Source organism: Phaseolus vulgaris, chromosome 9, assembly GCF_000499845.2.
Source record: "Phaseolus vulgaris cultivar G19833 chromosome 9, P. vulgaris v2.0, whole genome shotgun sequence".
Lineage (NCBI taxonomy): Eukaryota > Viridiplantae > Streptophyta > Magnoliopsida > Fabales > Fabaceae > Phaseolus > Phaseolus vulgaris.
The window spans coordinates 33764765-33836853 of NC_023751.2; the positions used below are offsets into that span (position 1 = coordinate 33764765).

Genomic DNA, 72089 nt, shown 5'->3' on the forward strand with positions numbered 1-72089 from the left:
TTCAGACGTGGGAGACACTAACAACACAACGAGATTGTTTTATTTTATTTTATTTAACTAATTAATTAAACATCAACTGTGATAATACTCTCTCCAGTTATCACTTGTTTCTTTTTACACAGATAATATTTTTAATTATTTTAATTATTAAAAAACTGACATGGTACGTATGTAATATAATATGGAGTGTATAATTATTTTTTATCTATCGCTTATACTTTCTGAATAAAAACACATTGAAAATATTGTCAAAAGTCTCAAATTTTTGTTTAAGAAAACATTATTAATATTATATCTTGAGGGTTCAATTATGTCACAGATAATATTTAATGTATATTAATATATGATTATTTTAAAATTAATTAGATACAATTAAAAATATACAGTAAGTATAATTTAATATATTTGAACTGATTTTAAGAAAATATATAGTGAACTATAAAAGAGAAAGTTTTCTGAAGTTATTTTGGTTATCATGGAATTATACTAACTATTAATTGGGGAAGCCGAAGGTTAAAATGTATAAAATATTTAATTTTCAAAAAGAATAAAATGAGAAATTAGCCAGCACTTAAAAATATTATAATTTAATGTATAGATATACAAGCATTCTAATTAATGAACATCTAATGGCAAAATAAATGTACACCCTATTGTATGGTTAATTTGACAATATAAGCATAAGGTAGCTTAGATATGCCAATGTCCAATTTAAGAGAAGAATTCACAAAGTTTCTTATATATATTGACCACAATTATATATTCTGCATGACATGTTTGCCCTAGTTTAAAAATTAATCTAATAATTATTTTAAGGGAAAAAAAAGTCAATTGAAGCATAATGAAATCACAGGGACCTATGTAAATTATTTAAAAACTTAATAGCCTCCAACAACTTGAAAGAATATAGTTCAACCTCTGTAACTGGAAAGTGTCATTAGTGTTAGCAAAAGGAGAATATTTTAATTCACATGACACAAGCATATCCCCTCTTAATGACCATTGCTTACGCTAATTTCACTTTGGTTAATCCAATTCTATGACCTCTTCCCTATCCATCTTTCATGAACCAGCCTTCATTGGCCACCAAAATTTAACAACTTCCTCGACTAAAAATAACAAAATTTCATAAGTACAAATTTTATTTTAGAATTATTCAGAATCTAGTCTATTATAACAAGAATTTGTTGAAGTGATTGATCAGATGATTCGCTATCGATGATGTTACACGACTAGAATAATAATATTTTATAATAATATACTTCTTATAGAATTGTGCATTATTGTATATTTGTGATTAAAAATATATATTGAGATTTAAGAATAAATGGAACAGAGATACGATTGTTATTATTGTTGGAAGTAGAAGTACAACTGGATGAAGCAATATATAAAGAAATGTGGGAGAGGTGTGAGGAATTGGTTGGTTTTATTTTAGAGTAAAAAAGAGTAGAGAAATTGAAGATCCCATTTCTCAACTACTCTCTTAGGTGCGGGAAGACCAGATTGGCGTTGAAATCGTGTGCGCAAATTCGTTGAGAGGTGTTTGTCTTGTTTTCCAACCATTTCCTTTCTTTTGTTTTAATACAAACTTCCACGCTCAAACGTGTAAACCAAAAACCATCTACTCAAACATTTTACTTTCTCTCTCTACACAGAGAGAGAGAAGTAACTCGCTTCAAGAATTAAACGAAGAAAACGTATTGCAACTACATTGTTTGATGAGGACGTCGTCGTTCGGGAGATGCAGCAGCAGCGAGTTCCAATTGCCGGAGAGCTTCGCCACCTCGTCGCCGGCAACCGGAGGACGCGCCTACGGCGCAATGATGCCGGTGTTCCTCAACGATCTCCGGAGCAACCACCACAAGGAGCTCGTGGAGATCACGCTGGAGCTCGAAAACGACGCCGTGGTGCTCTGCAACTTGACGCCGGCGGCCGCGTATTCCGCTCCCAATGCTTCTCCGTCGTCGAGCAGCGGAGGAGGTGACGGCGGCGGCGGCGTGGCGCGGAGCCTCTCTATCACGTCGAGGATTCGGAGGAAGTTCCCGTGGCTGCGGTCGTTGTCGTCGGCGTCGGTGGAGAGTGTGGTGGCCGCCGAAGATCCGGTGACGACGGCGCGAAACGCACGGAAGATGAGAGCGAAGCTTGAACGGACGCGGTCGAGCGCGCAGAGAGCTCTGAAAGGTCTGAGATTCATCAGCAAGTCCGGGGAAGCCAGCGAGGAGTTGTGGGGAAAGGTGCAAGAACGGTTCAGCGTGTTGGCCAAGGATGGCTTACTCGCTCGAGAAGATTTCGGTGAATGCATAGGTAATTAAGGATTTATAATTCAAGTTAAATTAACCTTAATTACATTTTTAGTTCGTGAAATAATAGGATGCATGATTGTATATAATTTAAATACTGAGGCCAAGGCATAGTTTAGATCTTGAAGGAAATGCATGAGCGTATTGAGAGATGCAGTTTTAGTAAAATAATTATAAATTTGTGGGAAATTGAATGATGAAAGGAATGGAAGATTCGAAGGAATTTGCAGTGTGTATATACGACGCATTGAGTCGCAGGAAGGAAAGGAGAGTTAGTAGCATAAACAGAGAAGAGTTGCACGACTTCTGGTTGCAAATTTCAGACCAGAGTTTTGATGCTCGCCTGCAGATTTTCTTTGACATGTAAGTTTTTCATCATCTTTTCTCTTTGGAATCATTAAGAAACATTGTTTTTCCCTTCACATGCCCAATATTTTCGTGGTTCTCGTCAGCAAAACTAGTTCATAAGATAAACTACCTTTTAATTCATAATTTAACTGTTAACTAGTACACAACTTCTTAACTTGTAAATGTTTGTTTACATAATATATTTTATATTCGATAGTTATTCAAATTATTTTTAAAAATATATGTTTTTTCTTTTAATTTGGTATCATGGACCTGTTAGTTACAGAATTTGATAGCTGGAATAGTAGAGTTAGGGGACAGAAGTTGAAAGAAAACAAGGGTTCTGTTCAACCCAAGACGTGCACCTCTTAAGCTTCTCTAGTTTAAACTGTAGAGACCCAGAGTCTATGCTTCTGTAGACGATACAAACAAAATAATGATATCTTATCTATATGTACTATCATTTTACACCAACTTATTACCTTTCATTTCACTCAATCTTCAAACATCTTGTAGGCAGATTTTTTTCTTTCTTATTTTATGACTTTTCTATAATTCTAACATAATGTTCATTTTTTTATTCATACTCACTAATCACTTTTTTTACTTCTGAATTTAATAGAAAATAGTAAATTATTTAGAGTGATTTTGGTATCGACTTGAAATTAAATTATGAGATATTAATCTTCATATAAAATATATATAGATAATTTCATTTAATAGAAAGTGGCAAGCAGAGCCTTCAATTCGAATAAATAATCATGTATTTAAATATGACAATTCATTATAATTGTTTTTAATCACCAGGTTTGGCACTGTTCTTTAAATGTTAAATTAAAAAGTTATTTATTTCAGGGCAGACATTAACGAGGACGGAAGAATTACCAGAGAGGAAGTACAAGAGGTAAGACTTAAGATGTTTAAGAAATACATTTATCCACTAAACTCTTATTATTTTATCAAGTTTCACCATCATTTGTAAAATTAATCTTTAATCAAGACTAATTTCTTAAATCACACCTAATGTTAGTTTAGCAACAACTTCTTAGAAAAATTGTTTCTCCTATAGAAAATTTATTATTTTATAAAAAAAATATGCTTACATGAGATATATTTAAAATGATATTGAAAAAATGAATGGGAGATAAAATAAAATAAAATTGGACATTAAAAATAAGGATTTTCCAAAATTCGCTTCAATTTTTTAATTAGGTTTGTGTTGCTTATTATCATTATTAGTTTATTCCTCGTTGAAACGAGAAACTCTATATATCTGTGACCTTAAGGTTAAGCATTATACGCTTTAAGCAATAGATTTAAGAGAAAAACTGTACGAAAAATGCTAATGATAATAAAGAACCATAGGTTAAACTTCAAGCTCATTTAAATACAGAGTTTGATCTGACATTTGTATGGCTAAATTTGACCCATATATAGAATTTTTATTCTATATGTAGCTTGAAAATTATATCTAGTCATCAGTATCTTTTTTACTAACTCTTAAATAAATAAATAAAAAAAAAAATATAGACAAAATAAAATGGATCCTCTAGAATTTTATTCCATATGTAATTTTGAAAATGACTTTAAATCATCTTTTTTATGTTTGGATTAAAAAATAAAATTGATTTTTTATAAATTAATCTTAATTTATGTATAAGTTAAAATTATTATTTTTTAAATTGTATAAAATATTTTTTATAAATTGATTTATATATAAAATGATTTCATTTTATGTATAAATTAGTTTTAATCAGTGAAAAGGTTAATTTTTAAAAAAAATATTTTATGTGGTTAAAAAAAACATGTCGTATAAATTAACAGAATTTATTATCCTATTAAAATAACTTCATGAATGTAGAAAGAGTAAACAAAAATATATTAATTTAATGCGGAGAAGCTTGCATTGAATCAAATTTTAAAATGCATTACGATATATTCATGAATCAAGAAAAAGAGAAAAATAGCGAAAGATATATATTAATTGGATTGTGAGATGGTGTGCGAATTTTTTAAATTACATTACTTATTGCTGACGTGAATATTTTGTCTTGTTCATACGCTTTGTTTATAATCTTCTTCAACAGCTCATAATGCTCAGTGCTTCCGCAAACAAGTTATCAAAGCTAAAGGAACAAGCTGAAGGATACGCCTCGTTAATAATGGAAGAATTAGATCCAGAAAACCTGGGTTATATCGAGGTAAGAGTGCGGAAAAAGACAAAACTATAGCATAAATACCCTCTGTCTTAGACCTGAAAAACTTATAATTGAAATTAAAAACATTTGTTAACATATTATTAAATTTAAATTTATATATTTTTTAAAATTATTTTTAGCATTAATAAGGAGTATTTTTTATGAATTTAATTAAGTTCTTTTAACCTCTTTTATTATTAATATATTCATTATTTTAATTTTAATTAATAGTCAGACTATGTTCTCAATATTTTTCATACAGCACAAAAATCAGCCGGTCAAATGATTTAAAATATTAATACATTCAACTAATTGTTTATTAATTCTAAAAATTCTTATAATTAAAGATATTTTGTAAAAAATAGTTAACGTAAGAGATATTTTAAATCGATTCTTTTACCTAAGTTAGTTCCTCGAATAAGATTGGAGGGAGTAATTTGAAACTTTAAAACAGTTAATTACATTTAAAAAAAAAGTTAAACAGAGCAATATACTGATTCCAGCCATCTAACTTGAGGAGATTATTGAAGTGTTGTGTTACAATTTTTGTTGATCACTAAAATTACTGTCCTTATTCAGCTGTGGCAGCTAGAAATGTTGTTACTAGAGAAAGATAGGTATATGAACTACAGCAGACAACTGAGCAGCGCAAGTGTAAACTGGAGTCAAAATATGACCGAGACAATGCCTAGAAATGATATACAAAGATTGCGCAGGACCCTCCAATGCCTTGCATTAGAGTATTGGAGAAGGGGTTGGATTTTGTTTTTGTGGTTAGTTATCAGTGCTAGCCTCTTTGGCTGGAAATTTTACCAGTATAGAAACAGATCAACTTTCCAAGTCATGAGCTACTGCATACCAATAGCCAAGGGTGCTGCGGAAACACTCAAGTTCAACATGGCTCTCATCCTCTTACCAGTTTGCCGAAACACTCTCACATGGCTTCGTTCCACCGGAGCCAGAAAGTTTGTGCCCTTCGATGACAACATTAATTTCCACAAGGTAAGACGGCTGTCAACTCGGGATATTTTTATAATTATAATGCTAGTCGTGTAGGCTGAACATTTAAATGAAGCTCATACAAATTGCTTGAGAATTTGATTTTGTCCCCGTCCTTTTCTACAGATGATTGCATTCGCCATAGCTGTTGCAGTCGCCATTCATGCCGGCAATCATCTGGCGTGTGATTTCCCCCTTCTCGTAAACTCATCTCCGGAAAAATTTTCACTTATATCTTCAGATTTCAATAACAAAAGACCCACTTATAAATCACTTCTGACCGGTGTAGAAGGCGTAACTGGAATCTCAATGGTTATTCTCATGGTCATCTCTTTCACTCTAGCAACTCACCACTTCCGGAGAAACGCACTGAGGCTTCCTTCACCCTTTAACAGATTGACAGGCTTCAACGCATTTTGGTACTCACACCACCTTTTTGCTCTGGTCTACGTTCTGCTACTCGTCCATGGACAATTCTTGTATTTGACCCATAGCTGGTACCAGAAAACGGTAAGAATTTCAAATGCTATAAACAATAACCATGGGGATAAGTTGAAAGTAATTTTGTTTCCTTTTTATTCCAGACATGGTTCTATATCTCTGTTCCTCTGTTGCTATACATAGCAGAGCGTACTCTACGCACTCGAAGATCAGCACATTATATGGTGAAAATTCTGAAGGTAATCATCCAAATAATTGAAACTCTATCTACTTTTCCATCTCCCACTAAGCTTAGCATAAGGATCTATACAGATATAACATGAGAAAAACTTGTTTTTTCCGGTACATATTTCTTAACATTGATCTGGCAGGTTTCGGGGCTACCAGGAAATGTCTTCAGCTTAATCATGTCTAAGCCTAATGGATTCAAGTACAAAAGCGGACAGTACATATTTTTACAATGTCCAAAAATCTCTCCCTTTGAGTGGTATTGTTCTAGTTCTCGGGTCTATTGTAAAAGTTATAGACATGAGTACATGTGCAAATTCAAATTAAATATCTCGTCTTGAAATACATTTTAGGCACCCGTTTTCCATCACCTCAGCTCCTGGAGATGAGTACCTAAGTGTTCACATCCGGACAGTGGGAGACTGGACCCAAGAACTTAAGCTTCTCCTAACAAAAGAAGATGACAATTTGCCTACGGTTAAACGTGGTGCGACGTTTGGTGAACTAATACAACTGGATCAAAGAGGGTAAGTAAAGGCCAGATTTTTTTTCATAAATAGAAGGATAAAATGTCTTTAAAGTTTTGATCAAAAGTTGTTTTGGTAACTATATTTTGAAACCAGCCATTTTGGTCCTCCTATTTTTTTGGAGCGTGGTGAATTTAGTTCCTGGTCAACTTATTCTATTCGAAATTTCAGTATCATAAATTGTTATATAAAGTAGAGATTTGTTTCACAGACAACCGAGGCTGCTTGTTGATGGCCCTTATGGAGCTCCAGCACAAGACTACCAGCGCTTTGATGTACTACTCCTCATAGGGTTAGGAATTGGAGCAACTCCTTTCATTAGCATTCTCAGAGATCTTCTCAATAACACCAAAACAATGGATGAAGCCGGGGTAAAGTGCAAAATCTGGCTCCCTTTTCAGAAAATATAATTATTCCACTTCCATCTTCAGTTATCAATTTTTATAAGGTGATGTGCAGGAGCCATCAAACACAGAAACAAGTCAAGCAACCAGATCAGATGAGAGCTCCAATAGTTTTACATCGTCAAACTTAACACCAGGAGGAAATAAGAGAGCACGAAGGACTACCAATGCTTATTTCTACTGGGTTACTAGGGAGCCTGGATCTTTTGAATGGTTTAAAGGAGTAATGGACGAAGTTGCAGAAATGGACCACAAAGTAAAACTAATAATATATATATGGTGTTCATAAATAACTCTCGACTCTACTTATAAATAGTTTTCTGATATACTAACTCTCCTTTGTTCTTTTGTTTCTTTTGTTTTTATTTTTTAATCTGATTCAGGGGCAAATTGAGCTCCACAACTATCTTACAAGTGTCTATGAAGAGGGGGATGCGAGATCAACCTTAATCACCATGATCCAAGCACTTAACCATGCCAAACATGGTGTTGACATCCTATCAGGCACTCGAGTAAGATCTTCAATACCTGGAGTTGTGAACACAAAATGAACAATGTTCATTGTTTGTGCTTATTGTGATGATTACACACCTAAACATTATAACGTGACCATTTTCCTTTTGTTGTTTTTCAATGGCAGGTAAGGACACACTTTGCTAGGCCCAATTGGAAAGAGGTTTTCAACAAGATTGCCTCTAAACATCCGTTTTCTACAGTAGGTAAATTGCTAGCTACAAAGTGCAGAACCGTTTTCTAAGAGAGGATATTGAATTTTCCTTCTTTTTTCCTGCAATATTGGGACACCAATTATAAATTGCCAATGCTATGCATCACATGAAGTCAGGCCCTAGGCCTTCTCCTACCATCCACAAAACACTACAAATATGCTTAGGAGTAAAGGACACAGATAAAAATTAAGATAAAGGGGCTGTAGTAACCGGTTGAAACTATGAATAATACTATAGTACTAAAGCATGTGCTCATCATTTACATGAAACTATAGATCCAGTTGTTCAATGCAACTATGAAGTAATTCTTCAATAATTTAAATTATTTACACTTATAAAATTATGACTTAGTTTAAAGTATCTTACTAATAATGCAAATCTTAACAATTTAATTTTGAGTGAGATAGAAGTTATACTGATAAAACTGATCCCTCTACATAAAAATGAAAACCAAAGTAGTGAAAATGTAAGGCAAATTAACCGTTCCCTCCTTAAAAAAACTGTTATTGGGAAAGTTAAAGAAGTATTCTAGTTAATTAAGTCAAAAAAAAATTTATCAACAATGATAAGAAGATTAAAACCTATGACCTGAGATAACAATTATTTAACAACTATAATATAATAATACAAATAAATGATTGATAAATTAAATAAAATTTTCATCTGGTTACCATTACTTTATTCACAAATTCTTTATTATTAGGTCTACTCATATGAGTTAATTAAGTCAACTAATAATAATATATTAATTAACCATTGTTCAATATGATTAAATAGTTAAGCAGGTAGATAATCCTAAAATAACATTAGTAGAAATTTAAAACAGAAACAGCTGAGTTGCAAACCATCCCTCTCTGCATACGGAGCACATGCATGCAGGCTAAGCAGTGAGGTTTTTGGAACACTTTTGTATTGATGTATTCAGTTATAAAGCTTGATCCATATTTGTTAGTTGCCAATATTAGAAAATTTTAACAAAGCAAATGTATAAACTTGCAGGGGTGTTCTATTGCGGGATGCCAGTATTGGCAAAGGAGCTAAAGAAGCTATCACTTGAACTGAGCCACAGAACAACTACACGCTTCGAGTTTCACAAGGAGTACTTCTGATATAGGAAATGAAAATCTAAACAACTTTTACTTATTCTTTTGTATTTACCAATTAGATTATTCAAAAGGGAAATTAAGAAATGTGTAGGCCGTAGTAGGAAGGAAGCAACATGTAATTATAGTATATTTGATACAAAAATACGGTACAGTAAAAAATCCAATAACAGAGGAAAGTATAGAAAGGCGAACACATGATCTGAAAACTGGTAACAGTGGAACTGTGGAATCATCCAGTAAACTCTATGAGCAACCTATAGCAAAAAAGTGCATACACGATACAAATCCTGCACATTTCCACTTCTTCACCTTAATCCTCTCACTAATTGCTTTTTCTTTTTGTAAATTCTAAAGACTAGTTAATATCTGTAAAGACTTTAAGTTTTACATTATGATCCAATCCTATAAAATTGTTCTAAGGAATAAATTCAAAGTGTCTAATGACAAACCAAGAACAATAATTATTAAATGAGTTTAAGTCTAATTTATTCTTGTAAAATCAACTTAGTAAGATGAGATTTGTCCTCCTCACTTATATACTATAAATTAGTTTTATCAGTCGATATGAAATCTCCAACACACCAATCACATTGACGATATTGAGTGTTGAAATCGAGAGGACTGATATGAATGAATTATTCTCATTACTAAGTTGAAAAGTCACTTAGACAGTTTCACCAAACGATTCATGTCTTAGTAGACATTAAGAGACTAGATAGTTTATTGAGACCATCTACCACATATGATAGAAATTGCATATCAAAGATCGAAGGGTCTAGCAAAATCAAGCAGACTAAGAATCTTTAAACAAAATTTCACTAAGTCAATCTTCACAAATTTACACATTGGTTCAACATAAATATTCTAAGTGATAGTTGCTTTTTGTCACTAAGCCCATTACAGGCTTAATCATCAATCATTTGGATCAAATCCAAGCACTGAAAGAACTTGTTGTTTGACAAAACTTTTGTAATCACATCGGAGGAATTATGATCTGTTGAGACCTTCATTACCTTCCCAAATCCTCATGCAATCTCCCCTCTTACAAAATGCAGTTCCACGACAATGTGTTTAATTCTTTCATGATAGACTTGGTTCTTGGACATGTGTATTGCATTATTATTCTCACATACTATAGTCACAAGTTGTACATAAAATAAAAGAATTTATTAAGTCTTCTTTGTGTCAACACAGGACCTGTAGTCGACATGCTAATCAATATCGTTTGACTTTAATGGTGTCGTACTTGTAAATACATTAGTCATTGCAATACACAACATTTCTTTTATATTTATATTTTGGCTTATCACAAGGTTGCACATTTATGTTAGTAATATTTGTGTTATTGTTATATGCTTAGTGTTTGGTAGATAAATTCTCTTTCAAAATTTATGCTTTTTAGTATAGTTTTAATGAAGGTATACACTACAAGAAAATCATTAAATAGAAACCAATTTTAAAGACAAAAAATAACTAGTTGTTATATTGACTAAATTAGATACTATTTTAGAGACTAAAAATATTATTATATCTAAATTAGTTTTTATAATTGATAAATATTTTAAATTAGTATTTACTTAGCTACCAAAGTACAATTAAGTACAATCATTGTCATCATCCATGTTCATCAAAAGGTGAGAATAAAGACTTTGGCCGCCAAATGTGGAATGTTGGTGAGAGGAGTCATCTGGGTCCAATTCGATGTGATTGGGTTTCGAAAGACTATAGTCAAAGTGCTTTCTTTTCAATGGTATTGTGACGGTCTGTTCTGAGTCAATAACAACAACACTAACAGTTTTCTCTTTGTTCAAGATGCCTTTCGTATGACGAGTCATCTTAGTTCCGCTCAGTGACATTGTGTTTTCTGAAATGGGATAAAACAATGAGTATCAATAAAAGAGTATAGTGTGAGAGTTATAAGTATGATGAGACCGTTGTAGACTTTAAGATTAGTGGGTCGGGATTCGAGTCTTAGAAGAATAGAGGTTTCAAACATAGTGTCCAAATCATCAAGTTAGTTTCAAGACCAATCTCTAGGATGTGCCTCAAAACCAATTATGTTTTAAGTTTATCAACCCCATTGGCTTATGTTTGAGGCTGGGGGTTGTGAGATCATAGTTCGAACACAATCATAGTATGAAAATGATCCTAACACCGATCTCTGAAAATAAAAATAAAAAATCCCCTTTACTTCTCTATTAGGGACAGTGATTGCGGAAATAGACTGGATATGCAGGATTGTGATCAATTTGGAAATATAACTAGAAACGATATCAGATACAAGGAGAAAGAATGAGAACATTACTCAATATAAGAAAAAGAAAGAGGTTTAATCAAGAGACAACAACAACTCGACTGGAAACCACTACTTCTAACTAAACTAAATGCTCTAATTGGACAATCTCTCTTTATTTACTTGAACATTTAACAACTTTGTCTTTATATAGATTTTCATAGAGATGATTATCATTGTGTAATCTATAGGTAAGTTTTCATATAGATAATTATCATGGGAAATAATCTTTATGCGTTTGATAATGTTATCCTTCAAAATTTTGCACAAATATATCTACGGCTTCGTGTTGTAAATAGAGATAATTCTTTGTAAATAAATATAATGCACGCATAGACACTCATATAACTTAGATTACATATTTATTACTGATAATTTAATTGAAAATAAAATTGTATAATAGGATAAAGATAACATTAAAAGGTTCTTATATATGTGACGTAGTCTATTAAACATAACAAGAGTTAGAGGACTCATAAATATATAAAAAAATATTAATTCAATTATTTAATTATATTTATAAGCATCAAAACTTTTTTACTTAAAAAGATATTTAGTACTAAGATAAATTAGGTCTTAACAACCAACACTCCTACCTTTCCAGGCACAACCACTATCATATGATATGCTCCACTCAACCCACATGGGCTATGATGCTCAAAACCTTCCTCTATTTTGTTTATGAAAAAGTATATATATATATATATATATGAGTTATTTTCTTTACTTCTCTAAGAACATGCTAATATATATTTGCTTTGAAAGCTCATACTTTATTAATATCTTACGTGTTTTGATTAATATATTATTTTTATAATGTTATATATCATACGTTCTAAGTGGGATGTTTTTATCTAATATATTTCAAAAAAATGTTTATTTTACATCTAACTACAATTCAATAAATATTAATACTTTAATTATTTATAAAAATTTATAAATTTTTTAGTTTAAAAAAAAATCTAACATTTTATATTTTCTTAATATTTTTATTAAAAAAATTAATTATTTTTATTACAAATATTAATATTTATTATATTATTGAGTGAAACAGTTAAAATATCATAACCCAACCCAATATAATTTTCAGAAAACTACGGTAGACAAACACAGTGTCAATAAAAATATGGATTTCGATGATGCTCTGAGCTACAAATAGTCTTAACCCTATAAAAGGTCTAAAATTCAGTTTCACTTTAATTTCTTTTCAAAAGGATCTTATACTTTTATATAGATTACTCACATGCATTTCTTTTTATATGCCTGCATGAAATGCACTTTGGCTTAATTAATTTTATTAACAAAATATTTTTTTATATTTGAAATATTAATCTTAATTAAATAAAAATTCAATATAATTTTAATCTCTACATTCTAATAAGAGAAATACCAAATCTAAATCCTTCACTATCCAAATAATGAGGAGGACTAAAGTTGCACATCACTTTAAATAAATGTTGAGATAAAAAAAGAAAACCTTTTGAACCTTTTTATAAAGACTATACACTCAAAGACATCACAGTTTCATGAACTACCACACCAAGTAGCTTCACCTCCAACTTTACACTCTCATCTCTCTTTTTTTTTAATTATTTTTATCTGATAAAAGAAAACATTTCTCCCAAAAGATACTACTTTTACATGTGAATTCACCATGGAAAGTGATAAAGATATAACATTATTTTTATTATTATTATTATTATATATAGTAATATACATAATTTTATTTGTAGGAAGAAACACAAAAAAAGAAAAAAGGAGTCACACGGTGCTTTACCTAATAAAATAACTAGACATTACAGTTTCAGGTACTTTACTTGACCTGCTACCTCCATTTCCCATACCTCTTTCTATCCATTCAATTCTTAGAGATGGTGAGGCCTGACCTGGGCCTGGGCCTGGGCCTGTGCATGGGCATGGACTTTCGAGTCCTACTTTGACCGAGCCGATTAATCATATACAGAGCATTGCTGGTGACCTTGGCAACGTCGGTGACCCTGCGTTTGACGTCGGGCCTGGCATTGCCCGAGAAACCGTCGAGGCAAGTGTCGCCATCAGTGAGGGCGGCGCTGACCCACGTCTGTGCGTTGCTCATTTGCCAGCGGAAGGTCTCGGAGCGTAGGTGCTGAAGCTCGTCGAGGCTCCGCCGGAGCTGCTCCACGGAGTCCGAGATCTGCTCGGTGCAGTCGTGCAGCGCGGAGCGCTGCCGCTTGCTCATGGCGGCGGCGCCGCCTTTGGAAAGCGCGTGCAGGAACTTGGAGGTCCGGCGGGTGTGGGCCAGGCTAACCCTGAGCGCGGCCCGGGCCAGGTCGAGGGGCGTATTGGCGGGCCCCGGGTAGTGGGAGAGGGTGCGGACGCAGAGACGCGCGTAGCGCGCGTGGACGCAGGATGATCGGAGTAGATCCTGCGGCTTGCTCTGTGCTGCGGTGGTGAAAAGCGTTGGAGATGTTAAGAAAAAGAAGAGTAGAAGCATTTGGAGTTGCATTGTAGCGAGATCTGGAAGAAGAGAGTGAGTGAAGAAGAGTGAGGTGTGGCAGTGCTGGTGGTTGGGAAATGGGAGAATGATTTTGATTTTGGGGAATTAATAGGGATTTTTGTGTTGTGGTGTTTGTAGCTGTATGGGCGGTGGAATTTGTTGGTATTTATAGCTGTGTTTGTGTTAGGGTGGTGAGAGTATTGCTTTTTAAAACTTGAAATTACAATGACCGTTTTATCATGTACGTGGGGTTCCATTTCTCACCAATTACTACATCCAAACGTTATATTTAAAGTTTGTTCGATTTATAATCTAGTATAAAATTTAAATTAATTTTAATACTTTGATTTTATTAATTTTTGTTATATATTGTTAAGTAGGCCTGTATAAAAAAAAATTACATTAAGAAATTATTAATAAAATGATACGCTTGTAAGAAGTTTTTATAATTACTACTGGAATACTAATGTCCATCATGTCGACATCATCTTTTTACCTCAGTAACTCGATATGTTTTATGAGAATCCATAAAAGATTTAAACACATTATTAGTTAGTAATACATTAAATTACATGAAAAACATGATGAAGATATAATTAGGTTCCTTTTAGGCTTAACATATCTATTTATATTAGCGAGGATCTAAGATAACTACATAAATAAGGAATTTCAAAAACATTTTAAGTATGTTTATTATTGGTTAATTAACTTTAAATATGTAGTATTATATTTATATAAATAAGCAGTTTTTTTAATTTAATTTTTGAACCATTATTCCTTTGATGAAAATATAGATTAAAAAAATCTAAACAATTAATTTTAATTGATTGTTATTGTTAAACTTTAAGTATTTTTTTTAATTGTATATTTGCAAAAGAATCGGAATTAATTGTTTAATATATATATATATATATATACTAAATTAGAAATAAAAATTACAAAAGATTTTGTTAATTTGTTTTTAGTTTTTAAAATTTATGTGATTCCGTTCACATGCTTGCAAGCTTAAATATTATGTAGCGATAAATCACAAGTTTTATATAGATCAATCTACTCCAATTTTCTTTTTTTTATGAACCAAATTAGGTTTGCGCAAACAATCTAAATACTCGAATTCAATTTGTAAGTATCTAAATCTATATTATTTTAAGCTTATTTTAATGTATTTATGTCAAATTCAAATTCATGTTTTTTTTTTTAATAGGATTTGGATCAAATATACAATGGATAAAATTTTGGATTTTAAAATTCTAAAATCATGATGAATTTAAGTTAATTCAACTTGTGAAATGTTAGGTTTAGTTAGACTTAGGTAAGGCTAGATCGCGTTCAGTTGGGTTTAACTCATGCAAGATCGAGCAAGCTTGAGTCCAAGTCGTGCAAGGTTGGCCAAACAAAGCCTATGAGAAATAGAATTGGGCCACACCAAATTCAAGCTACGTTAGTTCAAATCCAAGTCAGGTTGCGTTTAAATCAAATTGGACTAGGTTAAACCTAGGTTGGTCAAGGTCGGGTGGGACCAGTGTCAAGTTAGGTTGGGACAAAACAATGTTATGTTGAATGCATAGGTAATGTTTGGTTAGGTCGAATGCCGGTAAGGTTGAGTCTAAATGAGTTTAAATAAGATTGAGTTGGGTTGAGTCCAAGTATGAACAAATCGGGTTAGGCCGGCCTACTTCGTCCTAAATCAAGATAGGCCCATCTTAGGGCGAGGCAAAGTTGTACTAAGTTTGCAAAGGCCCAAATCGAGCTAGGTTAGCAGGGGCTTAGGTTGGGCCAACATGAATTAGGTTTAGACAAGGCTAAGAAAGCATGTTATCTTGGGTTAGCTTGAGTCCACTTCATGTCAAAACAACACGGGTTCATATCAGGCTTAGTCGACCTAAGTCTACATCTTACCGAGTTAACTAGGGTCCACATTAGGCCAAGTCAGGGACATGCCCACATCAAGTTGAATCGAGTTGATGCTAAGATGGGTCTGGGTCGAACCAAGATGAACCCAAGGTGGGTTAAGTTGAGGAAGACTTCAATTGAACCAAATTAACTTAGGTTTATGTTGGGTTGATTCATGTCAGTCTCAAGTAAAGACGAGTCAACCAGAAATGTCAGACCAAATTGACCCGAGCTCAAGTTAGGTTAAGTCAGCCTAGGTCAAGGTAGGGTCATGTCAACCATAGTCTACATGTGTCCCGTCAAGTTGAGTTAAAATAAGCTCATGTTAAGTTAAACCTTGGTTGGCTGAATCCAAGTGGTGTGAGACGGACCGAATCTTGTGTTAGTACATGTTCATGCGCTAGGTAGAACAAGTTGGTTTAGGTTTTGGTTCTAGTTGATTTATTTTATTTAACATAAAGCTTGATTTATTTGATTTAATCTTAATTGAATTTAGATATGAAATTTTGAAAAATAAAATCCAATTAATACCCTAATTGCAACTCTGAAGTCGGGGGTATAAGGAATCCGAAGAACTAGCCAAAGCGAAAGGGTTGAAAAATAATGAGTGAGTTACGCGTGTTGACAAAAGATGAATGAGGAGGAATTGTTGGTGCTGTACCCTTAAATGATACAGTTTGTTTTATCACAACACTTTCATCAAATTATTTAAAATTATTTGGGAACAGGACATGTGCAATCTCTGCATTCATTATTTCATCGCATTTCATGAATAGCAATTGCCCCACATTAGGTCAAATCGCCACTGCTACTACCTACATATGCACCAAATGTTTTATCAAAAAAAGTTATTTTTTATCCACTTATTCGTAAGTTTCTCATGTGCATTTTAAAGATATTTTTAAACTTCAAAAGTATTTAATTTTAAATACAATAATAATATATAGGTATATCATCTCTACACCAGTGTGTGTTTGTTAGGCTAGAAATAAAAGATAAAGAAAAAAAAATAAAAAAAGGAAATAGAAGAATATGAATAATTAGGTAAATAAAATTGGGTGAAAAAATCAAATAAAAAAAATTGCGAGACTGCATGAAAAAAAATGTCCACATGTTCAACCAAGACGTGCGTTGAAACAAGCTGAATGTAACTATGTTAAAAATACAACGCAGTCAATTATATCATAAAAATATATTTTGTTTAAAAAGTGAATTTCCATATAATTAATGGTGTATGACCATGAAATAACGTAATTTTTTTACATATTTATTTTTTATAATAATGAATAAATAATATTAATAATAAATATATTTTATTTTCATTTTATTTTTTTAATAAAATATCTATTTTCTGTTATTTATTTATTTTAACTAAGTAACCTCTATTTTTTTTTATCTTTTACCTTTTTTTTCTTCCATTCCCTATATTTTTATTTCTTTCTTCTTTACCAAAAAATGTATTGAGTATTTGTCTCTGCGCATCAGTGTTGCCTACTGTTCCCTCCAACCTATATTATATTATTATAATAACAAAAATAAATCATAACAATAATAGTAAAATATCGCTAATAAAAATAAATCTAAATAAATAACTTTTTAAAATTACATAATCTCCTAACATTATTACTTTATATTTCATTCTTATTCTACTTCTCTTTTATCAAAATAATATATATTTCTTATTGACCAAACCATGTTTTTTTAACTTTTTTTTCTCGGAAATGTATTTTCTTACTCGAAACAATCGACAACAGTAACTTTTTGATAACTTTTAGTTTGGATGAGAAAGCGGAGAGGTTGTGTGGACTAGTTCGTTAAAAAAAAGGTGGGAGGTTTTTTTTTTTTATGTCTCTTCTATATAATCTACAGTCCCACGTGGATCAAATGTAGGGTGAGATGAACTAGTTCCCATAATCCAAATAATTTAAAATTATATTTATATATATATATATATATTTTTTTTATTTTTTTTTCATATAATCTTATATTCTAAAATTATTCATTCTAAATTCTATAATATAGAATACAAATATCTATTTTGAAGAAATATGGTATAATCTAAAATACAAATTTTAACTTTTACATTCTATAGTCTCAAAAGTTTCTAAATTTCACATTTCAGAAATTTTACTCATATCTTATTATGCATGTGTTGTGAGAATAATATTGTGAGACCATTTACCTAATTCAACTAAATAAAAAGAAATTATTCAAAATTAATTTTTATTATTTTAAAAACAATATTTTTTATGTGGGTTGGCCTACAGACCCACCCTTATGTGGCGCAGACCAGTAAAATCAGTTCGCATATTCTATGCAGGGCGGGCCAAATGCGGGACGAGCGAGCTCGCATTGCCATCTCTACTTTTAGCGGCCATAGAAATAATAGCTAAAATGTATGTTAGTGCCTTTAACAATTGAATGTTCTCCCTCGGTCGTGCTTTCCTCTCTTACTTTTTTCGTGTTCGATATTCAGTTCTCAGTTAGGAGTGCACTTACAAAAGATGATTCAACGATGAAGTAAGTGTTCAATATTTGAGTGTAGCTAATGTTCTCGTATTACAAAATAGAATAGAGATGAACAAAAAAGAACAGAGATGAACAAAAGAGTAAACTGAAGACAAAGGATATGAAAATGAGTATCTCCTCTTTCTTGTTATTCAAATCAAAACAAATGGTCTGAATATATACAAGTAGTACACTCATTATAGGTTTAACTAAAGAGGAAAAGAATCAATAATTAAATAATAGAATCATAACACACAAGACAAAATAAAGGTTATTCACCTCTATAAAGAGAAACAACTGATAATTAGAAAAGACACCAAATTATTCTCCTCTATAAAGAGAAACAACTGATAATTAGAAAAGACACCCAATTAATATTAGGATCCTTATAACTCTGGTATTTGTATCCTTTAATATCTCGAACGGGTTTGGGGACCTAGAGAACGATTACTCATATTTTTGTACTCAGTTGGCCTGATACTCTCTAGACTCTTTAGTACGCTCACACTTCCTGATGTGCTTCGTTCGTCTCGACCGTCCTGCTTCACAGACGGGGATGGTACCTGCAGGAGGCACTCCAACGCTCAAGTCAGTTAGGATGTCAGTATTCGGGTGTCAGAGTACTATAGATAATGACATACATTTCTCTTGAAATGCGTGCTTTTTATATTACCTTAATTAGCCTTCACTGTTGGGTCAGGTTAAGGGAGTTGGTTTGTGTTTAGGGTTGTGTTAAGCCACCCTTAACCATGGATTAGCCTTGCTAATCTGGTCAACATTTGACTTGAACGTTATGGGTCGGTCGGCCACGTGTAACGATGCGACCGTCTCTTTATTACTTGGGTGACGGTATGGGCCAAGTACTGGCCGACTCACTGAGTCGTTCAGTCGGTCTAGTACAGTTAATATATTGATTAAAACGTGTCTTATTATTGTATAACATGCTTATTTTATAGAGTTTGTAATGAGCTCTATCATTGATGGGTTGTATTTAACGTGTATCATAACTTAAATGAAATTACATGATTTATCTCGTATTTTCTTACTTTACCTTGATGCATTAATTCTGGCCAGTCGAACGCCCCTGATTTAGGGTGATGTTGGTTCGTCCGACCTTGACTGATACAACTTTAAATACCAATAGTTTTTTAATTTATAAAATAATATTTAACTTAGTTAATATAATAACTAATTATATTTTTATCTAAAATTACATGTTATTTAATGATTTTTTTAATGCTATAAATATATATAATTATATTCAAAATTAAAATTAATTTTATTATTACAAGTTAAATTTTATTTTTTTATTTACATTTTTTTGTTAATGTTTTTACTTTTTTTTTTAAAAGATATCAAAATGGTTCGTTAACTCGACATAAGGTTAAACTGGGTTTTTTTTGTCAACAATAAAACTAGGCTTAAAAATCACAGTGTACTTGTAATAAAGTTAACACAAATTTATTAATCCATTTTGCCACATCTATATATGACTTTATTGACTGTTGAATCTAGAAAGAGAATTAAGATATGATTTATATTTTTTGTTACATAAATAGGAGTTTAAGTGGATACATATCTATCTTTCTTTAAGTTCTTGTAGAACATATTAATCTCATCCAAACTCTCAATATTTGTGCATAAAGAATCTTGATGAGTACACTTAGAAGGATTAAAAATAATTTGTTCCTAGATCGAGATGTCCTTTGTTCCTAGATTGATAAGTCTCATTCCTCTAATGGTCTCAATGTTCCCTTTCATAAATATTTGTACTACTCTCTCCATGTGTGTCATCTCATGCAAAACCAATCTCATGCAACTTATTAATAAAATAATAAATGCATAATATTAATAGTAGTCTTAATCTATTTATATTAATTATTTACTTTATCTTCATAAACCTGTTTACCTCCTCAATGCTTTAATCATATATTAAGCCTAGATTATATAATTATGTTATCTAATTATATTAACTTAAACTTTGATAAGAAATGGTAACTTTTGTAATACAGAGTCTAGGTCATCTTAACTATTTAGGGGTGGATTTTATAAAGGCTATCATTAAGGATGATTCAAATATATTTGAATGGTGAGAAAATTGAAAAAGAATAAATGATAGAAGAGAAAAATATTTAAATATGAAACATCGTATTTTAGAAATTTTGTTAAAAAATGGTATTATTTAGAGGTGACAAATCAAAAGAAGGACATAGACGTAGGGCATGAAAATGATGTTAAGAGTTGAAAGGCATATGAGCAAGTGGAAGACAACTTTATTGGAAAGAATGAATTAAATATTTGAAAAAGTTAAGAAATTATTTTGAATCAAAGGAATGAGAAGGAAGAAAAGTCATCTTGCATCACTCGAAAAAATACATAGGAACTAATCGAAGAAAATAAGAGAAGGTAAAAAGTTGTAGCAACTGATTGAACTTAATTGTACAAAATTGCAAAATTGATCTTATTTATTTTGATTTACTCAATCATATATATAATAAAATTACAATTACTGGAAGCTATAAGATAAGAATACTAATTGACCATTAATGCAATATAACGGTAAAATAATTTAAGGATAATAAAATCTGAATTAATAACCAACAAAATCATCAAATACAAATGCTAAGTATAAGAAAAATTGGGTTGATCGAAGTATTATAGCAACATTATAAGTGATAGATCATGTAAGACAAATTTTAAACATCAAGAACTCCACTGATGAGACAATTATAAGCAAAATATAGGATATTATTTGACCCCATTAGAAAAAATAAATGGATTAGCAACTATTATTATTTAAGCATGCATGCAAGTGTAATTATCATTATTTGATGAACACACATGCAAAAGACATTTACCTATCCACATTTTAAGACTACTAAAAGCAATCTAAATGTAGCGATAAAGTTAGCATGTGGTTTCATACACCTACTATGTCGATAGCCATGGCTGTACAATTAGGTTAAAAATTTCATGTTCTTTATTCTTTATAATTCTTGTCTTTACTCTATATTTTTATTTCTATAACGTATTCTTATATTGTATGACTTTATATATATTATTTAAGATCTCTACTTCTTTTATGACTTCTCTTCTTCCAAATTCTGGCTCTTTCTACTTATTTATAAGTCATATATGTTATTTGTGTTTAATAATGCTTGTGTTTATCATTTTAAGGTTTAGAATATGATATTGAAATATTTATTAAAATGACATATCTGAGTGCAAGATATACCTAAAAGTTAAAAATTTGTATTATAATTTTTTTAAAAAATATTTAATTCTAACAAAACTTAAACTTTAAGTTTAACTACATCTTATAAAATCGATCCATAAAATGATTTTTGAATTCAGTTATATATTATAAAATGTTCTTATTTTTAGTCGATGTAAGATCTCCAACAAATCTTCTCATATCCTTATATCGAGGCTTCGAACTATTATATGAGACTATATATATTCAAGGGTGGTTTAATAGCGGTCCGGTGACCTGATATGCTCATCCAACAAACTCTTGTTATAATAGATTCTAAATGACTTTAATACCATATTAAAAAGTGGATTTTAAAGCTTAATTCAATCTTATAAAATTGATTCATAAATTACGACTTGTACTTATTTCTACAGTATAAAATGTATTTATCTCTAGTCAATGTGAGATCTCCAACAAATATATTGGATAAATTAAAATTAGTAATATTGTTAGTTTAAAAAAAAACCTTTAAAATATTTTGATATATAGTAATTTTGGAACAATTGGTGATTATCCAGAAAGTAGAAGACGATCTCACTCTATGTATTTGGGAAAAAGAAATGTTTTTAGCAGCAGAAGAATTATGCAGAGATGTGTATAATAATAGGGACCCAAAGTCCACGTGAAAGTGTGGGTTTAGGTAGCCATGCATTCCTGAAAAGCAGGTATCATCTTTCTTTCTGAGAATTGAATGTGGGGTTCATAATAAAAGCTAGTAGTACTGGGTGGTGCCTCTAATAATTGGCATGGAGAACTCACTCACCACATATAATAATTCACAACCTCTCTTCCTGCTTTCCTTCTTCACAACATGCATGCTGTTCACTCATTTTTGGAATGACTTTGAGAGAAGACAAAATACTTCACATCACTCTTACAAACTTACGCTTTTCTCTTGCTGATAAAAAAAAAAAAAAAAAAAAAAACGCTTTTCTCCTTAATACAATATCAAAAATCAACTTCTAAATTAGAGGGAGATTCTCTATAGATTTTATAGTAAATCATAAATACTAGAAAATAAAATCTTAAGGTTAAAAATTTGAAGTAGTAATAAACAAACTCATTTTTTATTTCGTTAAATTCATCTATTAATAACTAAATATCTTTTACTTCAATTTGGACTGAGAGTTTATTTATGGCCGTTGATATTGGTCAGAATTTTAATTATTCTGAACCATCAATACAACGTCAAGGTAAATTTTCACAATTCTCCCACGAGTTTTTAGTGAAGATGGAATAAACATTTCTCATTGTTGGGGGACAAAACCAAAACTCATATGTTAACAAAAACGATACATAGATACACTATACATATTTATAAAGAATTCTAAGAACAGACTAGATGGAAGTTCGTTATACCAATGAAATAATTCTCTAGGAATAAATCCTAAATTAATCAACTTATTAGCACACACATTCCTTTCAGTATGAGAAACCCTAAACCTGATTTTCCCACAGTAATTAAGACAAGTATTTCATCGATTACGAAGCATCCATAGAACATTAGTCCTAGCAGTAAATGCAACACAAACCAAAGCATAATCACATTCAAGCAAGACATTAGTAAGCCCCATCTTTTGAGTTTCCTCCATAACATGTATAACTCCATAAAACTCAATAACCATAGCAGTCTACAAGAAACGTAGAGAAACACCCATACATTCCCCCGTACTCCTATGAAAAATATCTCCACAAGTAGCAAAACAAGATGCTCCTAGCAGTCCCATAAGTGTTAATTTTAATCCAGCCTGGTGAAGGAAACTCTCATCTAACAGGAAGATGATGAAGAACTTTACCACTACGAGTATTAATACCAAAAAACTTAATCACGTTGAAATCCAACATACCATTCTTCATTGAAACTTTAGACGAATTACCTACGAGACAAATTAAATCTTTAATTACTAAAATAGCCCTAGAAACCTCAATCTTATCCTGAAATCTAGCATAATTCCTCATAGGCCATATCATCCAAATAGAAAAAGTTATCACAACAAACTTAATCAATTTAACCAAAGGACTACCCCCACTCTTAATAAAAGAAAGAAGATCATCCTTATTAGAGAAATGAGAAATAAGAAAAATCTATTGAACCCAACTCCAAATATGCAAGGCATTAGAACATTAAAAAAATAAATGTTGAATAGATTTCTCACGCTTTTCACAAAGCGTACACATATAACATATATGCAAACCTTTATTATGAATATGTTGATCTGTAGGAAGCCGTCCATGGAAAACTTTTCAAAGTACTAGAGTTTTGGAAGGCAGAATAGATGAGGACCAAATGAATTTACCCCAACCACAGGGAACTCCTGGTTCTAAGAAAAAAGTCTTATCCGATTTAAGAGAGAAACGACCAGACTCATCTAGAATCCAATTAGGAATATCTTGTTCCTCCCTGACTGTGATATGCTTAAAATAATGAGGCATCTGCTGTAAAGATAAGAGAATATTCCAATCACAACCTGTCCAAAACTGAGAGACTGTATCCAAAATGCTAACACCATCAGATAACCCTACAATATTTGCTAAAGAAGTAGAGAACACCATTTATCATTCCATAAATTAATAAAAGAACATGTACCAAAAGTTCAAGAAGTATAGTCAAGTACAGTAGAATAAAACTGCTTAATTTCAAGCCAAATAGATGATGATTTATAGACCATTCTAAACTCGTATTTTGATTTAAGAATCCTAACTCTATACCTTCCCATTGTTTGAAAAGAAAAATGAAATCTACTTTATAAATTTTTAATAAGTTTATTCTAAAATTAATAAGATGTGAGAGAGAAATATAGAAAGAAATAGCCGTACGAGGGACAAATACCGGACATTTATGACGTTGTTCGACCCAAATTGATTTATAGACCATTCTAAACTCGTATTTTGATTTAAGAATCCTAACTCTATACCTTCCCATTGTTTGAAAAGAAAAATGAAATCTACTTTTTAAATTTTTAATAAGTTTATTCTAAAATGAATAAGATGTGAGAGAGAAATACAGAAAGAAATAGCCGTACGAGGGACAAATACCGGACATTTATGACGTTGTTCGACCCAAAGATGATGAATCTACGTCGTCTACCCGAAATAAGATACCTAAACAATTGCACTTCCCATGGCCAACTAACTACACTTTCCATCCATTACAAATTCCGTGTGTAGATTTTCTCGTATACGTATTTTTAGGAAATAAAATAAGTTTTTCATTAAAATATAAATTTACTTTTTATTTAATTTTAGTTCTTTAGTTTTAAAATTTTAATCTTCACATTTTAAAATGTTAGCGGTTTTGATTATTAGCCGAAGATCCATCCAATTGTGGAATTTTGAGTGTGACTCTATCAATCATTAACAATGTTGGATTATAATTGAAGGCATATACCTAATGTAGCTACTTAAGTCTCTTTATTGATGAAAGTTAGGTTAAGATCACCCCTTTTATGACTAACTATTTGAAGTTAAAATTACAATAACAACAAAATATGTTTGAAACAAACTTCATATCGTATGAAGTTTGATAGTGAATCACAAATGAAGAGTAAGTTAAACTAATTGGTTGTTAAAACTATTTAAATCATGTTTAAAACATATATGATAAGTTAAATGAACTCTTAAAATTGTACTAGATAATTAAATTCGTTATTGAAGTGAGTAAAATATTAAAATAATTTGTGAAATTATAAGAATAGACTAAATTGGGTTTTAAAATTAAAAATATTATGGCGTTATTCTTTCATTTCAAATTTTTGGTAAATTTTCTTCCACCTAAATATATTTCCACTCACCTCCGTAATAATTGTAATTTTAACTTTTAAAAAAAATAAAAAATAATCTTAAATGAAGCATAATCTTAATTTTTAAAATAACCTCGGTTGCACCTGTACTCAATACCTCACTTCCAATCATAACACTTTTTTTTCTTCGATCTCAGTGTTTGAGAGAACTGTTCCATCATTTGAGTGTGTGAGAGGGTTGACGAGAACATTTCTTATATTCGACATTTCTCGTGTGAAGATAATTATTTTTTAAGTTTTGTATTCCATTTTTACACCTTATTAATTTTTTTTTTAATTTGGTGATTTAAAAAAATAAAAAATAAATAAATAAAAACACCATCATCACCAATAAAAACAGTACAAAAATCCTCACCCACCAAAATTCAACCCTAATCATCACAAATAACTATCACCACTACACTAAGATATTATTGAAATTAAAAAAAAAAAAACATGGAGATGCAGAAAAATTTATGGAGGTACTAGCCGAATTTGCCCAAATTCTTTTGCAAACCATACTCTTAGTATTTTTTTTTTCGCCTATTTCAAATTTGGTATGTTATCTCTAAATTAGGTGGCTCGGCCCCACTCTCGGCCCATTAGTCCGTTGAGATGGACCAATAGGGCAAATTATTTTTTCTTAGACTTACACTAATTTTAAAAGAAACATTAAAATTAAATAAATGCTGGGAAAATATTTAGGTTAGAAAATGATCGGTCCAATATGAACCATTTATTTATTAAACAGGGTTAAATTTATGTCATTCTTTTCATACCATGATTTTAATCCAATTCAATCTAGCTCATTGGACTATTGAAATTAGATTAATCTTGATAACCCTAACTTAATTACCAAATAAAGTAAAGATAGTTAGAAATTGATTACGGGTACGAGTATTACTTTAATAACTAAATTAATTAAATTTTTCAGCTCGTGGGAATAAATTAAATTGTTTCATATTTTACTCGATTACATTGCTTGACTTTGTATCTATAATAATTATAATAATTGAGGTTGATGTTATAGGAATCTTTTACAAGTGTGTGAATTGGAGCAGGTGTGTCTCCTCATACAACACCTTCTTCAATACCCTTCAAATTAAATTTCTACGGTCTTGGGCCATTTGAATAAGAAGCCCACTTATATTATTAAATTCTATTTTTCATTTGGTATGAATAAATGCTTTATTAATAGGAAATATTCCATTTGTATCGGTCGGTTGATAATATATATGACAATACTATATATAAAATTTCTTATATTTTTTTTATCATGAGGGAAATTCTTTAGGACATTTCTACTACAAGCAATCCATGAGTTACTTCATATGTTGGGAAATATAACTTGTAGATTTTGTTGTTATATCATTATTAAACAAATAAGAGTGTAAATAAATTTAAGAAATCACAAAAAGACTAATTATCAAATGTAAGTTTTTTATCACTTTATTCTTCGAAGTTCTACAATTTTCATTATAATACTATGTATATAAATTTAAATATTGTTGTTTATAGGATATGTTAGTTGAAAAAATCCATATAGAACTTTTATCTTCCATCAAGATATATTGATAATGAGTATTGGCATGGCACATCATCATGTGTATTTTATTCATTTTGGTCTAGATATGCAAAAAAATCTTTGAAACAACTTCTCATCCTAGCTTCAAAGGATTTGTGGGTCAAAAAATAATGGATCAACTATTTAAGATTTTAATATAGAGGTTGACATCACAAATAATGAATATATAAAAGTACAAGTTATTGATGAGATGGGGCGTGAGTTTGATTTTCTAACAACCTAATCTAATTGAGGAACCTCTAACTTAACACATGGTGATATTAGCACAAAAGATAATTTTGTTGTTATTGATGACTTTTTTTTATCGAGAAAAAATGAATGATTTTTTTTTTTATAAAAAGTTTTTATGATAGGCATCATTATGCAACTTGACATCTTAGGCTGACACCTTAAGTAACAACAATCATCTGTCATCACATGAAAAAAATATTATTTAAAAAAAAAGAAATATGGGAAGACTAGAACAAAACTCATATGTTAACAAAAACGATAAATAGGTAGACTATACCTATTCATAAAGAATTCGAAGAACATACTAGATGGAAGTCTATTATACCAATGAAATGATTATCTATGAATAAATCCTAAATTAGCCAACTTATCAGCACATACATTGCCTTCACGAAAAATATAAGTAACCCTAAACCTGATTGTCCCACAGAAATTAAGACAAGCATTTCATCGATTACGAAGCATCCATGGAACATTAGTCCTGGCAATAAACGCAACAGAAACCAAGGCAGAATCACATTCAAGCCAAACATTAGTAAGTCCCATCTTTTGAGCTTCCTCCATAGCATGTATAACTCCATAAAACTCAACAATCAAAGTAGTTTGAACCTCAAGAAACGCTGAAAAAGCACCAATAAATTCTCCCATACTCCCACGAAAAATACCTCCACAAGTAGCAAGACCAGGATATCCCTAGCAGCCCCATTAGTGTTAATTTTAACACAGCCTGGTGAAGGAAATTCTCATCTAACAGGAAGAGGACGAAGAACTTTACCTAAAAAAACTTAATACCAAAAAACTTAATCACATTGAAATCCAACATATCATTCTTCATTGAAGCTTTAGATGAATTTCCCACTAGACAAAAAACAAATGAATTAATATGAGATATTTCAGGGATACCTCAACCCTTATACAAAACATTGGTTGAGATATTCAATCTCGAACCACCTAGCCGTAATAGAATCAAAGAGACAGACTCATTAGACCGGACCTCCCAATCTCTTAGAACCTTTGACCGACTTCATGCAAATCAAAGGCTCTAGGCACCAATTTGAATACGAAAAACTAATAAAGAAATATATATATATATATATATATATATATATATTTATCTCATATCAGTGTAAGTTATTTGTTGGAGATGTTTCTCCTTATCTAGTGGTAATTGGAAAAATGTATCCAAAAGAACAACAATAAATATGATCATTCAAAATGACTTGATAAAGTTGTAGTTGAAGAAGTTAGATATGTAACTGCTCTAATTCTTGTTCCTACAATAGAAGCTCAATTAGTAAAAGAGTTACTTGAAATATTCATTCATGATGTACACACTTAATTAAGATTATTTCAAAGAAAAAAAATAGGTATATGCTACTAAAGTTTCAATTAAAGATTTATTTAGATTGTTTCATAATATCAATTTTGTTTCTTACTATGTTACGCAAGATACTAGGAGACAAAAAAAAAATAATTGTATTTGATGTTATCACTTAGCTAAAAAAATAAATTAATTTATCTTAGAAGTTGGCTATGGTTTCAATGTCTTGTTTGATGCATTTTGTTTTCTACTTTGATATGAACAATATTTGACATTGACAATAATAATATATTATTGTATATAAACATGTGTAATATCTTTAAAATCAGTTAAGTTAATAAGATGTTAAACATTGTAGTTATACAAATGATTTATGGAAGTATATTCTAACTAGGAATGATAATGTGGGATAGGCCATACACGCTGGCCCGTAACCCGCTATCAAAAAGTGCGGAACAAACTCATTAATCTACTTCAGTGATCCGTTTAGATCCATTCCACATAATTCGCACGAGCCAACAGTGTGATGAAAATTAATTTTAACCATCATTTATTTTATATTTTATGATAGAAGTTTTATTTTATACTCCAATATATCTCTTACTTTTTAAAAAGTGTTAAATTATGTTATCTTATTGGTGGATATGTAGTGGGATTTGTTTTTTCCTATTTTTGAGCTCTGGTTATTTTTATTATATTCTTATGTATATTATTTAATAATTTAGAGTCTTTTGTTTGGACGCCTAGAAAGTTCTGGAACATAATATCATATGTGGGTTATAGAATTGGATCATCTAATTCAAATAGATTGAGTTAAATTTAACTTAATTCACTCTAACTTTTTCACTTATCTATTGAGTAACCGTTATATACGTTAATTTTTAAATCAAGTCAACATAATCAAAATTTTATAAAAGTATTTAGTATTCGATAATTTAGCTATTTCTTATTTTAATTTTTTTTTAGTTTTAATTCTTACTTTATATTTTTAATTTTGTTTGCTTTTATTTATAAATTAATATATAATTACATTTTTAAATAAACTCTAAAATATCTAAACAATTGAAAATTATACTAAAAAAGGCATTTTAAAAACTTATGATCCGGTTCACTTAACTTCGTCCAGCCCAATTAAATGACATATTTTAAATATGTTGTATCTTTTAAATCTCGGATGTAGATTTAAAAATCTATTTTACAATAGTTATATATATATATATATATATATATATTCTTTTTAGAGATGAAAGTTTAAAAGACTAACAATAATATTAGAATAATCAAATAAAAAGTGTGAGATAATATTTTTGAGATTTGTTAAAATTATATTATTCATTTCATATAGTAAAATATGTCTTTATGAGATTATTTTACTATTTTTTATACTATGCTTAAACTTTTAAATATTTGCAAGATTTTGTATTGTTTCACTATAAATTTTTAGGACTTCCTTGAAATTAAGGTTGGAGATTATTTTTCATTTATCAAAAGCTTAAAGTAAGTCAAGTGAAGGTTGTAGAGAAATTTTCACTTATTATTTAATATGAGTGGATAAAGTTTACACTCTTATTATTTGATATCATTAAAGTTGATTATAAAGGGTGAATTTCACATTTCCATATCATAGGTTGATTCTCACTCTATTTTCACTTCATCCTTCTTTAAAACATGCAAGCAACATACAATCTTAGTTTACTTTGATACTTCAAACAATTTTTTAACAATTCTCAATCATACTTGAAATATAGTTAATTTCGGATCAACGTGTGTAAGATTTACATCTTCATATCAATTTTGTGTTTTGAGCACTTATAATACAAAAAAATTAAATAAGGTAAAATTAATTATTTACTATATTAACTAAATTAGATACTGCTTTAGAGACTAAAAAATTATTCGTATCTAAAGTGGTTTCTATTATTAATAAAAATTTATAAAATGGATTTCAAATTAATATCTAAATTAGCTACCAAATTTTAACTATTAATATTTTAGATTCTAACTTAGTCTCTAAAAGACTAATAGAGACAAATTTAGAATATAAAGCAGTAAGTAGTTAAAACATTGGTAGTTAATAGTTAGATACCAATTTATAAACTATTTTATAATTTTTTTATTAATAATAGAAACTACTTTAAATACGAATAATTTTTTTAGTTTATAAAATGGTCTCTAATTTAGTCAAATAGTAACTAATTATTTTGATATCTAAAGTTAGTTTCTATTCAATAATTTTCTTATAGTATCAACATTATTTCATGCATATAAGTATGTGGATTCCTTTAAATTTGAATTAATATATTTTCACTCCAAAGTGAGAAATGTAATTATTTTCAATCTTGGCCTTAGCATGAGAGATAACAATAAATGTTAACTTTGAGATTAAACATCCACAAATCTTTGTTGGGGATATTTGAATTTCCATTTTACTTTCTAACTAACCCATTGCAAGAGGAGTACTTAGGTCTAGAAACATATATGTTGTCATCAACCATGACAACATTCTTACATTTTCAAATTGCTTTATTAACAAGTTGATGCCTTAATTTTCTTTGGGATAAACAATTTTGGACACATTTTAAGATTTGTTACTAATCAATTTTGGGATAAGCAAATCATTATAATCACTTAACCAATTTATTCATCATTTACTACCATATAAGACACTTTATGTCTATTACATTATATTTAACTTTCGTTTTATGTTGTTAAGACATATACAATTTGATAGGTGGATAAATGATCTATTATGGAGAATTTAATCCTCCTTAATCAATATAGTCTTGTCATGACAACTCTTGGTTTTGATAATAATAAGTAGTACTAAGTTTTTGTAAGCTAATCATATATTTTTTAAGCGTGTATCAAGAAAAAAAATTATTGGATTTTGGAAAAAGTAAAATGTGTTGCACAAAGATATTTAGATGACTAAAATAAGAACCGTTTATATAATTTACAACATCTAAACAACAACTATCAAAATATGTCAAAAAGTAAATGTTGAACTCTAAATATTAAAGACACATGTATAACACAAATTTATTTTGATAGACTATCTACTCTTCACCAAACTCAACTCATGGATTACCACGATGATTCTAACACGGTATAATAACTCATTATGAGAATTTATCCTAATTGAATGTTGTTAGGACTATGAAAGGATGTTTAAAGAAAAAGTTGTGATGTGCATAAAAGTTGAATGCAATAGAAATTGTGTTACCTAAAAGGCTAGAAACTTGAAGCACTAATGTAAGGACAAAAGATGTGCTTGCAAGCTCTACCTCTCTTATTGAAGATGTTTATAAATATATAAAATCTCTTTCGTGAAGAAAAAGACTAATGATTAGTAGTGACTCTAGGTGACTTTACATGAAATAAAGTTTTCAGTATGCAATAGTGTTAAATAAACAAAAATAAGACAATTAAATATAAAACCAGAGTTAATGTGAATAATGGAAAAATAAATCTAACACACTATTCTTTTAATTAAATTAAAATATCTACAATTTTCAGCACGCATTACATCTGCAATACGATCACAGCTGACCACAATCACAGAATCCATTACAACAATACGTCAATATCACATGTTGGCTATACGCGTCGTTTATGGCTTCCAATTTTTCTTTTCTATTCCCTAAATTCAAATTGTAATGTAAAATGGATGAGAGTAATTATTGTACTTTTTGGCATATTCGCATATGATTAAGAATAATAATAAGGACACTATTTTTTTATCCACATACACTTTGACAATTACTTTTTATAATAAAATATTCTATTATAACAAAAAAAGAAAGAATATTATAATAAAATAGTTATTGAAAAGGGAGTGTGAAGCTATCAGCCCTAATAATGAACCACAAACATAACACTTGGCCTTGGTCTTATACAACGACGTTTTTTTTATCGCATATGGTTATTAAACGACGTATAACCACAAAAAAATAATTTAGGAGAAAATGTGTTTCTATGCTCTTTAAAATTTTGAAAATACGTGAATTTAATTTATTTATTTTATATTTAAACTTACGTTGATAACATAAGTTTAACCGTTACAAAATTAAATTTAAGAATAAAACCAAGTTTAACCTATAGTTTAGAGATCAAAATATATATTTTTTTCACCCCTTTTAAAACACATGGTCAACAAACCACTATGAGAATGACCAGTGAGGAACAGTACCTATTAGAAAGAGAAATTTAAAGGCTCAGAATGTACACATTTTCTTGGCCATGTTGCATCCACATCTTCAATTACTCATATTTGCATAAAGAGAAGTAAATATAAAAAAAATAACTTTACAATTTGCATATAGTTTCGTTACAAAGAAAAAGTGGTAATCTGTTTACAATACACCAGATTATAATTAGATAAGAGAAATAATTTTGTAGTAAATTTAAATTTACATTAACCAAATTTATAAACTGATATATTTTAACGTGCAATTGTATAAAATAAGTAGTTTTTTTTCTTATCGACAATAAAAAATAAATAAATATGAACCATTTCAGGGTCCAACCCTTCTCCAAACATAAAATACCTAAGACACTCAACACTGACGCCTAGAATTACAAAACAATCCTAACTCAATCCAAACAATCTGAGCTAAAAAATAATTCAAGAAATCATCGTGATACAGACCAAAGGTTCGGTACACCACTCTGGAAAAAGAGAACAAACAAACCAGAGAGAGGTTTTGACGTAATCCAAGACCAAATCTTCACTTGAACTAAGACAACCACTTCTAAATTACTGCAGTCCAAATCACTCTCCACATTTAGACTCCCCACATCTCATTTACTAAAGCCGACGCATTACATAATCTCTAAATTGAGAAAAGTAGTAAAAAAATAAGTGTAGTCACAAATGTGGAACAACAACATTAATATTTTTTATTGCCCTAATTTTATAATTTCATGAACAAAATTTTCAATACAAAATTACCATACGTACATACATTCTCAAATCTCGATAATATTTGAGGAAGAGGAAAATCCAACCCAAGAATTCACGACATAACCTAAATCTTACAACGATTTCTATTTTTGTGACATTTATACATGGCGGAAGAAGCTGTTAACCCACCGTCCCATAATCTTACAACGCTGCCGTTAAGCACCGTCACGTCCTGCCGCGTGTACCACCCGTTTTCACTCTCCCCGTTTCTCAACCGTAACAGCCTCTCCCACCTCTCCCACCACTCCGTTTGGGAGCCCTCGCTCTCTTCCCAAGCCGTCGCGAACCCCTCGTTCTCGATCTCACACGAGCATTGCACGTGCTCCTCGTAATACACCGTGAACTTCCCCTTCCTCACGCCGTCAACGTCCTCCTCCGCGCCGCCGTTAGCATTAACCGCTTCTCGCGTTGGCTCCGTCTTCTCCTGGCTTGGTGTCAACGGTTCGGGCCCGGCGGTGGGTTGGGCCTCGGGGTTGGGCTTGGGGCAGCCCGCGGATCGGATCTTCCAGAAGCTGAGTGCGGCGGTGAGAAGAGCGAGGCAGGCCCATAAGTTGTTGAGGGCAGTGAGCAAACCGAAGCTCAGGTAGTTGAAGGCTAGAGCTTCGACGTTAGAATCCAACACGTTCATGTTCTTATGCTCTCTCTTTCTCTGTGTGTACTATTGGATTGAAGATTTGGTGGTGAGAGAGAGAGAAAATGGAAGGAAGATATAAGGAACAAGGAAGAGACAGAGCAGTGTGGGATCTCTAATAAGATGCCAGAATCGTGACCGAAGATGCTACTCACACTGTACGCTGTCAACACAAACATTAAATTACATTCTTCTTATTTGGATGAAAAAAAAAAAACTAATTAAAGGAATTTTAATTAATTTATTTGAATTCAAGGAATTTAATGTAAGATTGTTATGCATTTTTAGTAACAGTATAGATCGTTCTCTGCCATTTTCTTAATTAGAGTAACTATATATTAACAACCTTCCATCAAATTATAACTGAAGACAGAATTTTTTTTATTGAAAAACAACAATTTAAAAAATTATATTATGTCATATTATATTTATAAATTTTACTGTTATCAAACATTTTTGTAAGAAGAATTTTTTAAATCTTTTTACACAAAATTCTTTATTCTTTGTTTTTCCTTTAGATCTAGTAATCAATCTTGGTGGATTCTACTATATACTAAATTTGGATAACTAGCATTAGCCCCTTAAATCTTGAAGTTTATCGAGTCTGAGGGGATAAAATTCTAGAGGTTGTTTGTAAAAGCAAGCAAATAAGATAAGGGTTGTATTGAACTTACCCTGATCCTTTCTCTTGAATTTATTGGTAATCTTTGGATCAGGTGTTAGTCTTTGGTAGAACTTACTTAATACAGGTCTTTCGGAAGGTGTCAATTGTTATTATGTTCATGGAATATCCTGGATGTATATATCCATATGAAATCTATGTGATTGTTTTAGGTTGGAATTTAAAGAATATTAAATAATTGAGAAAATGATCATATAGGCGATATTCTATTTTTATTCTCTATAAATTTTATTGAGGTGTTATATATCATCATAACATACAGAAGAATCATATCAAATTTTCATTTGTCTCATTGCAAATTCTAATAAAAACATGTTTGGATTCTCATCATGAACGATCATAGTCAATAAAATTATAAATTCGTTAGTAAAAAAAATCCATTTGCAATATTCCAGTATTTGATTATAGGTAGAATTTAAATTTTAATCTAGGTGAAATCCATCTGAAAAGTCAATAAATGACTTTCCTCTATAAAGTCAACAAAATATATGGAAAAATTTTCTACTCTACTTTCTCTTTCTCATGAAAATGAATTTTCTAATCCTCATATTGTATTTCATTATGATTCTTAAACTTATTTACTGTACTTTTGATTATGTTTATCGGTACAATAATTTTTTTTTCTGATTCTCATATTGTATTTCATTATGACTCATGAACTTATTTATTTTACATGTTTATCGTCACAATAAAGGAAATTGTATTTCTTATGTGTAAATATTTTTTGGATGTCATTGATAAATCTATTTTATAATAGATTATGCTATCCATTTTTTAAAATTTTTATATCTTTTTTGTTTGTTTGTTTCTAAAGCACCTTACTAAACAAAAAATTAAAGAGACGTAGTACATTATCTTAGTTGAAGATTAGAAGAATTCTTACAGTGAATATAGACTTAGACCAAATAAATGAGGACTTATGCACTTAAAATGACTTTAAAAAAAAATTAAAAACTAACAAAATGAATATTAATGATTAACTAGAAATAAATCTGACTTCGCTTACTAAAGATTCAATCAAGTATTTTTATGTTTGAGGGTTATACTTTTCCTTAAAATTTGGTGTGTTATGACTGAATGACAACTTGAATAACTGAAAAGGATTTTTCTTGAGTTAGTTATGTAATTTTTAATTTTGGTGGTGGTTGTTTCCAATTTAAGTTTCAATCAATAGGTTTTAATTAGTTTGATTTTTTTTAATGTCAAGCTAAATTAAACATTTTCCTTAAAAATATATTATTGAGTAAATTAAAAGTTTAATCGTTAATTTTTTTTCTTATAGGTTTAGTTATGTATTTTTTATTTTTTTGGGTAAATTTTGTTTTATTCTTATTGGTCAGATTTTTCTTCTAAGTTGCCTTGAAATATTAGTTACGAAGGTGTTATCCAAACTATGATTTTCATATATATTATGTATTGAGAAAATGTCGGGCAATATCATTAAAAATAATTTTTTTTAGAACTAGTTGTCTATTTTTACTTGTTGATCACACTCTGACAATCAAGTCACTGAAAGTATACAAAACAAGATAAGTATTCAGTTTCAGTCTAGTATTCAGAAATAACATACTCTTTTATAACTACTCTCATAACCGCTTTCTCTCATGAGAAATTTATCTATACTGGAAACATAAAATAATAACAGAAAAAGGACACCACTTATCTTCCGGTGCTAACAGTAGGAAAATATTCTATTTACGTGTGTACCCTTACTCACGGTGCTTCTCTTATTTAACAACTTTATATTTTCAACCAACAACTATATGCATGTATTTACATAACTTAATAACCACACACACTTATCTTTTAGGTTAAAAAATATATTATACTAATAACCTTATATTAATATATGACAAAAATAGTATTCTCTAATTGACTTACCAATATAATTGGGCTACCATGCCCGTACACCGAGGTCCAAGCACTCGAGTACTTAGCCTAATATAGTGGCTATTATCCATTATTTTATTTTCCAGCTTTTAAAGCATTTGTTAACATATTTTTTTGTTGGTAAAGTCTGAATTATTATTTTTAATTTAAAATATATTGAACCAGAAGTAAATGATAAGTGAAATTATTGAAACATATTTTTTCTAAATTTAGTTATGAATTTTTATTTTATGGATACATTATGTCCTTATTAAAGTTTTTAGATTATAACTACTAGAGTATTAAAACTTGTTTTTCTTTTCTATTTAAATAATATTAAATCAAAGTTAGAATTTTTCTTTAAATATATGACATCAATGAAAACAGGTGGAATAAGCGGGAAACATTTTTTTTTCTAGAATTAATTATTAGTTTTTTACATTGTGTTGAGATATTTGTTCGGAAATTTCAGGAAGGCTTATGACTAAAATAACATTTTTGTATTAAATTAAAATTAATTTAAGAGTAAAAATATTAGAATAATATGAAAATCAAATTTATAGAATTAATAATGGATTTTTTTTATTTATTTTAAAATATTGGTTGTTGTTGTGCGAATTTAGGATTATAATTAAGAGTTTAATCAAATTGTGATTACTATTAGAGAACTAAATATAGTGATTATTTTTCTAGCAAAAATTATGAGATGTTAAGGTTGATTAGTAACTGGAATCAAGTTAAAAAGGAATTAGAAGAGGTAATTTTAAATTTAACTTAATAACACTTAGAGAATGAACTATAATAATTCTTTTTCAATTAAATTAAGATAAATTATGAATACTCAGATATTGAAATAGAAGTATGATATTACATAAAGTAATAAGAGGTTTCGATGCAAAAATTAAATTCTACAAAAAATATCTTAATGTTCATTTTTTGAGTTACTTGGTTTCAAGAATTAAAATCAGAAAGACATAATTTATATATGTTTCCTGGGATTTATGATTTTTATATTAAATAACTTTTCACAAACTAAAACAATGTCATAAAATTAGTGAATGATACACAAACAATTTAAAATACTGGAAATTATTCTTAAAATTGAAGTTTCAATTAAATAAAAGCTTATTACAAAAATTCAATTTAAAACTTAGAAAGAGAAGTTTAAAATTTAAACGCATAACAGTATAAATAAATTAACATATGACAAATTAAAGATGGACGTAAATATAAATTGCAATGAAAGTTTATTAAGAAGATATAAATGCCTTGAAAATGTTACATTTGACCCATTTATAGATTATACTCTCACTATTTAGTTATTTATTTATTTATTTATTTATATCATTTAGACGTTACATCGCGATGCTTTGTTTGAAAATAGTATTCGCAATTTTTTTTAATTCTTTTACGTTATTATCAACTCCTTGGTAATTATATTTTTTCCATAAATAAACCATGAAGAGAAAGAAGAAAGATTGGAACAACCTAAAGCCAAAAGTAAAAAACAAAAAACAAAAAAACCTACTAAACTTAACACATCACTATGTGTAAATTTTAATACATAACAAAGTATATTTTTTTAAAAAAAATATTTTATCCGTCAACTATAGAAATGTTATATTTACTCAAGTGATGTATTGTTTTCATCACACGTGAATAGTAGAAAGTGTTCATTGATGTTCTATTTTTGTTGCAACTACAACAAAGAAACTATCTTTTTCTAACATAATTTGGTTGGATAAAAATAGCTGTGATATATAGAAAAAGGGTAAAATAAAAGGAGATGGAAGAAAAAGTAAATAGAAAGAATGAGATAAGGAGGAAATCTGAATATGGCTGCACGAATGGCTGTGTGTGAATCTTCTGCCATTCTTACTGCAAAAGCTTCATCTACAGACACCAAGAGACAAGTTGTGGTTGGACCACCACAACCATTATTAAATCTAGATACACAGCTCTCAAAAGCTTACCTTATGGTAGGTGAGTTCAGTTCACACTTTAAATGAACACTGAATTTTATATTTCCTCTCATTTTATGTAGAAAAAACTTGTATAAGTTATTTCGGTTCGCAAGAAATAAAAAACTAATTTTAAATTAAAAAATTAGATGTGTATTTTTAAATTTAAAATTACATTAGTTTGTGACTTAAATATTATAATTTAAATAATTTTTTTAATATAAATATACATATTATAAGAAATAGATTTTAAATCTAATCCAATTTTATAACTCTAACTCAAACACTTGTCAATTCGTATGTAATATTATATATTTATGATTGGTACGGGTGACTTCATAAGTTCAATTGACTCTTGTAAGGATGATAATTTCTAAATGACTTTGATACTATATTAAAAATTGTTCTATATAATCGATAGGTTTCAATGTATACATAGGGAAAACTGTGTGCAATGAAAAATGCAAACACGACTTGGGGAGTTTTTTTTTTGTTTTATTCTATTGTTGAATTTGATTAATACTTCATTCGACTAGTTGAGTTCAAGTCCCGGATAACTCATTCTAATTTCTAGTCGAAGTTATATATATAGATAGATAGATATAGAAAAGAAACTTTTTTATGAATCAATGAAATCGGGTAAAAAGGAAAATTTGGATAAACCGAAATGAATAAGAACATACTATAGATATTAGTATTGGTTGACACTGATATATCAGTCATGTTATACTGTTGAATAACAAGTCTTCAAATTCTCGCATTATAGAGAACTTTTGTGCTTGGGAGTCCCTAATGATTAAATGAACAAAGATTTTACCATGATTGCAATTTTAGAGAGACGCGGAGAGCCAAAGCCTATGGGGTTGCTTTTGTAACTAGATAACCAGCATAAAAAATCGTCTTTACATAAGATGGTTTGGTGTTTTGATGATTCTTACTTTATTGACTGCAACTTCTGTATTTATTATCGCTTTTATTGTTGCTCCTCCATTAGATATTGATGGTATTCGTGAACCTGATTTTGGATCCTTACTTTATGGAAATAATATCATTTCTGGTGCAATTATTCCTACTTCCACGGCTATAGGTTTGCATTTTTATCCTATATGGGAAGCGACTCTGTTGATGAATGATTATATAACAACGATCCTTATGAACTAATTGTTCTACACTTCTTACTTGGTGTAGCTTGCTACATGGATCGTGAATGAGAACTTAGTTTTCGTCTGGGTATGCGTCCTTGGATTGTTGTTGCATATTCAGCTCATGTTGCAGACGCTACTACTGTTTTCTTGATCTATCCTATTGGTCAGGAAAACTTTTCGGATGGTATGTCTTTAGGAATTTCTGGCACTTTCAATTTTATGATTGTATTTAAGGCTGAGCATAATATTCTTATGCATACATTTCACATGTTAGGTGTAGCCGGTGTATTCGGCGACTCCCTATTCAGTGCTATGCATGGTTCCTTGGTAACTTCTAGTTTGATTAAGGAAACCACAAAATGAATCCGCTAATGAAGGTTACAAATTTGGTAAGAGGAAGAAACCTATAACATTGTAGCTGCTTATTGTTATTTTGGCCGATTGATCTTCCAATATGCAAGTTTCAACAATTCCCGTTCTTTACATTTCTTCCTAACTGTTTGACCTGAAGTAGGTATTTGATTTACCACTTTAGGTATCCACATTATGACTTTCAACTTAAATGGTTTTAATTTCAACCAATCTGTAGTTGATAGTCAAGGTGTGTACTAGACCGATTATTTGGACAATATGTGTTAGATAGTTTTTTTCATGCGAAGAAAAAGCCAATTTTTTTTCTTCGAAAAAAGTTTTGAAATAGAAAAAAAATTTCAAAAATAAAGCAAATTGATAGATTAATTCAATAATAAATAAGAAATGGAAATTAGTACTCCATTTTGCTACTATTCAATCAATCCCCAATGTTTAGTTAAACATGTTATCCCCGACATTTTAATTTAATATTATTAATTTTTAAAATATAATTATTATCTTAAAAAATAAGTTGTTTAATACATCTACATATCAAGTCTAAATCCACTTAACTTACGAGCTAAACAAACTAAAGCAAATAGTTTAAACAAGAACCACTTACATGGAACATTCGATTAAACTATTTGCTTAAACCCATTTAACTTTATTATTTTGTAAAATTAATTATATTTTCTTAAATTAAAACCATAACTAGTTAATCACGTATGATGTTTTAATTTTATAAAATAAAATAAATTATGCTGAAAAAACTAAGTTTAAATTTATTATAATTTTGATAAAAAAAGGACCATGTTACAATGGAAATATATCGGTCCATAATGGGTTTCAGCCTGTGTCTGAACTATATTATGTGATATGTGATTTTCACATCTAATAATCATGTCTAATTAGCTAAATTCTCCCTCCAACTCCATATATTTTCCAATATTTTTATATTTTTTTTTAAATTTCAATAATATTTCAAGAGTGTAATATTTTTTTTTTCATTTTAAAGTAGTGTTGGTTGTTTGTAGTAGTTGGTGATGAGAACTGAGATAAATTTTATGATATTTATACTGATGGAGTTTAATTTCTATCGACTTAGTATTTTTTTTATTTTTTAAAAGTTACAATATTAAAAAAAAAATAAAAAAATCAACAAGTTGTAAAAAAACTCAAAAAATAATTTATCCTCCTTGGGAAGCTTAGTTAACCTTTTCACAGTCTCAAATAATAAAATTATTCTTTCAAATATTGTGATTGGATAAAAAAATGAAAATGTTGTCGTTAGAATTGAAAGAACGATATTTAAAAATATCAAATTATACTTTATTTATAATTATTTAAATTTTTTTAAAGTTCATGGAAGTGCAGGGAGAATTTGTCTCTAATTATCATCTATTTACATTAATCCGAAAATAGTTAAGTAAAATAGTGTAGATTTAGTTTTAATAGGTTTTGAATTTCTTCTATAAGGTAGACATGTGAAGAAAGTTGTTGACAATTGAGTACACCAAAATGGGCCTAGCACATTGGGCTTCTGCCTCATGAAATAGATCTGACACCTCTTCAGAGTAGTGACTCTCTTTAATTGCATTTACACCTACCCACCAAAACACTGAAATGAATGAACCAGAATTGGAACTTCTTCCCCTCTTTACTTCAATTCTCTCACGTAAAGGGCAAAGAAATGAACGAGTCTTCTTCTTCTCCTGTTTTTCTCGCACGCTATGTTTCCGTTTCTTCATTAGTGGAATCCAGGTTTTGAGGTTACTGTGACGGAAGCCAAGTCCATGGCGCTGCAATTTCTTCTCCTTCTGCTCGCTGTTGCTGCTCATGGACTCGCTTCCAATGCGGTCAGTGTGTTACTAAATGTTTCCTTAATTTGAAGAAATAGTAGCAATAATAATTTTTCTTTTTCTTAATTGTTCTTTCTTCTAAAATGTTTTATGCTGTGAACTGATTTGTGGAAGCTTTCTCTTGCTTGCAGACACTGAACGAGACTTGCGGATACTTCGATGCTTCTCTCAGTAGAGATACAAATGGTACGACTTCTTGTATTACTTACATAATGATGATAATTTGTATTTTAGAAGTTATTATTATTATTATTATTGTACTCTCTCCTATTCAAAATCATTGATGCTTGAGGTTTTCCCAATGATTATGAAGAGTCATTGAATACCTCTGATTTTAGACGAACATCACTAAATCATCTCAGTTTCACTACTAATATTTTGTGCTATATTTAGTGGATATGCCAAGAGACAAGGTCAGCATTGAAAATAAGTTACGCTTCTTGACTTTGAAAAGTGATGAACAGTTTGAGAAAAAACTAAAACTTCTGATGGACAATTACTTTGAAATGGAAGGCATGTTTCTATTGTTTAGAATGTTAATTGAGGCCTTTTTAAAATGGTCCATGACCGACGCTGCCGCATTTGTTCAGACTGCAGTTTAAAACCTTGAAGTTAATTACGTGATAATAGGTTGTGTGTTTTAATGCAAGATAATTAAGTTAGATGTGGTTACACTTTACTATATAGATGGGGTTATTTAAAGTAGTTAGTTCTTACGTTACCTAATTACCTTAAACAATATGATTAATAGCAGCAGAAATGTGGTGGAAGGTGAAAATTGATCTGTTTTGGAGATAATTTCTGATTAATTTATTCAGTTGTTTGCTGGTTTAAGCCATAGGTTTAGATTGTGCGCTATTGCCTTGCTTTGTATTGTGTTACTCCAACCCTCTGCTTCATCAACCCTTATGGAATGGATCTGAAGCATGCTGGTTGCAGCCATTTTTACTGCCAGTAGCGAGTGGAGTGGTCTATTTTCTGAGATGTCAAACTATTTTTAGTTTTCAAGTGAGGCATAGACACTATGCAACTTCCGACAAGTCAGAGGTGTTAAACGAATATTTTCGCTGCAATTTTGTTCACTCAGTTACTAAACTGAATAACAGTTTACATGAATAATTTGCTATTAACTGCCAAGTAAAACTTACAAGCTAACTGATACACATGCTAATTACTACAGAAACAACTAATTATAACTAATTGGTAGGTTTTTTCTCATGAGTGAGTTTGCATCTAGAGGCATCTTGTGCTCGCCAATATTGTCAAAATCGTGGATCATTCAAGGTTTGGAAGGGGGTAAAATGATCATAAGTTGATTGTAATATTCTCTAGAAAATGCACAATTATATTTAAATGTTGGTGATGCAGTGTCAGTGCTGGTCGCTGAGAGCGATGAGTGGAATTGAGCGATAGTTTCTATCCTCATTTTGGGAACCCTTGCACAAATGAGATATCTATCTAATTTTTTAATAAGGTTACAATAAACAATCTGAAATTTCTGCAAGCAAACTTGTATTCATTTAATGATCCTCAGATTCTCCGCTTTGCCTTGTGAGTTTGCTCGATGGTGCCCTCAAAGTTGCAGCTCACAATCTTGACAACATTGATATTCACATCCTATTATCTAAATAAATTGTATAAGAACTATTGTGCACAATTTCTTATTACTTAATTTTCGTGATTTGATGTATTCTATGTAAATTCTAAAACATTAAATCTGATGATGCTTGAAGTCACATTTTGATAGTGATTTTTGTTATTTGTTTGGATAGACTTTGAATACTAATGCTTGAGTTTTCAAATATTATATTATTTCCTCTCCTTCTGCAGTCCCTTGCCCAATTGGTTGGGTTATGGCCCCTAACAAGACCAAGTGCTTTCTTCATGTTGGGAGGCCTCAATCTTGGAATGACTCAGAGACCTGTTGTAGTAAGTATGGTGGGCATTTAGCGTCATTGACATCACTTCAGGAGCTACAATTTGCTCAGAGCCTATGTGGTGAATCTGTGAATAGTTGCTGGATTGGTGGACAAAGATTCAACACTACAGCTGGTTATCAGTGGATGTGGTCTGACAATTCACCAGGGAATAACTCCATATTTCCATTGGAAGATGTCTTTCCCCATTGTAATGGAACTGAACTATCCTGTCATAAAAACAGTACAGACAATTTGTGCACGGTAATGACTAATAATTCAAACTCTCTCATGAGTGAGAGATGCGACAATCCTCACTCTTCTCTATGTATACTTGATATAGGTATGTTCTCGTTGTATATCACTACCAATTCTCATTTTACATTCGTTAGAGATTCAGTATTTATATTTTCAAATCTTTTTTATTCTATTACCCAAAACATCTCTTGCTATTAAAAAATGTTATTTCTTTTACTCTTTTTCTTCTTCTTCTACTTTTAATGAGTTTTTAATCATCATTTATGACTAAACTGTTTACCCATTTTCTTTTATCATAGATGCTGCATGTAACCGTATGCACTGCCATAGGGATTATTACCTTATCATCCTCATAGTGGTGAGTGCCTTGATACTCTCCACAACATTAGCAGTGGTAGTTTGGCTTCTTGTTTATAAGCGGGGAAAAAAAAGAAGGCGGTCTAGAAAAATATCTATTCCAGGAGCTTCTCTTCCATCATGGAAAGTCTTCACCAAAGAGGAATTAAGGTCAATTACAAAGAATTTCAGTGAAGGTAACCGTCTTGTTGGCGATACCAAGACTGGTGGTACATACAGTGGGGTTTTATCAGATGGTTCAAGGGTTGCAGTTAAGAGATTAAAGAGGACAAGCTTTCAGAGGAAAAAGGAGTTTTATTCTGAAATTAGCAGGGTTGCTAGGCTTAGATATCCCAATCTGGTTGCTGTGATGGGATGCTGCTATGATCATGGTGACCGCTACATTGTTTATGAGTTTGTAGCTAATGGTCCCTTGGATAAATGGCTACATCACATACCTAGGGGAGGTCGCAGCTTAGATTGGGCTATGAGGATGAAAATTGCGACAACGCTTGCTCAAGGAATTGCGTATGTTCAAATATACTTTTTTCTTTGCTAACTTTTACCACATTTTATCTACAATTTTTTGCCATCCTTGTCCAAGTGCATATTTTACTCAAATTAAAAAAAAATTCTTATGATACAGTTTGTTTTGCTATAAATGTGGGCATTTAGGTCATTCTGTTGTATTTGTGTGCATTCTTTGTAATCTGTACTGTATTGTATTGTGACTTTTAAGATTGCAAATTTCACAAGGGAACATTTAATTTCACTAAAGAACTTTCATGTTTGGATTTCCTGGTTTATAAAACGCTCCTGCCATCCTGTTCTTGAATGTTATTTTGCATCAGAGCAATATCCTCTTCATTCTGTCTTTCGGTTTGGAAGATCCTTCCCATTTAACCAAGTAAATATTACAAAGGATAGTGGAGTTGAATGAATTAAAATATGCCCTGCTGGTGTACTTGGCTCAAAACCTCACGTGGATCCTGATCCATTTAGAAAAGAGGAAATAATTAAGGTGCTTTTTTAGTTGCTGGTGAGGTTTCAGTTTTCATTTTTATGTTATGTGCTATCTACAGTTTCCTTGTCCAGCACCAGCACAGTATCAATTGAGATATTTGCAGATTTTTTAAATTTATCTACATTTTCTCATGTTTATTTATGTTATGGATTTGTTTGTTTTCCTTACTGTATGTTTACCTTCATTATGTAAACTCTAGCATGGCCTTGTGTGCTTTATAGGAGGATATAACGAAGAAATCCGATGGCTTTTTAGTCTAATTGTGCAGTATTAGTTAGCTTGTAAAAAAATTATGTAAAGGGTAAGTAAGTAGGCCATCATCTACCTATCCAAGAAGAAAGAGCGGTGGGAAGGGATGAAGAAGAGAGGAGGAACTAGTTGAAACCCATGTTCAGGGAACCATATGCGTGTTTGTTGAGTTTTTCTTAACGGTGATTACATTCCATTTCCTCCAACACATTATTCCCCTTGAGTTTTCCAAACTGGATTTGCCAGCCAAAAGTAATTAAATAAATTAAATACTCCATGCTCTGCAGTATTTTGAACTTAAATGGATACATTGATTAATTTATATTTTCCCCCCATTTCAACAGGTTTCTGCATGACAAGGTTAAGCCACAAGTGGTGCATCGAGATATACGTGCAAGCAATGTACTGCTGGATGAGGAGTTTGGAGCACGGCTGATGGGTGTTGGTCTGTCCAAGATTGTGCCGTACGAAGTAATGCATGAGAGGACTGTGATGGCAGGTGGAACTTCTGGATATCTTGCTCCAGAGTTTGTTTATAGAAACGAGTTTACAACAAAGAGTGACGTATATAGTTTTGGCGTCCTACTACTTGAAATAGTAAGTGGACGTAGACCTACACAGGCAGTTGATTCTGTTGGTTGGCAGAGTATCTTTGAATGGGCAACACCTCTTGTGCAAGTTCATCGCTACCATGAACTCTTGGATCCTCATATAACTTCATCCTCTTCTAGCATCATCCCAGAGGCTAGTACCATCCAAAAGGTGGTTGACCTTGTTTATTCCTGCACGCAGCATGTTCCTTCTATGCGCCCTAGAATGTCTCATGTTGTTCACCAGCTGCAACAGATTGCCCAACCACCTGCAAAGTAATGCTAATTTAGTGGTAGTACTCTTCACCTCAAATTTCTGTATCTATAATTCAAACTGGAGGGGATATTTTCTTATACATTTAACATATATTATGTACTTTAACCTGCCCTTCTTTAGGGTCCAAATTAGCTTTTTGTTAAATCAAATGGGAACTAGGCTTAGAAGAGGCAAATTGTGCGAAACAATATTTGAAGTTATATACACGCAGGTGTAATTGTACTATTGATGGAACTGTACCATTTTGTCAAGTTATATACATGCAGGTGTAATTGTAATATTTATGGAATTGTACCATTTTGTCATTCTTGGCAAGACAACAAAAAATAGAAACTGAGGTGTGAAAGCAACATTTGTTCTTGGGTTTGTGTAGCCAAATAGTTTAATTATTTAATAATTATTTTTTAACAAGTGTTTGTCATAAATATAAGTGTAATTTTTAAAAAAATAAGTTATTAAGGAAATAATAATTATAAAATTAGATGCAATTATTGTATGCAATATTTGACGATATTGTACTCAATTATATGCAATTAATTTAATAATTATAGAATCTCATGATTAGTATCCTATCTAATTAGATTGTAATTTGAGATAGAGAGAAATTTCCTATATATTTCCTATACATGAGTGATGTAATATATACATAAGAGAATAAGAAACATCTTTTCCTCTTACCATTTTTTATCATTTTCTTATATGGTATCATAGCACCGATCTTGGTGCCAGCCTCTCCATTTTTATCCCTTAAATAAAAAATCATGTCTGGCAAAGATGCAATTGGCAAGGCTATTTCCTCGCTCAACAATAACGGTAAAAGTGACACGTTTGTTAGTTCTGCAGGTCTGCTTGCCCATAACTCCTCTTCTAATTCTGCTTTTACGAAACCATGGATTTTGGATAGCGGAGCAACCCATCACATTGCATCTGATTCACAATTTTTCACACACTTCATCATCATTTATTTCAAATGTTAATTTGCCCACAAGCTCAACTGCGCCCATCTCATCTACAGGCACAATTAAATTCAATGACAAAATCACTCTCAAAGATGTTCTTTGTGTTCCTTCTTTTAATTTAAATCTCATGTCCATTAGTAAGATAACCAGTTCCTTACACGCAGGCTTATACTACATGTCCCCTCTTCCAAACCAAGCCCACGCATCTCAAATATCGACCGATCCTGATTTATGGCACAAGCGCCTTGGACATTCATAATCATTGTAGTATTTGTCCCAAAGCTAAACAGACAAGGCTACCCTTTCCTTTAAGCACAATAAAATCTCATTCTCCATTTAATCTATTGCATTGTGACATTTGGGGTCCTCATAAAACCTCAACTCATTTTGGAAAACGTTTTTTTCTCACTATAGTTGATGACTATACTAGATGTACTTGGCTATTTCTGATGAATCACAAATCTGAAACCCAATCTCTTAGAGTCATTCGTTACATTTGCACAAAATCAATTTCAGGCATCTATTAAAACCATCCGCGTTGACAATGGACTGGAATTTATTTCAATGTATGATTTTTTTATCAAAAAAAGTATTGAATGTCAACGCACTTGCGTTTACACTCCTCAACAAAATGGTAGTAGAACGCAAACATAGACATGTTTTAAACACAGCACGAGCCCTCCTATTTCAGTCCAATTTACCATTAGAATTTTGGGGAGAATGCGTTTTAACCGCCACATATATCATTAATCGCTTGCCATCACTTTTACTAAAAAAATAAATCACCTTTTGAGCTACTATATAATCAACCACCTTCACTTTCTCACCTAAAAACTTTTGGTTGCCTTTGTTACGCAACTGTTGTTTCACCTAAGCAAAAATTTGATCCGCGTGCCCGACAATGCATCTTCATTGGTTATCCTCACAGTCAATACAAATTATTTGATATAGATGCAGACACTTTTTTTACAAGTCGGGATGTCATCTTCCATGAAAGTGTTTTCCCATTCTGCCAACCGTCACATACACAATCCTCACCTCCATTACAAGGTATTTTGCCCACTATTGACATTGACTTACCCAATCCTGTCCAACATTCACTCGATCAACCTTCTTCTCTTACTCATCACAATGCACCTGAACCCATCAAACCAACCTTTTTTCTCCTACTCGTCATAATACACCTGAACCTCCATCAAACCAACCCTCTTCTCCTACTCGTCACAATGCACCTGAACCTCCATCAAACCAACCTTCTTCTCCTACTCGTCATAATACACCTGAACCTCCAGTAGACCAACCTTCTTCTCCCATGCCAAGAAGTTTAGCACCCATTACCAAACCTTCTCCAACCGACCTTCCTGTTCGACGATCCAGTCGCACATCAACCCAACCTTCCTGGCTTCTAGACTATGTAACGGGATCCCAAGCCAATCATTCGACCACTGCCCAAGATCGACTGAATGGAACCAGGTATCCTATGCATCATTTTCTTTCTAATTCACGATTTTCTTCTACACATAGTGCATATCTTGCTAACATCACAACCACCAAAGAACCTCACACTTATGCTCAAGCTATCCTTGATCCAAATTGGCAAAAAGCAATGGACGAAGAGCTTTCCGCCTTGCAGCTAAATCAAACGTGGACCTTGACATCGTTACCCGCTGGACAGAAACCCATCGGATGCAAATGGGTCTATAAAATAAAGTACAACTCAGATGGTAGCGTCAACAGATATAAGGTGCGCCTTGTCGCAAAGGGTACACTCAGATTGAAGGTGTCGACTATTCTGAAACTTTTTCACCAACAGCAAAATTAACAACTTTGAGGTGTCTCCTCACCATTGCAGCAGCCAGAAATTGGTTTACTCACCAGCTAGATGTGCAAAATGCCTTCTTACATGGCACATTGCATGAAATCATTTACATGGACTTGCCACCCGGACATCATCGACAGGGAGAGAACATTGTATGTCGACTCAACAAATCCCTTTATGGTCTCAAACAAGCATAAAGGATCCAGTCAAATACAGGCGACTCGTGGGACGACTGATATACCTCACGGTTACTCGGCCTGACATAACATTTTCGGTTCGGACCCTAAGTCAATATATACAGGATCCACAGAAACCTCATTGGGATGCCGCAATTAGAGTCCTAAAGTACATCAAAGGATCACCAGGACAAGGATTGTTATTGCCATCCGAAAACAATCTGACATTGACAGCTTATTGCGACTCCGACTGGGGAGGTTGTCAGACAACTCGGAGATCAGTATCTGAATATTGCATTTTTCTTGGTTCATCTATTATCTTCATGGAAGTAAAAAAAAAAACAGACAAACGTATCAAGATCATCAGCGGAAGCAGAATACCGCGCAATGGTCAATACTTGTTTGGAGATAGTTTGGTTGCGATATCTGTTGCAGGATTTAAAGGTGCCATGTAACTTGCCAGCTCAACTTTTCTATGACAATCAAGCGGCATTACATATAGCAGCAAACCCAGTATTTCATGAACGCACAAAACACATTGAGATAGACTGCCACATTGTGCAAGAAAAATTACAAACTGGGATAATCAGTCCTTCATATGTACCGACACAGTATCAACTCGCAGATATTTTTACGAAGGCATTGGGCAAGGAACGATTTTTGACGCTACGACACAAGTTGGAGGTTCTTGATCTTCACCTACCAACTTGAGGGGGAGTATTAAGGAAATAATAATTATAAAATTATATGCAATTATTGTATGCAATATTTGACGATATTGTACCCAATTATATGCAATTAATTTAATAATTATAGAATCTCATGATTAGTATCCTATTGTAAGTTGGGAGAGAGAAACTCCTTATATATTTCCTATACATGAATGACGTAATATATATAAAAGAATAAGAAACATCTTTTCTTCTTACAATTTTTTATTATTTTCTTATATAAGTTGAACTGGAATTTATTGAAATAAATTAGAAACTAACTAGAGTTATATTATAAGTAAACTTTGTAAGTCAGAATAAGTTGAACTTCTTTGGACTTTAGTGATTCCACTATATGGAATGGAAGAAGCTTATTAACTGAAATGAGATTAAGAAATGCAACCTCGTTTTCAGTGTTAGTCATTGAAAGATCGACACAAGAACAGGTTGATAACTGGGCGTATAAGCCAAACTTCTATTCCTTATTTCATTGAAAATATATATTTTTCTTTAATATCTATTAACAGGTGCGACTATGTCGTAAAAGTCATTTGCATTTGTAGTTTTGACTTTTTCTTCATATACTTGAATTCCATTGGAGCTCACAACAAAATGATGTTTAAATTAATGATTATATTTAATATCTAACTAATTGTATGATTACCAGAGCTAACTTTTTTTAATTTGTTTAGCAAATGAATGACCCTTGACAAAGGATGGAGGATAGTACATGAGGATAGAGGATGGTACATGGAAAGAGCAAATGAGACTTTCTTGAAAATAGAGAAAACATATAAAATAGTTAGAAGTGATATGTTTGGCATCTGATTATAACTAAAAAGAATTTTTTTTATTAAAATAGAATAATTTTAAAATTATATTATGTCACATAAATATTTTCTTGAAAATAGAGAAAACATACATAAGTGGTGATATACACTTATATGAGTGATGATGACAACCTTATATTAGATTACAACTTAAAAAAGAAATACTTTTAAAAATAAAATAATTTTAAAATTATATTATGTAATATTATAATTATAAATTGGTGTCTTTCACTGTACACTAATTAACATTTTTTTAAGAAAAAAGTTAATTTTATTTATTTAAGAAATTTTGATAAGTATGATGAATGAGTTTACAAAAACATTGTGATATGTGAACTTATGATGTGATTAGGATTGGAGAATAATCTAATAAAGGAGACAAAAAGAGCTTCAAGATGAGAAAAAAATTAAAACAAGTATGACAAGAAAAGATAAGAAGAAGAAATAAAAAAAAAGTCAAGAGGAAGATTAAAAGAAATGGAAAAAAAATAGAGAGAAAATAAAATGCAAGTCTTTTAAAGATTAATGAATATTTTATAAATTCATGAGATGTCCAATGTCCAAGTTCTCAACATATCACTCATCTTTTTCTTATTTTGATCAGACATCGTTAAAATAAAATTCTTCTTCTTGCTCAACAACAAAATCTATCTAACTTTATAGACTCACCCATTCTTTTTAAACTATTGAACAATAGCCTTATAAAATCCCACTTTTATGTGAAGTTACATCATTTATTTTATGAGTTTCTCATCATTTCAAATGACTCCCCTTGAATAGCTTGAAATGATTTAAGACATTTAAAATGAAAAAAACATAAGAAAACTTTTAATTAGTCAACTTCTTTGACTTGAATATATTATCCTTGATGGAATTATATTGAGTTGTCTTCAATAAACTTTTTATGTAATACAAAAATACCAAATACCCTTATTCAAAAGAACATGATTAATTCAGTTGGGAATGTCATATTATGATAAAAGTCAAAATCTTATTTTTTATCTTCATTCCTTCGACATTTAACTCTTTAACTTTAGAATTTGAACCTCATAAACAATTCTTATACGCTTGTGCCTTAATAAAGTCTTTAGTTGCACAAGTATTATGTTTGAAAAACCCAACCTCAAATATGTCCTTCGTTGTATGAATTTGTTAAATTTGTCCTCATCTTTATCAAGTCAAACCTCTATTGACCCAACTTTTGAAAATAGAAAAGGTGAATTGTTATGGGTATGTGAAAGTTGAATAGATTTTCTAAGCATTTTACCAGTTGACCTAAAGCTTTTCATCCAATTTCTTGGTGAATTGAAGGATGAGGTCATGGTAACTGGTGCAATAAAAGCATAGAAAAACATGAAAAAGACAAAGATCTACCCAAACATAAGCACACCACTTAAAAGCAATGTGATTTAAGTTTAAAAATATTTTCAAGAAATTGTACAAAATTCTTGTCTACATTATGACGAGTAACATTTTAATTAATTGAAAGCTTGAAAGCAAGAAGCATCAATGCAACAGTTTACCATGGAATGCATCAAATTTATTTGGTTAAAAACAATAAATAATGAATTGTTTCATATACAAGGCAATGTTTTAATAGTTTTAACATATTGAAATGGAATAGAAAATTTTAAACAATGCCAATTTAAAAGCCATTGAAACATTAATGATTTTAATTCAATAAACCAAAATTTTAATATATTAAATGTGTCATCTCAAGACCTTAATAAACTAAATTGTGTTTTTGATCGAGGAAAACTAATCTACCAATTTTAAGTGTTTTTAATTGATTAATAACTAACTTTTTCATTATTAAATCATGAATAATAGTACATAATTTTTTTTGAACTAAATTTATTCATTTATTAATTATTAATATATATATATATATATCCAATAAGTAAAAGTAAGTATATCTATAACTTTTACAAAATTTTGAAATTAAATTAATACTAAAAAACATTCTGATTGAGTTTAATTTACTTCTGAAATTAATTTTATTAGATGTTGTATTTCAACAGAAGATACTTAGAAATACATGCATTAGAAAAGAAAATAAACAGTATTGAACCATTTGCATAAAAAAAAACCATAGAAAAATCATAAACACAGAAAACAGTTCAACAATATGCACTGAAAACGAAATAAAAAGAAAAAAACACAAAAAAACGGAGAATGCAACATTACATAGCACAAGAAAACAAGGAGAAAACATGAATCAGAAAACAAAATTTAGAGGTAAAAAGTTTATTCACAACTGATATCAATACCAAAAACAGGCAACAAGCATAAACCCTAATGCATAAACCAAAGAAAAAACACACTACAAACTGTTTTCTATCATTCAATTTTCCACTCTTATAATAGTGACAACGTTGATGATAATTTTATTTAAAATTATGAAATTTAAAACACTAAAATACGTAAAAAACTAAAATCTGGAAAAAAGACACGTGTCTGTCAACTATAAAAAATGCTAGAAATATAATTTTCCTTGCTTATAATTTATATATAGTATATAAACTCTAATCCAAGTATCTATTAACTCAATGAATAGTGTGTCATTTTACGAAATATAGAGATGGTAACATGAAACTAAACAAAAGAAAAACTACTTACAAAATTACATTAATAAGTATTTTATTGTGATTCTAGAAAGTCCAAATCAATTCCAAATCTAAAATTAATTTTTAACGTTAAACTAAACATAAAAATTTAACAAAATCACGTTACTTAATATTATAACAAGATTCTAAACAAAGGATAGGATATTACTACTAGTACAGTACAAAAAGCTTCTCACTCTCCATTACATGAAAATAAAATAAAACATCGGGAGAAAAGTATTACATCAGAAATAATCAACTGTACATATAGAAAATTTGAAACGTATTCATTTCGAGATTACCTTCAAGCTGCATAACGATCAAGATGTACAATTTTTGTTGTATAAAGACAGAAATACAAGGTGAATTTGAGAGCTATGGGATACAAAGTAACACAATAAATAGCTACAATTTTGCAGGTGGCGTCAAACATACACTTCTAGGGGCTGTTAACAAAGTAGCACTAATATTTGTTGAAACTGAAAACTGCCCGAGGAAGAGATATTGACAGTTATTTACAATATCAACGCACCTGTGTGTCCAATCCAAAGTTAGCATACATAGACAACGCAGGCAAAGTCAGCACAATAAATCACTCAATTCTATGCTGGTATCTGGAAAAAAATTCCATCTTTGTCTGGCTTGAAAATTGTTTTTGATATAAATCTTTGTATCATGTTTCCTCTACCTATGTGAATCTCTTTAATATAGCTTTCATATATGAAAGTAGAAAAGCCCTTGAATGTAAAGCCGAATACATACAACCGTGACAGAATCAAACACCAAGAATAAGAAGAACGCAAGAGCGAACTCATTATGTAATGGTGTCAATAAACCAATTCATTTTTGTGTAGCTGGTAGATGCTACTCGCATATAATACATAAACTAAAGCATAAATACGCTGAATAATCCAATAAAGTATTTATGAGAAACATATAGGAATGCGTCTGAGTAAAAAACATTACAGCAATTATTAAAAAACACAGGAATTCTATTTTTACATAAAATTCACTAACCTCCATCGATGGATTCTGTTGTTTGAGATTGTTGCTCTTCAAATAAATATTGTATTCTCTGCAATAAACAACATACCCGGGTTTTTAACCAAAAGAAAAAAAATCAACTTCAGTTCAGATACATGCAACTAAATCCTTTTCCTTTTCGTGACTTTTTATTCTATTTCAACCTCGGGCCAATTATTAAACTTCCTGTTTCTTCTCATCCTCGATGCCATTGATTAGATAACAATACAATATCTCATGTACATTTTCTACCTTTACAGAGCTTCCAACTTCCTCTAGTTTCTGCATTAGTAGCTGCTCCCCAGAAGGTTTAGAATCATGTTTCAATGACTTTGATGGAGACATCTGAAAGTTACAGAAAACAATGAAAGTTGAGAGGGACAGAGACAAAAAGTAAGCAACGTGAGCAATGAGTGCTAAGCAATATAAAGGTTTACCGGGTTAATGACTTAACACTATCGGTCACCCACTTCCCAGAAGAAATAAAAAGTTTTATATTTATTCACAATCAGGCATAGTGATGACCTACCATCAGATGGTGTGGAACATCTTCAAATGTAGAAACCTGTCTTGACATAACCTCATTTCTCATGTTTGATAGACGCATCATAACTGCCTGAAAATAATGGAAGTATTGCAAAGAGCAGTTCCACATAAGCCATGCTATCAACTTGATGAGGAAGACGGGAACCGCGAGAAATTTCTGACTAAAACGGTTTTAGTTTTTGGATATGTGGGTAAAAGAAGGATACCTACCTTCCTGAAAGCATTTGGGTTCGCAACCCCCTGGATTTTAACATCATCGCTGGGTGGCCTTCTAACTCCAACATTTTCAATTCTAAGAGAATAGACACCAAAAAGTGATTGCAAGTATCCTATGAATAGACACAACCAATCACCAACTAGAAATTGAAACCATACGACCATACAACAATTACTAGATATAGGAAAACTTAATAAAAAAACAAGAAAAGAAACAATCACACAGATAGTGTTAATTGAATAGAAGAATAAATAATGTAAATACAAAGAGTAATCCTATCAGAAACGGTCATACATGGTATTAAGTATAACTACCACAGTTAAAAAGTCATATCAAAAACAATTTCAGACTAATTGACAACAATGTATCCACCATTGCCAATGATTAATTTTCTCTGGAGAATCTAGATGGAAGGAGTTTCCGCACCCAACCATGTTTTTTTCTTTCACAAGACTCAAAAGAAGACAGAGTCCACAATTATAATTCTCATATCTTACATAATCAAGTGTTCCACAAGGGTTTTCTCCAGCTCTATGGAGAAGACCGGTTAAATAAGAATCATAAATCTAAACCATTAAATCATATTTAAATAAAATGAGAAAAAACTTCATTTAATGGATTTTAATTTTAATATAATTTTTTTTCATTACATTTCATCCCATCCCTTCTCCAAACCAAAGCACAATAATACATAAGAAAACCGAAAAAACCGCACCTTGTTCAACCACAACATCTGCCACAGAGTGCAACAAAACGTGCTTCTCCTTCTTCAGCACTCCAAAACACGGAAATGGCACCGGCCTCGTAACCTGTGCCACACAACCACACATTCATAAAATTCTGATTTCACCAAAAATAAATAGCGATCACAACAAGGTAAAAACAGAAGAGAGTATGCGTGCCTTGTAAACAATAGCATTTGGAGTGAGATAGAGGGTTCTAGAACGAATATCCTTCCTCAGTATGAACCTTCTGACTGGGAGATAAAGCAACATGAGGAATCCAATGCCCCACGCCAGAATCAGCAACACCGAGTAAAGCACCCACTGCAACGTTTGGTACTTAACGAAACTCTGTTCCATCTCCCGAAACGACGCCGCATAGAGCACCGCCTCCGCGTCGCGCTCATTCTCCTCCAACAAACTCTTCTCCAACCTCTCTATTTCCACCACCTCCTCCGTCGTTCCCATTATAACCCCCAACAACCAACCCATTCAGCCCCTGCAATATATTGCTTCACACTAATGGGCCTAACTGGGATTTAGCCCAAAATATTTGGGGTGTTTCTCACTGCACCCCAACAAATGGCTTCCTGCACCGCATAATTTTCGGAAAAGATCATTTTACCCCTTTTCAAAATGACTTCCAAATTGTTTTTTATGAAATATTTCTGAAACATATTTTTCAAAACAAATTTTATGAATTTCAAATATTTATCATTGTGAAAAATTTAAAAAAATATGTTCTGAAAAGAATATTTCAGAATTTTTTTTGCCTTCAATATTTTTTATTTTGAAAATACACTTCTGCTTATGAAACTCTTATTCCGAAAACACCTTTAACTCATAGAATTTCTATTTCGGAATCATCCAAAGTTATCAAGGATAATTCTAGGGCAGTTTCTTCCTGTACCCTACATTTTTCTTTTTGCACCCCACAATGTTATGCAAAGACCAAACTGTCTTTATTATTTTTTAAAAACCCTAAAATGTACTTGAACTGTATTTATTTTTTTGCATTCTGGATCATGGAATCCGGAAAAATTTCGGATGGGCACTTTCGGTAAAATTTCGGATCCATTAATCCATACTTCAAAATATGCATTTCAGATTCAAAAATCTATCATTAAAAAGAACATTTTGGATCTATCAATAATACATAATTAAAAAAAAAAACATTCCGAATCTACCAATCCGTAACAGAATTAGGCTTCCAGATTCAGCAATCCGGATATCAATAATTTATGCAAAATTTACTTCTGAAACACCCCCTCATCCGAAAAAAAAATGATTCAGTTGATGAACACTCCCAGATCCCGATTTCCAGGAACCACGGTGCCCTTTTTCAAATAAAAGGTCAAGGTCAGTTTTGAGATTTAGAAAATTGTGGGGTGCAGGAAGAAGAAGCCTAATTCTAGTATTTCAAAGAATGTAGGGGTACAGGAAAAAAAATGTAGGAGTGCAAGAAGAAATACCCAAATATTTGTCCAAAAGCTCGGTCCAAAATTATAAAACCTCGTAAACCCTTTCCCGTAGAAGGGAATAAGAGAAAAAATAATGGTGACGAAGAAGCTTAGCGAGGGAGTGAAAAGCGAGGGTAATGGCAGCAACGACAACGTTTTTGCTTCATGCTCCTTCTCCAGCCTTGGCCTTGATTCCAATTTGTGTGAACAACTTCGTGGTATTTTTTTTTGGGTTATTTAATTTTGGTTGGGTTTATTGAGAGTGTGACACAATTTGATTTTTAATTTTTTATTATTTACAGAGAGGTTGGGGTTTGAAGTTCCGACGCAGGTGCAAGCTCAAGCGATTCCTGTTATTCTCTCTGGGCGTCATGCGTATCCTTATTGTAGTTTTTGGTGTCTTTTTGCTGAGATTTTTTTTTTATAGGAAAATCTTACTTGGATTCTTTAATGAGGAATTTTAGATTGGTAAATGCTGCAACGGGCACGGGGAAGACTGCTGCTTATCTCGCTCCGATTGTTCATCACTTGCAGGGTTATGAAAATCGCATTCAGCGCTCTGACGGGACATTTGGTGCGTTTTGTTTTTGTTTTGAGTGATGTTTAGTTCCTTTGTGTAATTGTTTTTTTTTTTTGGCAAAATGGTCTTTTGAGTAGATTTTCATCAGTTTTATTATTTGAGGATGGTGATTTTTATATCCTACTCATTGTCCATCTTGAAGTAGTGATGACTTAGAAGATAATGCAAGTAATGCTTTTAATAAGATGAATGTTGTTAATTGTGACATTCATTATCTTCGTTATTTGTCGAGTTACTTTGGATTTGTTTTCGAAGCCATTAACTTCGCGTGAATTTTATAGAGGAGTGGGACTGTGAGAGTGAAAGTTGGAATTTCAATGACCAACTCTCCTAAAAAGGAAAAGCATAAGCAGTTATGTATGCTTACATACCCACGTGGAATTTGCTTATAAACAGTGACAAAATCCTTATTTTACTGGGTGGTGTTAGGTATATAGATTGTATGGTATCATTGGGATATATCAAAGACCAAATTCCCAACACTATTGTTCATCACGAGGTTGATATTGACGTTTTCTTTCATTAGAATAAGAATAGAAGGGATTGAACTCTTGATTATATGTCAATTACAAACTATCTACAGGCTTAAGCTGTTAAGTGAAGACACATTATTTTCTATACATGTATAATATTTAAAATAAAATAATGCATCATGAAAACTTATATCAAACTTTGTTCTTGAAAGTATTGTTTAACATATCAATTTCTCTGTTTTATAGTGTCAAAACATATCATTTTGTTTATTCTTATGGCAAGTTATTCTCATACTAATTATATATTTAATTGATTTATGGGCAATAGCGTTGGTTCTTGTACCAACGCGTGAGCTATGTTTGCAGGTTTATGAAATTCTTCAGAAGTTATTGCATCGGTTTCATTGGATTGTTCCAGGATACATTATGGGTGGAGAAAATAGATCAAAGGAGAAAGCCAGGCTGCGCAAAGGTAAAAATCGTGTCATCAAGTGTATTCATCATACATACCCCCTTTTTGAACACTGTCATTTAAGTTTGTTTTCTAGTTGTTCAACAGTAAAATCATGAAAATGATGGAGTTGAAATTGTTATGGAAGAAAGTAGAAGATATTTATAATATTTTTTTTATGTTTAAAAGAAAAAATTGTGTATCAGAGAAATCTGTGTCATGATACTTTGGGGCTGTGCTTTCTTGTATCTTAAACTTGAAGTAAGACTTATTCTACTTGATCATATTTATAACCTTTTTGTTTCCTTTTCAGGAATATCAATTCTAATAGCAACTCCTGGGCGTCTTTTGGATCACTTAAAGAATACAACATCATTCTTGCACTCAAATCTGCGCTGGATAATTTTTGATGAAGCTGATCGGTATGGTTTCATCAATTGTTTTGCTGTCACATAAGTCAACATATATACTACATACTGCATACTGTATAGTAAATATGTTGCTCATTTCTTGATGGATTGTTTTCATTGCTATATGTTGTCTCATTAATGAATTAATGTATCATATTTTTTTGCAGGATTTTGGAATTAGGATTTGGAAAAGATATAGAGGAAATACTAGATCTTTTAGGTTCGAGGAAAACACTGCATGATGACCAAGAGAATACAGTTCCAAGAAACTCTAAAATTCAAAGACAGAATTTGCTTTTATCTGCTACCTTAAACGAGAAAGTGAACCACCTTGCTAAAATTAGTCTGGAAAATCCAGTGATGGTTGGTCTTGATGTGAAGAAAATAGAACAAATTTCAACGCCTGTAAGCAATGATCATTCAGAATCTGATGAAGATAATGAAGACCAGTATTCCAGTAAAATGCCAACAGTTGGAGATTACAAAGTTCCTATACAGTTGATTCAGAGATACATGAAAGGTATGTGATAAATTAGAAATTTCTTCAGTGAGCTTTCTAATTTTAGATACTATTTTAGGATCTTGAATTTCTAATTGGATTACTATGCAGTGCCTTGTGGTACACGGCTACCTGTACTTCTTTCAATTTTAAAGCATCTCTTTGAAAGGGAACCTTCACAAAAGGTAAAGCTTCACTTTAATCTCCGTTCTCATTTCTTGCCTATATTCCTTGAATCTATTTCTTAGATGGTTTCTAATTTAGTATATTTTGTACTGTACACATTCCTCTTTTTTCCATTGTTAATTGTTTTTGTTAAATAGGTATATAATGGCACGAATGAACTATGAATAATCTTATACTTTTGGTGTAATGTTGGAACAAAAATGGACATAAAGAGTAAGGACAAAAATATCTCATGTATATGGAAATTTTACTTGTAAAAAAACAGGATCCATATTATTTGGGCTATGAGACTGGAACTTATATTCAACATGAATGAATCTGCATCTATCTTTCCACTTATGAAAGTTGTTACAAATTCAAAATCTTGTACTTAGTAAGTGACATCATGATTCCACAGGTTGTTGTATTCTTTTCAACATGCGATGCTGTAGATTTTCACTATTCACTGTTAAGTGAATTTCAATTTTCATCCCATTCACAAGCAGAAGGGACCCGACAGAAGTTTCTTGGATGCAAAATTTTTCGGTTACATGGTAATATGGTGCAGGAGGACCGGAGAACCAGTTTTCAGACCTTTAAAACTGAGAAATCTGCTTTACTTTTGACTAGTGATGTTTCTGCTAGAGGCCTGGATATTCCCAAGGTTAGATGCATCATACAATATGATTCTCCTGGGGAAGCTACGGAATATGTTCATAGGTATCTGCCTATTTTCACAGTTGACTTCCTTTTGTTTGATTTATTTGTGGGGGGATGAATGATGGGTGTTTCTTTCGTTAATGATCTCTTCTTTTTTCTTGTTCATATTGTGTTATATATATTAACATGCTTTAACATGTTTATGTGACTTGTGATTCTTTTTGAGATTGTATTTAATAAACATGACCAATAATAGAGAAAAGTTGTGCTATAAAGCTCCAACAAGGAGTTGGGTCCATTAATAACGAGCGTAGTTGCTAAAAAAGAGTATTGGCAGATATGAACGTTGAACTTTTCGTCTAAACATTCATACATAATTTAACCTCAAAATTACACATTAAAGCCGATAATTTGTTACAAGTTAGAGTATGACTTGGCTTATCAATGATCAAATAATGGCTTGGAGATCATTTGTTACATCAGTCTTGTCAATAATGGCTTGGAGATCAACAAGATAAAATGTGATGCAAAATACGAAACAAAGTTGAATGAAGCATTATTGTAAAAAAATAGTTTTAGAACTCTTGCATCATTTGTTTTCCTGATGTCATTCTAATACCGCGGTTCATAATGTTTTTTAGAGTGTCAGCGTTATAGATAATGCCAATTTTATCTACCCCTATTTTACAATTAGTAAATTAGTATCATGTATAGTTAAATGATCCTCAAACCATAATTATTATTGTATTAAAACTTTCATGTGAAGTAAGCTAGCAAGGACCAATGTAAATTTGAAAATGTAAAATCCTTCTTCTAATGGTTTTAAGTTTTAAGCATTGTTTTCACTTGCTTTATCCCACGATTGTTTTGTAATAAAATTTAAAGGTTATTTTCCCCAAAGCATAAAATTATGATTTGGGTTCTAGATGTTCGACTATGATTTAATCAATGATCAAATAGAGCATCTTCCCAGTTATTCCATTATGATTTTTTACAATCTTTCTTTATCATTGAAAAGCTATATATCTTATTTCTGATTTATCATGAATTCACGATGCAGGGTTGGTAGAACTGCTCGACTGGGTGAAAAAGGAGAGTCGTTGCTTTTTCTGCAACCAGTTGAGATAGACTATTTACAGGAGTTGGAAACACATGGTGTCTCACTCACAGAGTGTCCTGTCCTCAAAGTGTTGGATAGTTTTCCACTATATGGACAAAAGAACTACATAAAGAAGTCAGTGTTCTTAGATTCACATCCCTGGGTCCTTTGTCTCCAGAAGGCACTTGAAGCTTTCATCATGTCGAAGGTCATCTTCACCGCCAATCTCATTGAACTCTGCACCTTGTTGTGTGTCCTTGTTTTATCTAGTTTTAACTTTTTAATCCTTAACTTGGAAAATATGGCATCAAAGTTTAATTAAACAATCATACCCTTGGAGAACAAAACATTTCATGGTGGTTTAGTTCTTCTAAGCTATAGAACTCAAACTACTGATGATCAAAATAAAAGGCCCGATAGATTTGTTTGGAAAATTAGGCCCTCGAGTGCAGGAGGTGGATTGTCTCTGTCTGGGTGCTGAAGTGAGGAAATAAAGGGAACTTTCTTGACCTTTTTGAATCTTCTTCTCTTAGAATTAACTCCAAAATTTAAGGGTGGGGAAGAAGCTATAGATTTGAGGGTTCTCCCCCTTCTTTTCCTCCTTAAATCTTCCAATTAAGGTTTTTTACCTGTTGGTCATCTTGCTTCCCTACAATGCTCTGAGAAAATGAGAAGATGACAGAAATCCATGTTAAATCTTCCGCTTTTAATTTAGAATAACCCCTAATTCATGGTGGACAAGAACCTATGGCTTTGAGAGTTCCCCCTTCTTTTCCTCCTTATATCTTCCAGTGAAGGTTTGAATCAGTTATACCTGTAGATCCCCCATCTTACTCCCCCCATTATGCTAAGCAAATGAGAAGATGACTATCTAAGGCAATGTAGTCATACTATAAGTTGACCAATAAAGACTCCTGCAATAAGTTGGATCAAATAGAAGATAATCCAATTAAAAGGGTGAGGTGAATGCATTGAGGTTAGAACCTATAAGCTCATGCACAGTATTACCCAAGGCCCCTACCACTAGGCCGACCCTAGGGGTTTAAAAAAAGTTGAGCTTAATGCCTTCAATTGATACCTGTAGCCAACTGCAGCCTGTTGGTTAAGACTTGGTTATTGTTGTACATAATACTGATAACTAAATTTATGAGCAGTTTTAATTGTACATGGTGTGAGAAAGCTTATTTGGATTTGATTATTTGAGTTATGGTACATGCTACCTGCGCTTGTCACATTTCTCTTGGTTTTTTTGTTTCTGCATGGTGAATGGTTAGTTTACCCTTGATCCTTGGAAAACAAGGGCGAAGTAGCCAACAAGCTCGTAGCTCAACTTGTATTGGTCGAAGTTAGACTTGGGTGTGTAATGATGTTGGAGATTTGACCCTCCTTCAGGCTGTTGATTGCCATTCCTTACCCAGGAGTTACACTTCCAATATATTAAAGAGACAAATTGCCCTCAAGTTTGTCATCTTTAAAATTGAGTAAAAATTGAATATAGAAAGTTATACTCTTGTCGGAAGTCAAGGACTACCTCTACTATTTAATTAAAGCTTATGAAATGTTTATAATATAAAAAATGTGGAAAGGAATGATGGTTCTCTTGTGTGCGATCTCGTGCTTAATTATCAGTCAAGCATGCACTAAATGAAAGATGTATAGGCATACTGCACATGCATAATAATATTTATCCCCCTCACGTCTTTAATTTTGGTAGCTGTTATATTCCTTTAAGATTTAGCTAAAAACGCACATGAAGGGGATTCTTTGATGTTTCTGTTTATTCATTCATTTAAACAATTTTCGCCTTGTCCTTTTTCAGCCCGAGGTGGATAAACTTGCTAAGAAGGCATTTTGCTCGTGGGTTCGCGCATACGCTGCCCATCGTGGTGAGTTGAAAAGAATATTTATGATCAAGAAACTTCACTTGGGGCACGTAGCAAAAAGCTTTGCATTGAAACAACAACCTTCCTTAGTTGGACAGTCATTCCAAAAGCAAGAAAAGAAAAGAAAGCGATTTGAGAAGAAAACTGGGTTCTCAAAAAAGAGAAAAGTTGCGAGTGTGAGAGAACGCAGACCATGAAAATGGCTGATGCAAGTTTTGACAAAAGAAGGTGACAAATTACTATGGATGGATCCAAAGGAGACAGCAATCCTGATCATTGTATCAAAACAACGGGGTTATCAAGAGACCTGAGATGAGATAGTGTCAAGGTATACGGTTCTGTTCATTTATGTTGCCCAAATTTCTAACGTTCACTACAAGCCAGATGCTAGAATGTATACTATTAATTTATTTTTTTTAGTGTGATATTTATGTATAAACTCTTTGTGGTGGGGGGTGTGGGTAAAATTACTAATGCTAAAAAAATTAGCCTACCATTGGCTACAATGTGCTTACAGTTGTTACCTTGGAAACGTTCTTACCACTGACCTGCACCCAACACGGAAAATTAACTATTTTGTCCTTAACATTCTGGAAATTCATGTCCCTGACACAAATAATACATTTTCAGATTTGTTCTTCAACTTATAAGTGACTTCCGAATATCACTATTCATGGGCTTATTAAGATACTCAACAATGACTTTAAGATCCATTTTTTTATATTATTTTTGGATGTGAATATCTAGAATCTATACTAAATACTTCAGAATATTTACATCCTTTAGTCACTTTTCAGACACCCTGAAAAAACACCTTTACGCCATTGCAATGCATCCATCACCATTACCACACTCAACGTCTCCACCAAAACAAATGAACTCCTTCGGATTTTTTTTTTCTTTAAAACAAAAGTGATAAGGGCAGTTTGGGATTTGGGATTTTAAAAATGATGTTGGTGTAGGTGTCTGGTGCAGGAAGAATTAGCCCCAATTATTAGCTAAGCCCATAGTTGGAATTCTAACAAGACTTTTCTTTATGGGTTTTACAGAACTAGTTCTTCTAGGTCATGTAATGGGGATTTTTTTTGGCACCTCCATAATTTCCTTCCACATTTTCATAAATATAAAAAAATTCACTTTATCATTTTTGGGATCATGGAATCTAGAAAGTATTTTTTTTTAAACTCTCCACTTTGGCCTGATAAAAAATACTATATACTATCATTATTTTTTTAAATTTATAGGATATTTATGTTCCTATTTAATTGTCATTTTCAAAGTTTAATTTTTTTTTATTATTTATATCCTTATATTTTAACTAATAATCAATTTTCATATATGTATTTGTTATAATATAAAAGTAAAAGGGAAAAACATCTTATATATTTTATTATATTTTCAGTTTCTTTAAGAAAAAACTTTAAACGACACTTAAAAAAACGGAGTAATACTAAAAAAAACAATTATACTTTTTTCTTCAATTCAACCAAATCAACCGTCAAAATATAGTAGTGTTGGACTCCTGATTTAGGACTTATTTAATAATGTTTTGCAGTATCAGAAACTGGTAGTAGTTTATATTTAAAGGAGCAAGTTAATGTAAAAGATAATAATATTTTGTATGATCAAGAACAAAATTAATGACAGCACATGTTGCAAAAGGACCAAAGAAGAAGGTTGAACATAACATCTTCCCTGCCTCCATTTGTGCCTGAGCTGCAATATAGATATCAATTACAAAGCATTGTGGTTTTAGCAAAACCATAAGAATTGGATTGTTGAAGGTAACATGTAGGTTGAAAGATGGTTGGTGAGGTTTGTATGAGAAAAATGATGAATGTGTGATGTGGGTGGTGAGAGCAAAAGGGTTATTTTGGCCTTACCTTTGGTATGAGAATGCCTTGGTTCTTGAAGGAAAGGAGAAAGGTGCAGGTCTACCATCCCTTCAACCCTAACAAATAAGGACTAAAGCTATAAGCATAGGGTGTGAATCTAAGCAACCATGTTTGCTCAAATTGTCCTTCACAAACCTTCATTTTAACCTATGCATGTTGGTGACATTGTAGTACACCTTTAGTAGCTTCATCCACTTAATGGTTTCTCCAAATCACATGGCTTTGTAGGGCCAATAGTTCAACACCTTCATGTGACAATTATGCATCTTTTTCATCCTTCAATATCACAACCCATTTCATTTTTCTAACTTTTCTACTTCATCTTTCTTCTAATTTTGCCTCCACATTGGGATTCTTTTCACAAATGTAATCTACTGTAATTGCCTTTTCAAATTACTAAAATAGATCAAATTTTTTGGAAATAACGAGAGTTGATCAATTATATATTAAAAACACGATTTCATTTTATAAATGTGGAGTTTATAAATATAATTTTTAATTTAAAATTATACTAAAATCATTGTTAGAAATATTTTTTTTTATGACAGTAAAAATAACTAGTTATTATTACAATTTTTAATCAAAATCCGTTACCAAAACATTAAGAATAAAATCGTTAAAGAATTATAAAAAAACTATAAAAATTATTTTTTATTAATTGTTAAAAATAATAAAACTGAAATAAATGCGACTCAATATAATTTAAATAGTATAAGATGTGATTTTAATTATAATAAAACTCATAAAAAATATAATATATTATGACTCTTATAATAAAAAGTATAATATGAAAACAATATATTTAATGTTATTATTAGCTATTGACAGCTAATAATAAAATTTCTCTAAGAAAATTATTCTCAGTTTTATTTTTGGTTGTTGAGAATCTATATATAGAAACTTAAGAAAGTGAGACTTCTACATATAAAATACCAAATTCAATATGTTTGGATGATGTGATTAAAGACACTGTGTTGATGATGTTGAACTTGAGATAATACAAAAAAGAAAAAAAAAGGTGTGGAAGAGGATGAACTTGAGTTAAATCAATTCAATTATTTTAGAAGAAGGAGTTAGATATGTATACTTGTTTCCTTTGGTGAAGAATATTCTATGACCCTATTGATGAGGGTTTTTTTTTTATTATGTTGACCATAATATGTTTGTAAATAGTACCACTTCAAAGTTGATAAAAGTAATAAATTAAGAAAAAGATTTTAAAAAATTTGAACTTGACTAGCCATAATCTTAAATGTAAAAAATTCTCAATTGAAAATATAAGATTAGATGAAAAAATCACTTTTTCAGCACTTTAAATAGGATTTTCTCAATTTTAAATATCTAATTTCAAACAAGATTTAAAATTTGAACAATTGATTTTGTAAAAATTAAATAGTAGTTAAAAACATATGGACTTTTAGGATTCGATGTTATTTATTATAATTTTAATAATTGGGATGATAAAAAATTGAAAACATATGTGGACTTACTAATGGTCAACAACCTTTATTTACATAATTTATACAAAATGCTTAAAAATTTCGCCTACTCAATATGATTTCGTTATAATCAAGTAATATTTTATTTCTTTTTCGATACATGTAGTGTATTATATTAATTTAACAATCTTATTTTGGAAGCATAAGGGTAAAAACAATTTAAATATATTAAAACTGATATTAACCTTTGATATTCTATTATCAAATTATTATTTAATATAAATATATTTTAATAAAAAAAATATTGAATGTAATATAATATTCTCTTATTAAATTATCATTGTGATAAAATATTTAAATGTGATTTTAATATAATATTTTGTTATCAAATTAATAAAAAATATTGTTGTAAAGGGTGAGATATATTATAATAAAAATATATTATAGTAATTAAAAGAAAAATCTTCATATTCATTTCAATATATTTTTATTTTCTTATTTTTTAAAATTTGATTGTTATAAATAAAAGTATTGAGAGTTTAATTGGTATGATTGTGATTAATAAAGTAATTTTATATTTTATTACATTGTTCAATTTAATATCAGATCTTCCAATTTTGAGAGTCATGTTTTTATTGTATTATCACCTTTCTCATTGTCTGTGAGGTGAATGGTTGATCATAAAAGTGAATTCCAGTTATCAAAATTTTGGCACTTCAATTGTCAATAAAGTTTGCACATACCATCACGTGTCATCACTAATATACATGCATGTAGTTCTTTTTGTTCTTTTTCCAAATAGGTTTTCTTTGTTACATTTTTTTTTTCATTTTCTCAGTGTTAAGTCAGAAATTCTATAAAAAGGAACTTAATTATCTGAGAACAATGATTGAATCAATAGATAAGTCCTCTATAATATATCCATAAAAGTTAAGAGTACATTCATTATTGTTAGGAGCAACTGTACATTACTTCACTTTTTTATGTCAAAATGACTAGAAAACAATTTATTACAATTGCAAATGGTGATAAATTGGTTATTGTGAGATTTTGTAAAAAATTTATAAAAATTAAATATCTCTGAAATAATTTTTATTTATTTATTATTTATTACTGGTAAAAAAGAAATATAATTTTAAATAATTTTTCGTAACTAACCAATACTCTTATCTCTAAAAATAAACTTATAAAAGATTTAAATTGTTTGATATATTTATTTTATTTTTTTATTGTGTTTCAGGATTTTGTTACCAAAAAGACGACTTTACTTACTAAGGACACACTGGTGGTATAAATATATCTATAGTTTCTAAACTTTGGTAAGAATAATGTGATAGTTTTAATAACCCCTTTTAACAATAAAGAGAAAAATAAAAGGGAGATATGAGATAAGACAGTAATGGAGATAGATAAAAAATACTTGTGAAAACTATAGGTCTAGTCCAAAAATAGATTAGATTAAAATAATAATAGTATAAATCAAAGCATATTAATTTTAATTTAATTCTTTTGGTTGGTAGTTCAAATGAGTTTAAATTGGACGTACCTGTGTTAAGCAATAATAATAATAACAATATTTTGTAAACTATTGAAAATTAAAAATATTTAATTGAAGTATACATATGTTAACATTTAGGTATCACATCATTACATCTAAAAATTAAAATTAGTCAAATTAGTTTTATTTGTGTGACTTAACCTTTAAAAATAAATATTTTATTTAATTTTTTAAAATTTAATTTTTTTTAATTTTTTTAAATTAAATCAAAATGATTCATTGGTCTAATGTAGAATCAGACAAGACCAATTTGTTTTTTTAGACTAAATTGATACAATTTATGACTTGGTTAGTGAACGGGTTAGAAGTTTTTTCAACGGAAAATTCTCCCTCCACCACTTGTGTGTCTTTATTTCTTTTACTTTTATATTTTTTTTAAATTCTAAAAATAATCTTCTGACTATGATGAAATGTAGTGTCTTCTTTTTATTTTTTAAGTGATATTGGTTGTTGTGGTGACTGGTAGTATATATTGGTGGTTGAGATAATTTTTATGATGTCTTTACTTGTGATAATTGTGTTTTTCTCACTTATTTTTATTTTTTTTTAAACCACAAAATTTAGAAAAAAAATCTAACGATATGCAAAAATAAAGTACAAAATTATAAAATAAATCACACTGAAAACGTCGAATACAACAAATCTTCTCGTTAATCTTATCAAATGATGAAAATACTGTCTCAAACATTACGAATGAAGAAGAATGAAAGTGTTGTGACAAAAAGAAAAGTATGGAAATACAGAAGTGCAACTAAGGTTATGCTTCATTTAAAATTATTTAAAAAATTTAAATATTAAAATCGACTTTTAACAATTAATATGGAGACTTTGGTTTTTTCAATTTTAATATTTGAGAATAAATATTATTGTGGGGAAAAGAATTTGATGAGAGTGTGTTTGTTGGCACAGGAAAACTTTTGAAGGAACCTCTTAACTTATTTTCTATCCAAAACACTATTTTGGTTTTGTCTTGATTCTTTGTTTTTGGTCATATTTTTGTGATGATTGAATGTGTTTAGGCCCATTAAGACGGCCCACAAATTGTCCTGTGTGTCGGAGGGGATCCCTTTTCCTAAATTTGTAACCCACTTATCTTTTTGAATGGGACGTTACCTTCTCATATATTTTTGGGAGCACACGTACCACATAATTAACACCAACTGTTGTTTATGTCTCTCTAAACTCTTTGATCTTGACTATGACAAGAGGCCATAGCTAACCATTTTTTTAACCCTCCAATTTTCAATCAATCAACACTTACGTCCTATTTCTTAGCTACATCAAATTATTCAACCAAACATCATCTCTCTTACAACCTTTTTTCATATACATGCTCAAAACTTAACTCCTAATTAAAACACTTTCATTATCTACCACAATCCTTCAATTTCATAAAGCCCTAATGCAACCCTAAACAAGAGAAAACCCACTATCAATGTTGGAAAAAAAAAACCATGAATTGAGAGGAGAAGCTGGGAAAAAGTATGTCATAGCTTGTTATGGAATCTAAGTGAAAGATGAAGGCAAATTGAAAGAACAATAGAAGAAAATGTGCTAGAGAACTTGATAAGAGAGAAAGTGAAAGAACAAAACCTTACTTTTTAAACTCTTCTTATAAATGCAACCCCTAATATTAAATGTTATACTAATTAGAAATAAATATTTTAATAGGTTAGAGATCATGTAAAGATATTTCATAATATCTAATACATAACTGACCCCGTAAATATCATGTTATGAACCAGTTTTATAAGGTTAAATTGAACTTAAAATTCACTTCTTAATATGTTATTAAAGTCATTTAAAGTAAATTACAACGATAATTTGTTATATTTATCAAGTTACTTACTATCGAATCATCTATAAATACGTAGTCACATACACAATTTCGATCTTATGAAGTTAAGTTTTAATATAATATGAATTAATTTTGAATGTTATTTTTTAAATTTCATTTTATTTATGTATCAATATTGTATCAGATTTTATTGCTGTTAACCATTATTTTAAAGTACTAATTAAGAAAGTTATGTTTTTTTCTTCAAGAAATAGAAATTAATAAAATAAATATTATACATTGCAATAAAGTTTTTCACACACATAAGAATTTAAGTTCTGACCACATACTTAAAAAAAACAATTATCTATTAATTGTATAAGACTTTATTGATACTAAAAATTATTTGAAGAGTACCAATTAAGAAATCAAAGGTGAAAAAATATATTATTAATGATCTTCTACAGTGATTCCTAACTTAATGTGATTTTTGATATATTTTTCCTTATTGTTTTGTTTGTCATGTATTTTAAGAAAATGACTATTCAACCAGTTTTCATGATAGAATATATATATATATATATATATATATATATGAATAAAACACCCATATTTTTATAAATAATTCATTGAGTTTTATAATTGCAACTATATATTTTTATATTGGAAAGTGTTACATAGTTTTAGAAATTTAAATGACACAAAATAGAAGGGAAAAACTTGCTATTATTATTACTTACTGAATGTAATGTCATAAAATGACATTGGATAAGTAAATAACTTTTACATAAGTAATTATGATCACCAACTTGACAATGGCATGCACGAGTAATCATTGGTCATTGATCACTTCCACTGAAATACATGATCAACTATACAACCAAATATCAAATACCTGTGTAGCATTTTTATTGTAACTAGTAATTTTGTACAAAAATTCCTCTAAAGATTTCGTGCCTCAGGAATAAAGAATGAGGATTATGTAATCATACATTTAGGATGTAATTTTGATTATTAAAGGAAGCATATCGATTAGAGATGGATACAAGCATATCGATTAGAGATGAGAATATTTCATTATATATAAGTGAGTGCAAATTTCACATCATACGTCGGGTTTATAGGGTTGAGTTAGGCTTAAAGTCCAATTCGTAATATGGTATCAAAGTCATTTAAATCTTATCCTAATGAGTGTTTGTTGGGCCTATCGTGCCACCCGCTATCAGACCGTTATCAGACCATCCATAATATGTTGTTTCACACACGAGTTGCCACTCTCGACGTGAGTTAAAGATCTCACATCGACTAGAAATTAGAACATTTCATTATATATAAGTTGGTGCAAACCTCACTTTACAAACCGGTTTTATGGAATTGAGTTAGGATTGAAATCCACTTTA

At 30.9% G+C, this 72089-nt stretch overlaps 6 protein-coding genes across 8 annotated transcripts; 3 read left to right on the top strand and 3 right to left on the bottom strand.

Annotated features, from left to right (window-relative positions):
* Window positions 1-1355: 1355 nt before the first annotated feature.
* Window positions 1356-9652, top strand: LOC137822634 (respiratory burst oxidase homolog protein E). 2 transcript variants are annotated; one of them, XM_068627553.1, is made up of 14 exons: window positions 1356-2307; window positions 2507-2666; window positions 3507-3555; window positions 4739-4852; window positions 5429-5851; window positions 5975-6358; window positions 6433-6528; window positions 6661-6776; window positions 6871-7044; window positions 7256-7415; window positions 7504-7704; window positions 7832-7960; window positions 8089-8167; window positions 9176-9652. In XM_068627553.1, exons 1-14 carry the CDS (start codon window positions 1722-1724, stop codon window positions 9283-9285), a joined length of 2781 nt encoding a protein of 926 aa, XP_068483654.1. In that variant the 5' UTR covers window positions 1356-1721; the 3' UTR covers window positions 9286-9652. The 2 variants fall into 2 exon arrangements, with proteins under 2 accessions (XP_068483654.1, XP_068483656.1); XM_068627555.1 differs by having other exon boundaries at window positions 8089-8163; window positions 9176-9450.
* Window positions 9653-13240: 3588 nt separating this feature from the next.
* LOC137822028 (pectinesterase inhibitor 3-like) lies at window positions 13241-14286 on the bottom strand. Its single transcript, XM_068626908.1, has one exon. The coding sequence runs from the start codon at window positions 14058-14060 to the stop codon at window positions 13434-13436; it is 627 nt and encodes a 208-aa protein (XP_068483009.1). The 5' UTR covers window positions 14061-14286; the 3' UTR covers window positions 13241-13433.
* Window positions 14287-33497: 19211 nt separating this feature from the next.
* On the bottom strand, window positions 33498-34378 carry LOC137822618 (uncharacterized). The gene has a single exon (XM_068627530.1). It carries the CDS (start codon window positions 34210-34212, stop codon window positions 33649-33651), a length of 564 nt encoding a protein of 187 aa, XP_068483631.1. The 5' UTR covers window positions 34213-34378; the 3' UTR covers window positions 33498-33648.
* Window positions 34379-41729: 7351 nt separating this feature from the next.
* On the top strand, window positions 41730-47037 carry LOC137820793 (C-type lectin receptor-like tyrosine-protein kinase At1g52310). Its single transcript, XM_068625044.1, has 5 exons — window positions 41730-42079; window positions 42214-42268; window positions 43913-44341; window positions 44556-45120; window positions 46210-47037. The coding sequence occupies exons 1-5, from the start codon at window positions 42017-42019 to the stop codon at window positions 46733-46735; spliced, it is 1638 nt and encodes a 545-aa protein (XP_068481145.1). The 5' UTR covers window positions 41730-42016; the 3' UTR covers window positions 46736-47037.
* A 6970-nt stretch (window positions 47038-54007) lies between these two features.
* On the bottom strand, window positions 54008-56824 carry LOC137821253 (uncharacterized). The gene is made up of 7 exons (XM_068625758.1): window positions 56521-56824; window positions 56334-56427; window positions 55612-55730; window positions 55385-55471; window positions 55108-55200; window positions 54850-54907; window positions 54008-54364 (listed from the first exon to the last, which is right to left on the bottom strand). Exons 1-7 carry the CDS (start codon window positions 56806-56808, stop codon window positions 54348-54350), a joined length of 756 nt encoding a protein of 251 aa, XP_068481859.1. The 5' UTR covers window positions 56809-56824; the 3' UTR covers window positions 54008-54347.
* A 1034-nt stretch (window positions 56825-57858) lies between these two features.
* LOC137821403 (DEAD-box ATP-dependent RNA helicase 17) lies at window positions 57859-64555 on the top strand. Of its 2 annotated transcripts, none has more exons than XM_068625988.1 (10): window positions 57859-58018; window positions 58103-58175; window positions 58265-58374; window positions 59182-59325; window positions 59618-59726; window positions 59882-60234; window positions 60325-60398; window positions 60797-61098; window positions 62099-62345; window positions 63957-64555. In XM_068625988.1, the coding sequence occupies exons 1-10, from the start codon at window positions 57895-57897 to the stop codon at window positions 64215-64217; spliced, it is 1797 nt and encodes a 598-aa protein (XP_068482089.1). In that variant the 5' UTR covers window positions 57859-57894; the 3' UTR covers window positions 64218-64555. The 2 variants fall into 2 exon arrangements, with proteins under 2 accessions (XP_068482089.1, XP_068482090.1); XM_068625989.1 differs by having other exon boundaries at window positions 57875-58018; window positions 59220-59325.
* Window positions 64556-72089: the final 7534 nt, after the last annotated feature.

What these genes read in the sequence shown, in the direction of transcription:
- LOC137822634 (XM_068627553.1), top strand. Translation starts at nt 1,722, where the DNA reads ATGAGGACGTCGTCGTTCGGGAGATGCAGCAGCAGCGAGTTCCAATTG. An exon ending in CCAGAGAGGAAGTACAAGAG is followed by an intron (nt 3,556 to 4,738) that starts GTAAGACTTAAG and finishes CTTCTTCAACAG; the next exon opens with CTCATAATGCTCAGTGCTTC. An exon ending in ACAACATTAATTTCCACAAG is followed by an intron (nt 5,852 to 5,974) that starts GTAAGACGGCTG and finishes CCTTTTCTACAG; the next exon opens with ATGATTGCATTCGCCATAGC.
- LOC137822028 (XM_068626908.1), bottom strand. Translation starts at nt 14,060, where the DNA reads ATGCAACTCCAAATGCTTCTACTCTTCTTTTTCTTAACATCTCCAACG.
- LOC137822618 (XM_068627530.1), bottom strand. Translation starts at nt 34,212, where the DNA reads ATGAACGTGTTGGATTCTAACGTCGAAGCTCTAGCCTTCAACTACCTG.
- LOC137820793 (XM_068625044.1), top strand. Translation starts at nt 42,017, where the DNA reads ATGGCGCTGCAATTTCTTCTCCTTCTGCTCGCTGTTGCTGCTCATGGA. An exon ending in TCTCAGTAGAGATACAAATG is followed by an intron (nt 42,269 to 43,912) that starts GTACGACTTCTT and finishes CTCCTTCTGCAG; the next exon opens with TCCCTTGCCCAATTGGTTGG. An exon ending in ACGCTTGCTCAAGGAATTGC is followed by an intron (nt 45,121 to 46,209) that starts GTATGTTCAAAT and finishes CCATTTCAACAG; the next exon opens with GTTTCTGCATGACAAGGTTA.
- LOC137821253 (XM_068625758.1), bottom strand. Translation starts at nt 56,808, where the DNA reads ATGGGAACGACGGAGGAGGTGGTGGAAATAGAGAGGTTGGAGAAGAGT. An exon ending in CAAATGCTATTGTTTACAAG is followed by an intron (nt 56,428 to 56,520) that starts GCACGCATACTC and finishes TGTGTGGCACAG; the next exon opens with GTTACGAGGCCGGTGCCATT. An exon ending in AGATGTTGTGGTTGAACAAG is followed by an intron (nt 55,731 to 56,333) that starts GTGCGGTTTTTT and finishes GTCTATTCATAG; the next exon opens with GATACTTGCAATCACTTTTT.
- LOC137821403 (XM_068625988.1), top strand. Translation starts at nt 57,895, where the DNA reads ATGGTGACGAAGAAGCTTAGCGAGGGAGTGAAAAGCGAGGGTAATGGC. An exon ending in GAAAGCCAGGCTGCGCAAAG is followed by an intron (nt 59,326 to 59,617) that starts GTAAAAATCGTG and finishes TTTCCTTTTCAG; the next exon opens with GAATATCAATTCTAATAGCA. An exon ending in GCTACGGAATATGTTCATAG is followed by an intron (nt 61,099 to 62,098) that starts GTATCTGCCTAT and finishes TTCACGATGCAG; the next exon opens with GGTTGGTAGAACTGCTCGAC.